Below are 70,474 nucleotides of genomic sequence, written 5' to 3'. Positions count from 1 at the left end.
AAACATTAGTTAGACATGTTGATGGTTTAATGTGTTGAGAGAGCCGTTCTCCAGCACCACGGCAATTGAGTTTCCATTAGCACTGGTGTGTGATTAATACCCTCCCATCCACTTGATTTAGGATCCATCACCGTTTTCTGTCAGAAATCCTGTGTGGAGAATGTCAGTCAGTTCCTCCCTTCAGCAGAGAATCAAGACGCACGGAGCGGATCCGGATGACAGCGGGGATGACTGGGAGATCGGTGTCGGGAATCTGATCATAGACCTGGACGCGGATTTGGAGAAGGATCGACAGAGATTGGAGATGAATCGCGTTTTGAGCGTTAAAAGCGCGGTGGAGGGTCGCGGAGAGCTCGAATATAATTGCTCGAGCGCAGGCGCCGCGTTCGACGGCCTGACGAAGCCGTTCCTCTGCAAAGAGCCCAAGAAATTCAAGCTGAAACGCAGGAATTCCACTACGGATACGGATCGATTCCCGCCGCTGGAGATTGTGAGCGGCATTCCTAAAGTATGCGTCGGTAAGCGGCGCGAGGCTCAAGGACGCGGCGGGGAGATGAATTCAGCACCAGCGCCGGTGGACAGCGACGAACCGGCGCCGCTCGGCAGAACCAAAGACGGCAAAAAGGGCAAACCCCCGAGCAAAGGAGTGAAAAGAGAGAAAGACTCGGTTAAAACACGGAAAGAGAAGCCGAGCGATGAATTCGGTCCGCTGTCAGAGAACGGAAGCGCCTTGGGAGGAACGGAGAATCTCATCTGCAGGGGCGGAATGGACGCAGCTATTGTTGACCACATTGTCGACACGAGCACCGAGGAGCACAGCCTGAGGACGGTAAGCTCACATCTTTCCTTTAGAAACCTTCATGTCGAATCACCAAGTTGATAATGCGCGTGTAATGCGTCCGATTGAACCGTGCGATCATGATACCAATCCCGTCATGCAGTCAGACTACTAATGTGTGCAACTATCACGATCCGTTATGGAGGTGAAGAAACGAGCTCGAGGCTGTAGGATGAGCTGATGGCGGATTTACTGTTTGTGTGCTTGAGAATGGTGTATTGTAATCAAAGGTGCTTCGGTGTCCGTGTCTGATTTCTTCTTTGTGAGCTTGGCTATTTGAATCTCTTTACAGCCGCGAGATTAAAAAAACAAAAACAAAAGCGCTCCAAACACCTTCCGTGCAATGAAGTCGTTTCGCATGGCTTGGATTGCAATAGCAATAAAAACAGGTTTTCTTTTGTTTGTCAGCCATTTCCTTTGTTAACGCAGCCCCTGTGAATTTCTTCACGTCTGTTGCCAATGGAAACCTAAGCATCATAATTCCCTCTGTTTGTTTTGGACAAAGACATACCGCCTTGCTTGAAGCCAAGATGCTTTTCGGGTGTTATTTACAGTTTTAAACATAAAAACAAGCTCCACCTCCTCCAGTCTTAGCCATTCTGCACTATTGTCCCTGTACCTTTATCTAGTCTTCATCGTCTGTTTGATTACATCTTTAATTGATTTTTCCGTACATTTCTACCATATGACAGTCACCACTGATTAGCTACTACTAAATATTGTAGAAAGGTAATTTTCTGTAAAGTTGCTTTGCAACGATTGGTAAAGTCAAGTCAAGTCACCTTTATATATATAGCGCTTTAAACAAAACAGATTGTGTAAAAGCAACTGAACATCATAAATTAGTAAAACAGTGTCTCAATAATGCAAAATGATAGTTAAAAGCAGTTCATCACTGAATTCAGTGATGTCATCTCTGTTCAGTTTAAATAGTGTCTGTGCAATCATTTGCAATCAAGTCAACGATTTCGCTGTAAACTAAGTGCCATAAAAAGCGTCATACAAATAAACTTGAATTGAATTAAATCTAGATGTATTTTTAATTTTGCCTTATTTCCAGTGACATCGCTCAGAAAGACACCATTCACAGGTGTATACTGACATACAGACTTAATGCTGTAAGAGTTTGTGTGTGCTCTCCTTCTATAAGGAGGATTAAGTGATTACTTGATTGTTGAATTTGAAAATACAGAAGAGAAATGTTTTGATGAAATCGATCAAAAAGAAACTGGCATGCTGCTGTATTATACTTCAGCTGGCACTGTGTTTGTGCTCTTTTTCTCTCTCCAGTTGAGTGTTAAGACGCGGTCGGTTGGAACTAACACACAGGAAGCAGAGAAAGCCCTTGAGTCCAGCAACATGGAGCCATGTCAACCAGGAACGAGTGTCAATCTAGAGGGAATTGTGTGGCATGAAACGGAGGAAGGTGAGAGCATGTTATTCTGTGCATTGTTCCACACATATAAAACAATATGCTGTTGTAAAATTATCTCCATGCATGTGTTTCCAGTTAGTATCTCACATCACTATTCCTTCTTCACCACATTATGAATGAATCTATTCAAATTGGTTTCGCTGGATATGTGATGAGTGAAGGGCAAGTTTTGTCATTAGCTCCACAGGACTGCGTTTTCAAAGCAGCTGTGAGACGGAAGCTTTTGAAGGAAGAGGAGACACTGGTTGCATATTGATTAAGCAAATTAAAATTGCAGACCACCATCTTAACTTCCATCACTGAGATCAAGCACAGAATGAATCCATTCGAAAATGTTTTAATCCTTTGGGTAATTTTGGTTGCTTTTTATATATTTTAGTGGGACTCATTACTGTGAATGTTTCTCTTTGAATTCAGGGGTTCTAGTTGTTAATGTCACATGGAGGAAAAGAACCTATGTGGGCACTCTCTTGGACTGTACCAAACACGACTGGGCTCCACCACGGTAAAACACCTTCCTTTCTTCTTGATTACTTGACTTGTAGTGTATATATACTTTTAAATTAAGATTCAAGATGCATTTGGGGGTCTAGATTCGAACCCGTTTTGATTTTAGATCTGTTCATTTTAAGAAAGTTGATTTATTTACATGCACTTATGACTACTTGTTGTTCTTAACCAGGTTTTGTGAATCACCAATGAGTGATTTTGAAATGCCATATGCACGTGGACGAGGTAAACGGATGCGGCTGGCCATACCAGATCAACCAACTGCAGACCCGAGTCTTTCCAAGATACGAGGGCTAACTCACAAGAGGCGCGGTGTGGGAATCGGCAACAAAGGTAGACGAGGGAGTCTGAATCTCAGTGGCTGTAGGACACCTGGATACTACACCGTAGAGGACATCAAATCCAATTCACTTATATGTGGAAAACGAAAAGGCAAAGCCCCAGCTGATCTAGATTTAAGCTTGGTCTCTGAGGACATAAGGAATGGGAATGGGAAAAGGATACGAGCTAAATCCAGGAGCGCTCCTTCCACACCTCAGGGTAAATCTGACCCTGTGTTTCTTGATCAAGTTTGTGCTTCCCCAATGCTAATAGACTGTCCGCATCCGAACTGCAACAAGAAGTACAAACATATTAACGGACTCCGTTACCACCAATCACATGCTCACCTGAACAGTGACAGCAAGCAAGAACTTGAAGTAGAGAGCGAGGACAGGCTTTCAGATTTTGATGAAGCGCTCAGCTCAGTACCTTTTGATTCTTCTGAGAACATAATCACCAAGAAGCCCCGAAGCATGTATAAACTCAATGCAGTCAGTTCTCCAAAGAGCAGGAAAGCATTGCTTAACAATGATAGCAGTCACATGACTAATGCAAAACTACGCCCGAATGTGGCAAATAAAGAAAGATCCATAGATGATCTGAGTAACCTCCCACTCATTTCCAACATGTCTGTTGTCCTTGAGAACTGCCTCATGACGGATCGTAGTACATCTGTTGAGATGCCTAAGCTTGAAGCGGAGGATGTTATTGATAAGAGGGACATATGTAGCAAAGTTAAGAAAGAAGGGTACACTGAGAGATGCTTAGCCAAGTCTCGAACCAACAGACTCATCAACACTGCCCCTGCCCCTCCGAAGCTGACCGCTATTCCACCTGCCGCATTTTCCACTAAAATCACAGAAGTTTCTTCTCATCAGGCCTCTCCAACTGTTGCCCTCACAAAAGCCAAGAACCTCTCGCTGAAACCCATCAAGCCAAAGATGGAGATTATTGCACAAGTTAACATGGACCACACCACTGCAGTCCTGAGCAAAGACAGTAAGAGAAAGGAAAAGCATCGCATAAAGGAAAGGAATTATAAAGATCCCCGGAGTCCCAAAAGTGACCCAATTTACACCAAAGTGGATGACACAAAGACTATCGGGAAAGACTTTCCTGTGAGCCTCTTGAAAGAGCACTTGAGCAAGCAAGATGTTGTAAATGGTCCAAGTGAAACGCAAGAAAGCCGCATGGCGAGTATCAGAGCCGAGGCTGACAAGGTGTACACCTTCTCGGACAATGCACCGAGTCCTTCCATCGGGAGCTCTGCAAGAATGGACTGCGTCCCTCTTACAAACGGAGATGGAGCGAGTACTAAAACAAACAGCCCTGCATACTCCGACATATCTGATGCAGCTGAGGACGGTGGGTCAAACTCACGGTCCAGACGGAACTCAACACAAGATCCAAACTCAAACAGCAACATCAATCCCAAAATTCCCTCAATGAGTACCGCTCCCACAGTGACCCCAGGAAAAGAGGTCCAGTCCACATCTCACGGCCATGGTTATGAATCCCATTGTATCCCAGTTTACATGCATTCTGGGCAAGCCAATTCCACTTCGTTCCATAAGGTGGCCTCGCCCTATGGTCGGATGAAGGATGATTTGAGAGATTTAAATGAGGATATAAAAAGCTCAGAATCCTCTAGCCACTCAAGTTCCCAATCACAGCTTCAGTTTGCTGAAACGCACACAGCACTGGCTCAGTCTTTGTACTATGGACAGTACAGTCGGGGTGTTCCAATGGACCAGAAGGTTCTAATGATACCCAGCACCCACAGACCTCTAAGTGAGACATGCTGTGAGGAAATACAGTATAGCAAGAGTAGAGGTCACGTTAGACGAGGAGCCGAGCAAAAGGAACGAACAAAGGATGAGCAAAAACAGTTTATAAGCTCTCCTCAGTCGATTCATAAAGGGGTGAACTCTGTTAAGATTAACTGTGCAAAACCTGGCTTCATCTATGTGGATTTGGACAAGCAGCTGTCGTTTCAACAACAACAGGGGAAAGTGTCCCATATCTCCATGTCAAAAGAACAAGGGGTCCTCAAGGAATCTGAAGACCTCGGTTTGGAGAATTCAAACTCAAAATCAAATGTGGACACAAATGTAACATTTCTAAATGTAAGTTACTGATGTTACTTATCATTTACTGAGGAAATGTTCTTTTAAAAGACAATAACAGACCTTGGTTTTGGTGGAATAACAATTCAAATCATGTTGTTTTGAGTGCTAGATCCTTAATCATCAAATGATCGAATTGACAGGATTCTTTGATGATTGAGATCCTATTGATTTCTAAGACATTTCCATCCCTTTTGAAATTGTCCATGACAAAGAACGCATTAAACACTAGTTTCACAGGGCTTCTGTTTCATAACAAAGGGCTTCCCTGTAAGGTGTGTGATTTCATTGGTTGTCAGACCAGAAACTGTTTGACAGTAGATGTTCCTCTGGGTTTAGGCTTCAGAATCTCAGTCCTGGAGCCACTCATATCAGTCCAAATATGTGAAGCAGCAAAATCAAGAGGTCAACAAGATCTCTGAGGAAATGAGTCTGAGTCCAGACAAGGGGAAAGACTGGCACATGCCTCTAGAGCCCGAGTCCCGGCTGGAGGCTGAACTCCAGAATGTCAAGTGTGAGACGGCTGCTGAGGTCATCGAGGAAAGTACCAGACTGGAGGGGGATGAGATTGCGGGTGAGACGTCTGAAGACTCGCAGAACGCAAGAGGGGCTGCGTCATCACCCCAGCAATCCTTCATCCAGTTTCAGCACTCCTACCCCTATTTGCATTTGTGTGAGACAAGCAGCAATGCTTACAGAGTGATGTCTCCAGCTTTGGTGCATAATTACCCAGGTAATCATCTTCTGTACATTGTAAATATGAACCCAAAACTTTCATGTGGTGGAGTTTGTACCACAAACTACTTGTAAGTGTAAGTCGTGTGTTTTCCATTCTAGGTTTCCATTACCCTCTGTATGGAAAAACGGCAGGTAGAGAGGATTCAGAAGGGGTTCAAAGCAGCAAACCAGCGACAGATTCGACAGCATTAGAGCTTCTGTCACATCCTCTTCTGCCATATCACGGCAAATCTCCCGTTGTATGTATCTCACTTCAAAATTCAAGTAAAAAATAATGGAAAACCATTTTTAGAAAGGCGTACTTTCTACAACATATGGCCCTAATTGTGATCCCAAAACAACATCTGTTAAATATCTACAATACAGATTCTTTCGGGAACATCCAGAAACACAGCGAAAACATGTAAAGAACATAAAATGAATGCTGGCAAATAGACTGAAACATGTTAATAGAATTGCACTTGAAGTACTTAAGATTAATTACTGTTGATAAATTTGATGGATTCATGTAGGCGCTTTGCATTTTAAATATGTGCCTTGTTGTCCAAAGACAAATTGACAGCACAAAGCTTTTCTTTAAAATGTTTATGTAAAGGTCAGTGGCTTTGGAATTCTAACCAAATAAAACATGATGACCATAGACAGAAGCAAAGTCTTTCACAGATGTTTACACATTGTATTTGTACTCCTTCAGCCTGGAGAAAGAGGATCTCCAGAGCAAGAACGCGAGACTGAACGGGAAAGAGAATCCGTTCCCTTCGGACGCCACCTTCAGGCGCATCATCTCACTCACCTGGGCATGAGCTACACTCTGGTGTCCGGCCAATATGACCCCTTTCAAGGTGAAAAGGTCAAAAACAACTGAACTATACTACACTACTGAACTCTGCATTAAAGAGCTCATATCATGAGGAATCAAACTGATCTTGTAAAAAAAAAAGTTTGTAATATTCAGACCTCAGAGGTTCTTTTCCAGTCTCATTCTAAACTTCTGTAACATTCTGACACATGAATGTAAAAAGGTAAATAAGCAAGTGCTATTGCCATGTCACATATTTAGAGGACATATCAGTCTTATGCCAAATACACACTTCACAACTCAAGGTTTTTGACTAATCAACCACACACCCTCTGTTCATACTGTCAAGAATAAACTCACCCATTGCTGTTCCTGAGAAAATATATTATAATTTCAGAAAATATTTCAGCCCTGTAGCGTGAGCTCGGCTTTAAAGAGACTGCAACAAAAATTACCCATTTAATTCTAAGTGCAATAGAGAGTGGGATTATCAATAAAAATCTAGGGAAAATAAATAAATCATAATTAATGAAAATAAAATGTGGCTATGGTAAGAATTGATTGTAATGTTCTGTGATCTATGATCCTTAAGGTTTGAGTTCTGCAGCACTGGTTGCAAACCAGCAAGTGACAACAACACAGACCTGCTCTAGCGGTGAGAAAACAAATGTATTTACCAATGCAGCAAGATTAAATCAATTCCTGTAGCTGAAAGAGTAGATCATGGCAGTAGGTCATGGGTTTGAATCCCAGGGAATGCATCAGGGTTGCCAAGTCCGGGGTTTAGCCACATATATGGTTTACTTTTACACTGTTGATATGTGTTGGTTTTAAAGAGCGTGGGTTTAAGTGCTCTTGATGGAAGGAAAAACTGCAGAAAAAAGGTGGTTAGGCTGGTTTGGTTTTGTTTCACAGATCTGGCAACCCTGGAATGCATGTACACCTTGAACACATTGCAAGTCGCTTTGGATAAAGGCATCTAACAAATGCTTTACTGAATTGATTGATTGAATTAAAGCAGTTGAACATTTTTACAGTCACAGTTTAGAGCTATGAGGTCTTTATACATCATTCATGGAATGTTTATCTGAAACAATTTAGTTGGATTATCGTCTAACATTTTTTTAATATTACTTCTTGTTTCAGAGAACATTCAAAATTCATGTTTGCAGAATGATTACTTGAAATGTTCCTCTAACGTTGAATTGTACAATTGGGCTTTTTGACCAAATGTTGTTTGATAAATGATGTTTTCATCTACAGAACATATTTTTATTAGCCGGGTTTCTTACTGTCTGTTTAATCTGCAGAAAACGACGGGAAGATGTGAGATGTTCCTGACTCACGTAAGGACTCACAGACATCAATTCCATGGTGTTCCTCATCGCCTCCATAGGAGGCAGCGACTAATTTAATTTCTAACCAATGAATGTACTAACGGAGGGCTGCAGTGGAACTAGACAAGGCTACACTGAAAAACATTTCCTCTGCTCGTGGATTGGCTACATCTAGCTGTTTGTATGCACTTATATTGTCTTGTAATCATACTATTGAATGTATTTGCTATTTCATCACCTTTGTGTGGTAAAGGACGGGTTGCAATAGATTCTAAGTGACTGTAAGGTGGCTCGCTCCGCATTGACTTATTATTAACATGAATATACTGTTATTAACAGCTTTTAATCTATTGTATCGTATAAAGTGGATGTTAATCAACAGTTCATCTCAGTGCCATACAGTATTATCGTGATGTACATAGTTGTACATAGTTGAACGAAGCTCAACACCGACTATAACAAGCTTATGTACCTTTGTATTGATTCAGTGCAATGTATGGTTGTCTACCCACCTCACCTAACCGGCAGACGTAGTCCTTTGTTACTTCAATAGTAATGCATAACTAAATATGTTTACAAGTGGTTCTCTGGACAGAAAGTCAATGGTGTAGGTTGGTTGAGTCGCGTCATTAGGTTTTTCTTGATGTCTGCTATATCATCAAACTGCAGTTGCTTTTTATACTGTCTCTGCCTTAACATGTTTGGCAATCCAAATAAAAGTCAAGGTTGTTTCTACATGCTGATGGTTGTTTTTGTATTGAAAACCATTTGAATGTGAGGTTAAAATAACTTTCATTAGGAACCATTATATGATTCTTATTGCATCATTAGGGGTTCAAGCACGCAAAATCGAGCTATATCCGAAACCTACTTTTGCGAACTAGTCCTAGGATTTTCAACCAATCAGAACCAAACCACTTCAGAAATATTCCCTGGACACTCAATATCAATAATTATCAAAAAAAAGTTGAAATTTCAATTCTTACGCGAAACAGTATGCCAAAAAGCGTCTATGCTGACGTTAGCCAAATGCTATTTTAACTATAACTCTTGAACGGAATGAGATATCTTCACCAAACTCGGTACACATATGTATGAGCTCAATCTTTGGTCAAATCAAAAAAATTGCTCATCTCTGCCACTTGGGGGCGCAATAAGATAGAAAAAACACATAAATGGCTATAACTAGGCAACCGTTGGCTCGATCGACTTGAAAATTGGTATGCAGTGTCTTGGTCTGAAGGGGCACAAGTACCTATGAGGACATTTGCATATCTCAAAAAACATGGCCGCCATTGGCCAAACAATTTTAAGCACCTATTTGAAAGGGTTAACGGATGTTGATCGGAACGAAACTCGCTGGGTACGTTCGACTCATGAACCTTAAGGTCTGTAAAAATTTTGAAAGAAATCGGCCACTAGTTGGCGCTAACGAGTTTTATGGCTCTGTAATCACGTGGTGTTTCACATATCAACACAATATGCATATCATTTGATAGATCTCCTCGTAATGCACAACTTTGCCTCAAGAACCATTGCTGTCAATCAAATCGTTCAATTGTTATTTACAAATATGTTAAAAACCTACTTTTGCGAACTAGTCCTAGGTTTTTTGTCCGATCGGAACCAAACTACTGCAGTAATATTCTGTGGACTCTCTAGATCAATAATTATCAAAAAAATGTTGAATTTTGTCGTTTGGCTAGCTTTAAATCAGTCATTTAGAAAAGGGGTGTGGCCAAACACACCCCAAAGCCTATAAAACCTAAACGAAAACTCAAAACTTTATGAAACTCGGTGAGAACATGTAACAGGTGACTCTTAACAAGCATGCAAAGTGTCATGGAGATCGGATCATAGGTGGCGCTATAAAATTTGAAAAAGCCTCAAAAACACACATTTTCAATAGAAAATGATCACAATTTGTTGGACATGTTCATACATTCACACAAACACTAGATCTTCATATCATATGATAGATCTCCTCTTTGTGAACAACTTTGCCTCAAAGAGCGAAGATGTCAATCAAATCGTTCAATTGCAATTCACAAATATGTCAACAAGCTACTTTTGCGAACTAGTCCCAGGTTTTTTACCCGATCGAAACCAAACCACTGCAGTAATTTTCTCTGGACTCTCTAGATCAATAATTATCAAAATTTTTTCAGAATTTTGTCCTTTGGTTAGCTATAACTGGCTAAATTAGAAAAGGGGCGTGACCAAAATACCCAAAAGCATATAAAACCTAAACGAAAACTCAAAACTTTATGAAACTTGATGAAAACATGTAACAGCTGACCCTTAACAACCATGCAAATTTTCATGGAGATCGGACCATAGGTGGCGCTATAACAGTAGAAAAGGTCTCAAAACATAAGATTTACATGGTAAATGGCCTCAAATTGTCTGAAAATGCTCATATATTCACATAAACACTAGATCTTCATATCATATGATAGATCTCCTCATTCTGAACAACTTCTGGGACCAATGTTGTCAATAAAGCTGTTAATTAAATATTGAAGATTATTTAAAAAAGTTACTTTGGCAAAGTAGTCCAAGGCTTTAAGCTGAAAATTAAATCAATAAAACCACTGAAGTACAATTCTCTAGACTCTGAAGGTCAATAATTATCAAAAACATGTTGAACAATTTTATTTGGACAACTATAAACCAGTAATTTTATAATATGTTCTTTTCATAGTGTACACAAAGGCCTATTAATACAAACAGAAAGCCCACAAATTATCAAAACTGTGTAAAATAATGCCTAATTTCATCCTAAACAAGTATGTAAAATTTAAGAGAGATTGGGCAAAAAACATAACACTATACTATAACAGTTATGTTTAAAAACAGTGTTGTTTGAGTAAATGCAACCACTAGATGGCAGCGGAAGACCACTAATGGGCTCATTCTGCAAATTGAAACAGTACTTTTGAAAAGATTTATGAATTCATGCCCAAACAATAAAAAAAAACCACTGTTGCAACGTTTTAAATCTCACTGTTAAAGTTTTCAATTTTCTTCATACAGACTTATCAGTTTTTAAAATTTTGCCACATTATGATTACAGTGAAACCTGAAAATGACATCCAAACTCTTAAAAACTAGTTTAATCATTTAATTTCAGTGCGTGTGTCTGTCTGTCAGCCTATTCTCCATATTGGATGTGTTTAACGGTCATCCATACGTCCAGGTTGGCTCAGACCACCTCAGAGGCCTTAATGTGCTTGAACCCCGGTAAAATGCTGCTTGCAGCTTTAATTAGTTAATATATATTCACAAAGCTAAACACATGAGATAATGCGCTTGTGAATGTTTGCTAGTAAGCTTATTAAGCATCACCTAATGATTAATATATTTTTTTCCCATGTAAATTAAATCTGCTATTGAAATTAATGTTCATGAAGGTAGTGTAAACTTTTATAAACATTTGATGAATGATGAATAGTTTTAGATTGGGTACTGCAAAAACATTTTCGCAGATAATATTTATGAGTAATATTAACAATGTTCACAAAACATTACGTTCGTCTAACTTTTTTTTACTTGTTGTAAAGTTCAGAGAACATTCGAAAGTAACGTTTCATGACATCTGGAAATGGTCAAATGAAATGTTCCTTTAACGTTCGCATAACCAAGCTAATTTTTTTAAATGAAAAAAAAAAAGGATGTTTTTTTCGTTCAGGAAACATAAAAAAATTACGTTTTCACAAGGTAATGTCAGCAAAACGTTCTTAGAACTTTTTTTTTTTTTTATCACAATAAATTAATATTGATCGTGTTGTTTTACCGGAGTAGCAGTCGATTCGGTTCCCCTCTGGAATTCCCGTTTCCCCCCGGTTGCCTGGTCCGTGTAATAAACCCAACCAAATAGTTAATCAAACATTTCCCCAAAGTAGCCTAATTTCCGCGGATTTGGCAACACTGCTGCATGCAAATACACCAAACACACCTGGATGTAAGGAAAGCAAAAAAGGGACAAATCTCTTGCTACACTCCAGCATAGTAAACTGATTCTCAGACTCCCGTTTATGTTCTATTGATTTTTATTCATTTTGCAATTGTTCCTTTATTTTTGCCTTATGTCCGAGTTTTTGCAGTTTATTTTTTCTATTGCAAATTAGTGTAATCTATCCGTGCTGACGTCCAAACTAAGGGGATTATATTACTGTTTCCTTATAGAGCAACAATACATTTGAACTAATACTATTTGATTAATCTGTTTACCTTCTTACTGATAACAGTGGAATGTAGTTCCTCATATAGGTCAAAACTATATGAGGAAATTCTAAATTACAAAACTCAAGGTTTTTATCCATTTGATAAAAAAAAGAGCAGAAATATTTCATTTGCAGATGTTCCTCCAGTTTCCAAGTTGATGGTAAGTAAAGTACTTTAAGTGATAACTTCTCTACACTGACACGTTTTCTCATAGTAAAGTGAGGTAGTGATACACCAAAACAAAAAGTCAGTTCTTGTCAACACATACTTCCACAGCAAGGCATATAATAAAAAGTAAAAATAAATGAGCATAAATGAATAACTATACGACAGAATAAAACAGAATAGCCAAAGCCTCAATCACCACATTGTAATCGGTAATAAATCTGATTGAAAAACAAAAAAAGGAAATCAATTTCAAGTTGAAAAACATCTCATCTTAAAATTAAAGCTGCAAGCAGCGATGAACGGGCCCTCGCACCCGGGCTCACCGGCAGCGAGTGGCTTTAGTTAATAGGTGAACGGTGAGAAATATGCGTTTAAACTCATAAATATAAGTAGAATATATCAATGTTTATTCCATATATGTGCCAATCTTCCTGTTGCCAGCAGGTGGCGCTATCATTATAATGGAATATTGGCCTTCAGATGTGTTCAGGGCAGGACTTTTATCGAACATGTGAGGTTTGGGGAGGATTGGACACTTTATGCCTGAGTTACAACAACATCCTATTTCATGGCGAAACAATGAAATTTGTCAGGCCGCCATGGACACGCCCTTTAACGAAACCTCAAGATCTTCGCAATTTAAGATCGCAAAAGGCTTTAGATTACACTGACCAAGTTTGGTGTTGATCTGAATAAATATCTAGGAGGAGTTCGTTAAAGTACAACCCCTGAAAATGGCCAAAACAACACTAATTTTGCAGAGAAAATTCCAAATAACTGACTTCCTGTTGGGATTCGGACTTCGTACCAAGAGACTTTTTCGTAGATATTGGTGTGTTACATGTGTGTACCGATTCTTGTACATGTACGTGAAACATAGCTCAAGGCGCACTCCGTTTAAAGTGTATACGCACTCCGTTGAAAGTGTATAGGTGGCGCTATTGAGCCATTTTGCCACACTCGATGGAATATTGGCCTTCAGATCTGTTCAGGCCAGGACCCTTATCACACAAGTGAAGTTTGGGCAAGATCGGACATTTTATGCCTGAGTTATAACATCTTTTATTCCCATGGCGAGACATCGAACTTCATCACGGCGCCATGGACACACCTTTTAACAAAAACTCAAGATATTCACAACTAAACATCACACAGGTCTTTAGATTAGACTGACCACAAAAAAGACATTGATGTCATAAAATTTCTAGGAGTAGTTTGTCGCAGTGTAAAATATGTAACTTCCTGTTGCCAATAGGTGGCGCTATGACTATAACTGAATATTGGCATGTAGATCTGTTCAGGTCAAGAGTCTTATCCAACATGTGAAGTTTGGGGCAGATTGGACATTGTATGTCTGAATTACAGCAACTTCCTTTTTCATGGCGAAACATCGAAATTTTTCAGGCCGCCATGGACCCGCCCTTTAACGAAACCTCAAGTCCTTCGCAATTTATTATCGCAAAGGGCTTTAGATTACACTGACCAAGTTTGATGTTGATCTGAATAAATCTCTAGGAGGAGTTCGTTAAAGTACAACCCCTGAAAATGGCAAAAACAACAGCAATTTTGAAGGGAAAATTCAAAATAACCGACTTCCTGTTGGGATCCGGATTTCGTACCAAGAGACTTTTTTGTAGGTATTGGAGTGTTACATGTGTGTACCAATTTTTGTACATGTACGTGAAACATAGCTCGAGGCGCACTCCGTTGAAAGTGTATAGGTGGCGCTATAGAGCCATTCTGCCACACCCGGTGGAATATTGGCCTTCAGATGTGTTCAGGCCAGGACTCTTATCACACATGTGAAGTTTGGGGAAGATCGGACATTTTATGCCTGAGTTATAACATCTTTTATTCGCATGGCGAGACATCGAACTTCGTCGCGGCGCCATGAACAAGCCTTTTAACGAAAACTCAAGATCTTCACAACTGAACATCGCACAGGCCTTTAGATTAGACTGACCACAAAAAAGACATTGATGTCATAAAATTTCTAGGAGTAGTTCGTCGCAGCATAAAATATGTCACTTCCTGTTGCCAATAGGTGGCGCTATGACTATAACTGAATATGGGCATGTCAATCTGTTCAGGTTCGGAGTCTCATCAAACATGTGAAGTTTGGGGCAGATTGGTCATTGTATGTGTGAGTTATAGCAACTTCATTTTTCATGGCGAATCATCGAAATTCGCCAGGCCGCCACGGACACGCCCTTCAACGAAAAGTCAGGATCTTCGCAATTTAACATCGCAAAGGCCTTTAGATTAGGCATACCAAATTTGGTGTTGATTTGAAGAACTCTCTAGGAGGAGTTCGTTAAAATACAACACATGGAAATGACCAAAATTACACAAAATATGCTCATAATATTAAAAATAACCGACTTCCTGTTGGGTTTAGAATTTCGCTCCAAGAGTCTTTTTTGTAGGTATTGGTGTGTTACATATGTGTGCCAATTTTCGTGCATGTACGTGAAACATAGCTGGAAGGCTGTTGATTTTCTTGGTATAGGTGGCGCTGTCGAGCCATTTTGCCACACCCTCTTCTGAATCCTATATCAGACGAAAATTTTCACCAGGTTTGACGAGTGTGCAAAGTTTCATGACTTTTTGAGCATGTTAAAGCCCTCAAAAATGCGATTCATTCGGGAGAAGAAGAAGAAGAAGAATAATAATTAAAGCTGCAAGCAGCGATGAACGGGCCCTCGCACCCGGGCTCACCGCCATCGTGTGGCTTTAGTAAAAAGGTGAACGTTGAGAAATATGCATTTAATGTCCTAAATATAAGTGGAATATATCAAAGTATATCCCATATATGTGCCAATCTTACCGTTGCCAGCAGGTGGCGCTATCATTATAATGGAATATTGGCCTTCAGATGTGTTCAGGCCAGGACTCTTATCAAACATGTGAAGTTTGGGGAAGATTGAACATTTTATGCTTGAGTTACAACAACTTCTCTTGCTGTGGCAAGACATCAAATTTTGTCATGGCGCCATGGAAACGCCCTTTAACAAAAACTCAAGATCTCCAAAAGTTAACATTGCACAGGCCTTTAGATTAGACTGACCACAAAATATATGTTAATCTCAAAAAAATTATATGAGTAGTTTGTCGCAGCGTAAAACATGTCACTTCCTGTTGCCAATAGGTGGCGCTATGACTATAACTGAATGTGGGCATGGAGATCTGTTAAGGGCAGAAGTTTTATCTAACATGTGAAGTTTGGGGCAGATTGGACATTGTATGTCTGAGTTACAGCAACTTCCTTTTTCATGGCGAAACATCGAAATTTGTCAGGCCGCCATGGACACACCCTTTAACGAAATCTAAAGATCTTCGCAATTTAACATCGCAAAGGGTTTAAGATTACACTGACCAGGTTTGGTGTTGATCTGAATAAATCTCTAGGAGGAGTTCGTTAAAGTACAACCCCTGAAAATGGCAAAAAAAACGCCAATTTTGCAGAGAAAATTCTAAATAACCGACTTCCTGTTGGGATTCGGATTTCGTACCAAGATACTTTTTTGTAGGTATTGCTGTGTTACATGTGTATACCGATTTTTGTACATGTACGTGAAACATAGCTCGAGGCGCACTCTGTTGAAAGTGTATAGGTGGCGCTATCGAGCCATTTTGCCACACCTGATGGAATTTTGGCCTTCAGATGTGTTCAGGCCAGGACTCTTATCACACATGTGCAGTTTGGGGAAGATCGGACATTTTATGCCTGAGTTATAACATATTTTATTCCCATGGCGAGACATCGAACTTCGTGACGGCGCCATGGACACGCCTTTTAACGAAAACTCAAGATCTTCACAACTTAGCATCGCACAGGCCTTTAGATTAGACTGACCACAAAAATACATTGATGTCATAAAATTTCTAGGAGTAGTTCATCGCAGTGTAAAATATGTCACTTCCTGTTGCCAATAGGTGGCGCTATGACTATAACTGAATATGGGCATGTCAATCTGTTCAGGTCAGGAGTCTCATCAAACATGTGAAGTTTGGGGCAGATTGGTCATTGTATGTCTGAGTTATAGCAACTTCCTGTTTCATGGCGAATCATCGAAATTCGCCAGGCCGCCACGGACACGCCCATTAACGAAAACTCAAAAGCTTCGCAATTTAACATCGCAAAGGCCTTCAGATTAGGCATACCAAATTTGGTGTTGATCTGAATGAATCTCTAGGAGGAGTTCGTTAAAATACAACGCATGGAAATGACAAAAATGACACAAAATTTGCTCATAATATTAGTAATAACCGACTTCCTGTTGGGTTTCGGATTTTGCTCCAAGAGACTTTTTTGTAGGTATTGGAGAGTTACATGTGTATACCAATTTTCATACATGTACATGAAATGTAGCTCGAGGCGCACACCGTTGAACGTGTATAGGTGGCGCTGTTGAGCCATTTTGCCACACCCACTTCTGAAACCCATATCAGACGTAAATTTTCGCCAGTTCTGAGGTGTGTGCAAAGTTTCATGACTTTTCGAGCATGTTTAGGCCCTCAAAAATGTGATTCATTTTGGAGAAGAAGAATAATAATAATAATAATAATAATAATAATAATAATAATAAACGGAGCAATTCCAAGAGGGTCCTCACACCATCGGTGCTCGGGCCCTAATAATAAATTAAAGCTGCAAGCAGCGATGAACGGGCCCTCGCACCCGGGCTCACCGCCATCGTGTTGCTTTAGTAAAAAGGTGAACGTTGAGAAATATGCATTTAATGTCCTAAATATAAGTGGAATATATCAAAGTATATCCCATATATGTGCCAATCTTACCGTTGCCAGCAGGTGGCGCTATCATTATAATGGAATATTGGCCTTCAGATGTGTTCAGGCCAGGACTCTTATCGAACATGTGAAGTTTGGGGAAGATTGAACATTTTATGCTTGAGTTACAACAACTTCTCTTGCTGTGGCAAGACATCAAATTTTGTCATGGCACCATGGAAACGCCCTTTAACAAAAACTCAAGATCTCCAAAAGTTAACATTGCACAGGCCTTTAGATTAGACTGACCACAAAATATATGTTAATCTCAAAAAAATTATAGGAGTAGTTTGTCGCAGCGTAAAACATGTCACTTCCTGTTGCCAATAGGTGGCGCTATGACTATAACTGAATGTGGGCATGTAGATCTGTTAAGGGCAGAAGTTTTATCTAACATGTGAAGTTTGGGGCAGATTGGACATTGTATGTCTGAGTTACAGCAACTTCCTTTTTCATGGCGAAACATCGAAATTTGTCAGGCCACCATGGACACGCCCTTTAACGAAATCTAAAGATCTTCGCAATTTAACATCGCAAAGGGCTTAAGATTACACTGACCAGGTTTGGTGTTGATCTGAATAAATCTCTAGGAGGAGTTCGTTAAAGTACAACCCCTGAAAATGGCAAAAACAACGCCAATATTGCAGAGAAAATTCTAAATAACCGACTTCCTGTTGGGATTCGGATTTCGTACCAAGAGACTTTTTTGTAGGTATTGGTGTGTTACATGTGTATACCGATTTTTGTACATGTACGTGAAACATAGCTCGAGGCGCACTCTGTTGAAAGTGTATAGGTGGCGCTATCGAGCCATTTTGCCACACCTGATGGAATTTTGGCCTTCAGATGTGTTCAGGCCAGGACTCTTATCACACATGTGAAGTTTGGGGAAGATCGGACATTTTATGCCTGAGTTATAACATCTTTTATTCCCATGGCGAGACATCGAACTTCGTGACGGCGCCATGGACACGCCTTTTAACGAAAACTCAAGATCTTCACAACTTAACATCGCACAGGGCTTTAGATTAGACTGACCACAAAAAATACATTGATGTCATAAAATTTCTAGGATTAGTTCATCGTAGTGTAAAATATGTCACTTCCTGTTGCCAATAGGTGGCGCTATGACTATAACTGAATATGGGCATGTCAATCTGTTCAGGTCAGGAGTCTCATCAAACATGTGAAGTTTGGGGCAGATTGGTCATTGTATGTCTGAGTTATAGCAACTTCCTGTTTCATGGCGAATCATCGAAATTCGCCAGGCCGCCAAGGACACGCCCATTAACGAAAACTCAAAAGCTTCGCAATTTAACATCGCAAAGGCCTTCAGATTAGGCATACCAAATTTGGTGTTGATCTGAATGAATCTCTAGGAGGAGTTCGTTAAAATACAACGCATGGAAATGACAAAAATGACACAAAATTTGCTCATAATATTAGTAATAACCGACTTCCTGTTGGGTTTCGGATTTTGCTCCAAGAGACTTTTTTGTAGGTATTGGAGAGTTACATGTGTATACCGATTTTCATACATGTACATGAAACGTAGCTCGAGGCGCACACCGTTGAACGTGTATAGGTGGCGCTGTTGAGCCATTTTGCCACACCCACTTCTGAAACCCATATCAGACGTAAATTTTCGCCAGTTCTGAGGTGTGTGCAAAGTTTCATGACTTTTCGAGCATGTTTAGGCCCTCAAAAATGCGATTCATTTTGGAGAAGAAGAATAATAATAATAATTAAAGCTGCAAGCAGCGATGAACGGGCCCTCGCACCCGGGCTCACCGCCATCGTGTGGCTTTAGTAAAAAGGTGAACGTTGAGAAATATGCATTTAATGTCCTAAATATAAGTGGAATATATCAAAGTATATCCCATATATGTGCCAATCTTACCGTTGCCAGCAGGTGGCGCTATCATTATAATGGAATATTGGCCTTCAGAGGTGTTCAGGCCAGGACTCTTATCAAACATGTGAAGTTTGGGGAAGATTGAACATTTTATGCTTGAGTTACAACAACTTCTCTTGCTGTGGCAAGACATCAAATTTTGTCATGGCGCCATGGAAACGCCCTTTAACAAAAACTCAAGATCTCCAAAAGTTAACATTGCACATGCCTTTAGATTAGACTGACCACAAAATATATGTTAATCTCAAAAAAATTATAGGAGTAGTTTGTTGCAGCGTAAAACATGTCACTTCCTGTTGCCAATAGGTGGCGCTATGACTATAACTGAATGTGGGCATGTAGATCTGTTAAGGGCAGAAGTTTTATCTAACATGTGAAGTTTGGGGCAGATTGGACATTGTATGTCTGAGTTACAGCAACTTCCTTTTTCATGGCGAAACATCGAAATTTGTCAGGCTGCCATGGACACGCCCTTTAACGAAATCTAAAGATCTTCGCAATTTAACATTGCAAAGGGCTTTAGATTACACTGAACAGGTTTGGTGTTGATCTGAATAAATCTCTAGGAGGAGTTCGTTAAAGTACAACCCCTGAAAATGGCAGAAACAACGCCAATTTTGCAGAGAAAATTCTAAATAACCGACTTCCTGTTGGGATTCGGATTTCGTACCAGGAGACTTTTTTGTAGGTATTGGTGTGTTACATGTGTATACCGATTTTTGTACATGTACGTGAAACATAGCTCGAGGCACACTCTGTTGAAAGTGTATAGGTGGCGCTATCGAGCCATTTTGCCACACCTGATGGAATTTTGGCCTTCAGATGTGTTCAGGCCAGGACTCTTATCACACATGTGCAGTTTGGGGAAGATCGGACATTTTATGCCTGAGTTATAACATCTTTTATTCCCATGGCGAGACATCGAACTTCGTCGCGGCGCCATGAACAAGCCTTTAAACGAAAACTCAAGATCTTCACAACTTAACATCGCACAGGCCTTTAGATTAGACTGACCACAAAAAATACATTGATGTCATAAAATTTCTAGGAGTAGTTCATTGCAGTGTAAAATATGTCACTTCCTGTTGCCAGTAGGTGGCGCTATGACTATAACTGAATATGGGCATGTCAATCTGTTCAGGTCAGGAGTCTCATCAAACATGTGAAGTTTGGGGCAGATTGGTCATTGTATGTCTGAGTTATAGCAACTTCCCGTTTCATGGCGAATCATCGAAATTCGCCAGGCCGCCACGGACACGCCCATTAACGAAAACTCAAAAGCTTCGCAATTTAACATCGCAAAGGCCTTCAGATTAGGCATACCAAATTTGGTGTTGATCTGAATGAATCTCTAGGAGGAGTTCGTTAAAATACAACGCATGGAAATGACAAAAATGACACAAAATTTGCTCATAATATTAGTAATAACCCACTTCCTGTTGGGTTTCGGATTTTGCTCCAAGAGACTTTTTTGTAGGTATTGGAGAGTTACATGTGTATACCGATTTTCATACATGTACATGAAACGTAGCTCGAGGCGCACACCGTTGAACGTGTATAGGTGGCGCTGTTGAGCCATTTTGCCACACCCACTTCTGAAACCCATATCAGATGTAAATTTTCGCCAGTTCTGAGGTGTGTGCAAAGTTTCATGACTTTTCGAGCATGTTTAGGCCCTCAAAAATGCGATTCATCTTAGAGAAGAAGAATAATAATAATAATAATAATAATAATAAACGGAGCAATTCCAAGAGGGTCCTCACACCATCGGTGCTCGGGCCCTAATAATAATAATAATAATAATAATAATAATAATAAACGGAGCAATTCCAAGAGGGTCCTCACACCATCGGTGCTCGGGCCCTAAAAACAAAGCAGATACAAGAGGGTCCTCGCACCTCGGTGCTCGGGCCCTAACTAGTTTCAAGTTTAGGATTTAGGACGGTATTTTGAACCATTTGAATCGCCGTACATTCAGTCGTGCTTCTTGCGCACGCTAGTTCTGATCGTACGTTTAGTAACTCGCCAACTACGCAAGAATTGTAGAATGTTTGCGTAAAGGGGAACAGACATTCCGAGGGGAACAGAATCGACTGCTATACTAGCAGGAACGGCTATTTAGGGTAACTTTCCAATGCAAACTAACGTTAAAACATCGGTGGTGAAAATAACATAAACCTAAAAACAAATATGAATTGTACTATCATTAATATACATTTATAGATAAATGAAACATTTGTGGTATTAACTTTTTACTTGCGATCTTCACTGGTATCACGGGGCTTGCAGCTGCGTTTTTTTTTTTTTTTTTTTTATTGTAAGGGGCGTTACTGTTATTTTGGCGGACTCTGAAGGGCGCGCATAGTGATGACGTCATAAGCTTTGTTTGGCTGAGGCAGTTGTTGTCCCAGGGTCATCATAAAAAAAATATTGGTCTCAGGACAAGGAGGACTTGGAAAAATCAGGATGTGCTATGACTTCATCATGTAACCGATTCAAATGATTTGCGAACCCGATTTAAACTCCCGAACTGACTCAAATGATTCGCGAAACCCGCTTTGAACTCCCGAACTGATTCAAATGATTCGCGATTCCGCTCCGAACTCCCGAACTGATTCAAATGATTCGCGATCCCCAAACTGACTCAAATGATTCGCGATCCCGTACGAACTCCCGAACTGACTCAAATGATTCACGCTCCATACTCCGAACTCCCAAAATGGTTTGGGCACTACCCCAGCAGCTCTGGTATTAAATATGTTTAATGGGACCATGGTTTGGGCACCACAATTCCCAGCATAGTATAAAAAAGTAGTGAAGATCGTTTGCTCTAGAACTTCCTCTTTTAATTTCGGGAATGTCGTGGCGGATTTAGAACGAGTGCTTAAAAGAATGGCAGCAGAAAAGCAGTTATGTTAAATACTACTGGAGCTTCGTTGAGAACTGAACTGTTGTGGTGGCTGGATTATTGCCTGACTGATGGTTGCCTGACTGTCCCAGTTGAAAATAGTGGATTTTAGAGGGATGCACGGTTACCGTTTACTTTAGATTTAAAACTTTTGTTTATTGTTTTCTTTTGTTTTGTGAATTTGAGACCCAGAGGGTCAGAGGAGAGAGTAGGCCCCTAAGAATCTGGCTTAATAGTGATTGTTAAAATGCTGATTTGTGTCTGTATCACCTGCCTTGCCCACTGTTAATTAAGTTGTTTATTCTTTTCTTTTGTAGGTTCAGTTTGGGTTTCTTAAGCCAGTGGTGGCCACTGAGTTGCCCTCACTGTGTGGATGGTGGTGGTAAGGTGGCCGGGATTGTGTGGTGGTATGATCACTTTATCTTTGTTTGTTTTTTTCCTGTAGGTTTGCAGTGTGATTGCCGTGAGCTTGACTGCTGTGAGAACACTTTTGCTCGTGCCACTTCTGTCTTCACTTTCTGGGTAACCTGTGGCCATCTATAGTTTGTTTTCTTTTGTTTATTCATTTATTTTGATTTTGCTTTCATGTGGGTATTTGCATCAAAGATTGGTGATGTTTTAATACTTTTGACCTGTCTGAATAAAATTGTGCCTGTTTGTTAAAGTCACCTCATGACCCCTTTTGCATGGTTACTGTTGGCACGTCCTGATTTTTCCAAGTCCGAAGTGTTCCTAGGTCAACATATTTTGTTGACCCTGGAACAATATTTTACTCCAAAAATATATTCTTAACCATATCCCTACACCTAAACCTAACCTTAACCATGATTAATCCCTAAAATCAGAGGAAATGATAGATGAATGACACTGATGTACAAGCACCAAACACTGATTTTAAGCATAAACTTCACAAAATCTATAAACTGGTTCTTCAAATCTGATTGGTTAATCACAATGTTGTTCCAGGGTCAACAACGATGTTGTCCCAGGAACATGTCTCACTTGGTAAAATCAGGTTAGGCGTTACTGTTGACCCATTAAGGTCATCCCACCACAAATATAAAGGCTATCATGATCATTTTGCCAACAATGAACTATGGATTTGTTTAGTTTATAATGCGTTTTAATTTTAACTTAAACAAATACAACATATAACATTCAAAACTCATTGGCTTACACTGCATTTGAAGAAAAATAAACATATCAGTTTTCTGTATTCTTGTGCAAATTTATTCAGTAGAATTAGACTTCTAGAATGTTCTTTCCAGTGCAAAAAATAATATTTGTAATTTAATAAGACAACATTTTTAAAGAAGTTTAGTGAAAATATCTTAATATACTTAATATCTTAATATACAATAATGCATAAAAAAACAATTATTAATTAAATAATAATTATTTCCCTCCTCCGGAAGCCCATCAAGAATGATTGACAAATTATAAATACAGACGGTTGGTCTGGGAACGCCCCCGGGAACGCCCCGTCACGTGATTTGAATTTAGCCCATAGGGGAAAACATTGCCTTGGCGCCAATTGAAATACATGGGACAATCCTGCCGAAGAGTTGCTGTGTCGTTTTCTGTACCTCCAATAAACGAACAAATTATGAATTGAAGTTCTACGTCCTTTCTAATAAACATACAGAACCAGAAAGGATGAAAAAATGGCTACAAGCAATAAGTTGTGAGGATTATCAAGGGAAGTGATAGAATCCCAAGACTAAGCATGTGTATGTGTGCAGTCGGCATTACATCATAGGCATGCTACGTTAACATTGTGTACATTAAAACGTTATCAAAACTGTGTAAGGTTGTTTCAGAAAGTGGCATACATATATAATTAGCCTTATCATTCGACCTTAAGCAAAACTATGTAGCCTAGTGTCGAACCTAAACTCGCATGAAAACGCATCTGCTACGTGATACGCCGTACTAGAAAAGGCCAAGGGTTTCCGTATACCCACTTAAAAAAGCGTGTCTGAATTTTTACACTTTCATTCATAAATTCACACCGTCTGTGTTTGCGAAGCGACACGAATAGAATCGCGGAATCCAGTCACAAATGGAACTTGCTGTATGAAGCAGAACGTCACGGAATTTGGCTATTTTTGAATGAATACATCTACAGTAGAGTTATACAATGAATCAAATATCGATATGGACTAGTGTATGTGAATATTAAAGTTAAAAGAGACTACAATTGTTCTGCGTGTCTCTGGGAATGAGCGCTCAATATGTGCATTTTTGTCATTCAAATACACACGATGTTCGCCCTGTTTTCCCCCACGCCGACTCTGTCCCCAACTATGACTAGATGCCGACTGTATGTCAAGGCGCGGGAGACAGGAACACAACAAGGGGGAGCACTAGGGAGATGTATATGGAATGTTAGGCTAGACCTTTACTATCTCTTTTAATGTAATCACTTTCTTATCAACTATATTTGAGATTTAAAAATCCACATGATTATATAGCCTACAATATCAGCCTCTGGAGTCGTCTGATTATCACCTGATGCGTACTGCCTGCTTAATATGACACACTCTGCCGTGCCAAACAGAAGAAACGCAACGTCATATGGTACAATTGGCCTTGTTTTCATTTTCCCTCACGCATTCCAGCCACTGGTAGTTAATTTTCCCATTCAATTAAATTATTTTTCTTGTTCACTGGCTGCTCGGAGGTATTCATTTTTAAATTTCACGCTGTTGTCACTTGTCGTAATCGTTGCTAAGATACTTGACTTACAATGACTGAAACGACCAATGGGGAGACATGGGGAGAAATTATTAGGCCTATCTACTGCACCGTCTGTTTTTTTTTTTTTTTTTTTGTCTTATATCGTTCATAGTCTGACATGTTTTTTAGAGGCTATGTGTGTGTGTGTCATGGATTTGCACTGAATTGATTCTCAAACATACTGAACAAAGTGCGTTCCGTATTAGTTCAATATGGAACAAGACTTTTATGTTTCAAATACGGGACGATTCCGTATTATAGAGCATCACATTCCCAGCCACAGCCGGTGCCGGAAGTAAAAATTCAATACAATTTATAATTGTTAAGTATAATTCATAAAAACGTAACCATACATGGTAGACTTAAAACCAGCTACGGCTGTACTAAGCGATAGTATATGCTCATATAAACGCCAAAAGTTCATGGGGCACTAACCCTGTTTTAAGATAAATGCCTTTTATTTGCAATGTCTTGGATAAGTACCTCATTACCCACAATCCCACAGTGATGCTGATTGGTGGAACTTGTGTAACCGTCTGGTTAAACCCCGCGAAGGTCCATGAAGACCGAAGATCATTAATAAAAAAATAAAATAAAATAAAAACCTGTAATGCTTTTTTGCACTGTAGACTTATCAGTGCAATCATGATCTCCTTGGCTGCCATGATGGCTTTTTTCAAGGAGGAAAACAAAAGTGTTCAAAGGGGTGAAAACCACTTCAGTTCTTGTCGTGTAACATTAGTTGAGCGTAGCGTGTCCAAGGGTCAGCTTGTGGGTTTTGTAAGGGCCAGCAGGAGGGACAAGACCTACAAAGTTTTGGTGAGTTTTGCAGGGAGGTTGGTAACGTTAGTTAGCATTATCATCCACCTTAGCTAGGCTACTGTAGCCTTCATATGGTATGAGTCATATCAAGCATTTTATAATGCCACTAACGATATTTAGCCTAGGCATTACTTTTTGTGCATCTACTGAACATTTGTGTAATGGCAAGGCCTTTTATTGACGACTGAGCGGTGATTGCAGTCGGGTACAAAGCACTGCACCATGTTGCTGACGTTATTGTCAACCGCTTTCACACACGCACACAATATATAAAATACACGATGATAAATATAAAAATACACAACACCTATATAAAACACTATTTATTTACACGATAAATACTAAAAGAACTGCTATTACTGCACATTCACTATATAAATTAAAATTCACCGGATGAAAAATTTTGCATGGTCGTCGTCAGATTTGGAAGTCGCTCAAAAGGCTCATTCGTGGTTGTGGCTTCAGTTGACTTCAGTGAGGCGCGGTGGTTTATGGGATGAGTAGTTCCTTCGCTCGAAATTAAAATATGTACAGTCTTGTACCTTTGACTTTTTTGGATTTTCTCTTAATTTTTTTCACTCAAAATGATATGTTATTTGCTTATGAGTTCAGCCGTAGCTGGTTATCCTCACACATGCTCTAAAACTCTTTAGATACAGATTTTTCCGAAAGTCAATGGGAGAAATGAATGGGAAATTTACTTCCGGCTCCAAAGCTCTCTCGGGCTGTGGGCGGGACTGTGATGCTCTATACGGAACGGTTGTCATCCCAGTAGGCTGCTCTGTACTCTCTCTTGTATGTCGCCGTGTAATCACTCAGCTTAACGTAGTCTTTGCCCCACAATGTATTTTTCACTGCGTGAGAACATGATGTGCGTGACTCGTGAGAGTGGCCTGGCTTGTCACAAAGTAACTAAACGAGGCGGGTAATTGGCGAACGGTTTTGCGAACACTTTAATATTAATAATAATGATTCCATGATAATGCATGGAATATACGGCATAGCGCCAGTAAATAACAGGGCTAATTTGTGGGGGGCGTCGTAAGGCTTTGGCAATCAGATGGCTAGTGGTCAATCTGCTCCACAGCCAGTCACGGGCCCCCTCCTTGCTTGGGCCCGGGCTTAAGCCCCGCCTAACCCTATTGTTAATGCGGCTGTGACTATTGGCTTAGTTCTCTAATTTCATAACATCTACTGATTTTAAGGTACGAAAAGTATGTTGTTAACAAATAAAATATCAATATTTCCATTCCGAACTGCTTTCCACATCAAAACATCCACGAACATAACCAGGTGAGCAGATCACTCTCTCGCTATTTGATTGCTCTGGTCTTTATCCACTCATCATCATCATCCACCAATCAGAACACACGAGAACTCTTTGACCACAGCTGCTGTGCTTCAAAAGCTCTTGCAGCAGCTCAACACTGGTTTTCTCTGAGGTGGTCGGATCACAACAGATTGTAGATAATCTTGCAGATCATGACTTATATCTACTCTTCCTCTCCCTGCAGTTTGGTAATATGAAGATTCCTCCTTTGAACTCCCACCTCTTCTGTGGGTTTTATTGTTCTGGGTCTGAATTGGGGCTCCTGGGTTCTCAAAAAAGAAACATTTTCAATCTCCAAGGTGAACGTTATGACAACATGTTGATAGTATACTATTGAAAAAACAAAAGATCCAGAATCAGGGTTCATTACAGTGATTCCTTGATGATTTACAGTTTTTGTGTACGTATATATATATATATATATATATATATATATATATATATATATATATATATATATATATATATATATATACACAAACACACACACAATGCATGAACATCATTTAATTCAGATTTTAAATGCAATTTTATTGACATTTTTATTAAAACTTTGCCTCTTTTTTCAGAACTTTTCATACAAATCCAAGAATTGCACAAACAAAATGCAAAATGCCTCACATCGCTTGCAAAATGAAGCACCACATTCAAAATATAACAAACACGTCTCAAAAGACAACATTTGAAAATACCTTTGCCATAATGTTAATTATTGTTACATTTGTGTGCATTGCATAGACAATTGTGTTGTGTTTTGCAAAAAAAAGTGTTTTATGAAATTATGAAAACTGAGTCGAAGGCTGATAAATAAGTGCATGGTTTTGCAGATTTGGTGTGTAATTCTGTTTGAGTGACAGCTTTCAGAATCTGTAATCTGTAAGTAAAGATTTAATGTGTAAGCATTTGATAAAAACGGTAACATCCCTGAATCACTTCACATGTATTATTACAAATTGTAGCTGTATTTTAAATCTTAAATGTAAATCTATATAATCCTACAGGAACAAATCTACAGTCATATTATCTCTGCTGGTTTTATTAGAAATTGAGTCCACAAGCGAAGGCCAGCGTTTATGAATGAAAAATAACCAAATCTTTTAAAAGTAGGAAGTCAAAATGAAGCAATAGCAGACTGGTTAAAGATTTCTTAAAAGAGAATCAGACATAATTTAAACCTGGAAATAAACTGAAGTTGGATGAAACTAAACGCTGTTTTTTAAAACGAGTGAGAAAAGTAATTAAAACATATACTTTGATATTACAGCAGAGTTCTGTTTCTCTACAGACATTTAAACACTGGCACATATGCGGGTTCGCGAATCATTTGAGTCAGTTCGGGAGTTCAAAGCGGGTTCGCGAATCATTTGAGTCAGTTCAGGAGTTCAAAGCGGGTTCGCGAATCATTTGAGTGAATTTGGGGATCGCAAATCATTTGAGTCATTTCGGGAGTTCGTAGCGGGTTCGCGAATCATTTGAGTGAGTTTGGGGATAGCGAATCATTTGAATCAGTTCGGGAGGTCGTAGCAGGTTCGCGAATCATTTGAGTCATTTCGGGAGTTCAAAGCGGGATCGCGAATCATTTGAGTCAGTTTTGGGGTTCGCGAATCATAGCTGTATATGGATAGGCATTTTTAACTAATTTAGTAGGTAATTACGTTTTCCAAGCATGTTTAAGTGTGATATGTGAACTCGTATTTTGGTTTTAATGATGTGCCTTTTATCAGTATCAAGTATATTCAAAAACTAAACAAACCGTGCCTAAAAAGTGCACGCATCTACACTCTAAAAACAAAAGGTGCTTAATAGCACTAAAGGTGGTTCTTTGGCTATGCTATGTAGAACCATAATAAGTGCCATAAAGCAACTTGATTGTTTACAAGCTTCATAGCACATTTGTCAAATGGTGCTTTATAGAATATAGTGGATTGAAAGATTCAAAATCCTGTATTAAAAGCTTACTGATAAACAAAATTACACATTTAAAATAGTTTAATTCATTTATTTTAGTATCAAATATAATCAGTGCTTTTTAACATTAACAAAACTGGCTAAAGGAGTTAGAAAAAATAGAAGGAAAAAAATAGAAATTGGAATAAGCCCCAGAAAGAGTAAAAGTAGCTAGTTCTAATTAAGTTTTCCAAGCGTGTTTAGGTGTGATATGTGAACTCGTATTTTTGGTTTTAATGATGTGCCTTTTAACAGTGTCAGTGGCGGTTTCTCCATTAGGGCGATTGGGCGACGCACCACCAAAGGAAAGGGAGGGATATTTTCTTTCTTTCACATTCAACCACAGTGTTACGCTAGCTTTCACTATTCTAGAGTGTTTTTGCTGCCTCTAAATAGTCAAATCAGCGTCGAGTCGCGTTCTGTGTAGTACTGCCCCTTTTTGGGTGATTTTTGGGGTGATTTTATAACTGTGAAACTGTGAACTGTGCCCAAAGTGCTCTCATAGACTTCCATTCAAATTTAAACATCAAACAAGTATCTACAAAGGGCGGGAAGTCGTATAAACAAGGATTTTCGAGGAAGTGGTATGAGCAGAGAAAAAGGCTAATAGGCTGCGAAGCATAGACAGTAAAAGAATCGGACACAGCGACCCCATTGGAACTAAATTTTTAGCGTTTTTTAGCACTTCCGTTTCTGACGCGCAGACTCAAACTAAGCTTGATGATGTCAGCAACCTGTCTGACAGATGTAAATCTTCTAAGTGGCTGTGCGTGTAAACTGCCATCGTTAATCTTGCAGAGACGGCGAGCTTGAGCGGGGAGTTCTTTGGCGTGAGTGAGGAGTAAGTATTCTGATTAATTATTTTGTATAGTATTTTAAAATGTAACGCCAGTACGCCATATTAAGTTAATTGCCTGCGAGCTTCTCCTCCTGTCTGTACGGTAATGCGACAGAGAGCCGAGTGGTTATGACGCAATCGTTAGCCTATTTTTTACAAAAACTGTTTATATGGGGCCATAATTTAACATAGAAGGTAATGGAACCCTTTATACATTGTTGTGTATCTTTAGAAATAAATAATGGACAAATGGAGTCTTTAAACGCCTCAGATGTAAAGTTATTCGCTGTCAAAGTGACGCCAAAATGAATGGGAGGTCAATGGGATGCTAACGCAAGTGAAGTTCTGCTACAAAGATGGCGGCACCCGGCCGACTTCAACTTCCGGTCGACTTCCTTGCCGCCTACTGCGAAGTAGCTAACGCTTTATTCTACTAATTTACAGCTGTATTTTGTTACATCGCGAGAGCATGACGGACATTGCATGGACAACTACAGGTGTCACCCAAATGCATCATCTCTTGGAGAAGGTGAAAAAACACGAAAGAGCAAAGATGCATATGGATAGTAGGGAGCAGTGTAATATAAGTGAGTAATTTAAGTGTAATGTAAGTGAGGACTGTGATATAAATGAGCAGTAATATAAGCAAGTTGTGTAAACAGTGATTTATGTGACTTCAATTATTTCTTATTAAACTGAAATCGAAGTAAAAAGTTTTTTTTGGAAAACCACGTCCTGGCGTCAGTCTTCATTTGCTGTTGCTGTTAACATGCATATAAAAACATAAGGACAGCAAGAGATTGATTCCTAATGTCAGTTTATTTTTAATTAATAGTAGTTCAGTTCCCTTTACATCTTTAACTAGCTGTTAATTTATCAATTGAATGGGTGAACTATCCTCATTAATCGAGCAAACATGTGCCCCCCCTGAGAGAACTGGCAGGAGCCGCCACTGATCAAGTATATTAAAAAACTAAACAAACCGTGCCTAAAAAGTGAACGCATCTATAGATATGTAAAAGACAACCTGACTACACCAACATATAAAAAATCTAATGAGATGCGCTCTTTTTAAAAGAGTTGATTTAATGACTAAATCAACATGAGAGGTCATGGACATGTTCCCATTTCTTCAGGTTCCACAACTTGTGAGTATTTGTTTTTAGTGTTGTTTCCTTTGACTTTAGTATTTCCACTGCATTTTCAATTTTTTGGCATGAATAAAAAGTAAAAATTGTTTTAATGAATTTTTCTGTCTTTTTTTTTTTTTTTTTTTTTTGGTAGCTGCTGCATGAAGTGAAGATGCGGTTTTTGGAAGGACCTTCATCTTAATCTAGAGACTGCTCTTCAAGTTCTGAACAGTTTAAATTAAATTAAATTTATGCATTTAGCAGTCACTTTTATCCAAATCAACTTACAGTGCATTCAGGCTAAACGTTTTTTACCTATCATGTGTTCCCAGGGATTCGAACCCCCCAACCTTGCGCTTGATAGTGCAATGATCTACCAGTTGAGCTACAGAAACACTACTGTTTACTTCAGCAAATTGACATAAACACAAAAACTGTTCTTTTTTTCCTTAACACAACCATTAGTTGCTTGGTTTGTTGAATGGTTACTCTAATAAATCTATTTATGCCATGGTTTGTTTCCCTGAATATTTTATTCTGATTGGCTAAAAGGTGTGCATTAAAGTAATTTGATTCACATAAATTGATTCCAGTCAGTTTAATTACAATTAACGTTTAATGTGCTGTTGCAATGACATACATGCAAACAAAACACATTTAATTTTTTTTTTACATTTTTTACAACCTCAGTTGCATTGCTTCACTGCCATTCATAAATCCTCTCCTGTGTTCTCATGGAGTAGTAAATTCTCCATAGTAAGCATTCTTCTGAATCTCAGCAGAAGTACTTTGATTTTGGATGCTGCTCTGCTCACATACTAATTAATGATTAATGTTTGAAAGTGAAGTGTAAAATAAATTATATAAATATTTTATTTGACTAGGTAATTACAGTAATATTTCAGTCTTTATATATTAATAATTGAATTAAAAAATAAGCAAAGTAATAATGTTATTATTTAGATGTTGTTATTTGTTCAAATTTACAGAGTTTCCAAAAAGACTGTGAATGTAAACCAAGACAACCATCACAGCTAAAACATAATGTGTAGTAATAACCTGTTTTGTTTTGTTGTTTTTGTGTAAACAGATATTGCAGATCTGGATAAAAATGGAGCACTGCTAATCTTACCATCTTTATTCAGAGAAAACATCAAGTTTCTCTTCTGTCTGGACAATGTAAGTTTTGATATGTCATGTCTTTGTGTTGGTGGGGGTGGAGCGTGAGCTTGGGGGTTCAGAAAATGATCTGAACTTGAGTTATCTGAATTATTATCTGAGAAATGATCTGAACTTGAGTTCAAAACTGTATGGCATTCATTGTGATGAGCAGATATTTGAGATGCCATCATTTTAAGCCATAATTTTGTAGCTCTGTGAATGTGATAACAAAATAAAATAAAAAAGTCTTGCTCTTGTAGAATAATGTTGTAATGAAGAATGTTTTACTCTTATTGACAGTTGTTTTGTAATATCAGGAGAACTACAAAGATGTTAAAATTGAGAGAGGGCTGCTCAGTTTCTCACAAAAAAAAAAAAACATTTGCACAATTTAAATGAAGGACATGGAGGCAAAAAATCACTGATGCATTTTTTTTAGCAACTGCCCTTTAGATCTAGCATTCTGCATGCTTTAAATCAGATAAAGACTTTTTTTTATTTTCAGTGTGGAATACCCCAAGCACATCACTCACATCATGAATTTTGTTGAGCAATACCTGTTTTAACTCTCCAGAAGCCAAAAAAAGCACTGTCCCAGTGCTCAAAATGTGTAATCAATTATCATAATACTTTGATATTTTGTGAATAGTGTTAGTGCTAATGTAAATTTGTAAATATGAGGCGATTGATAATATTCTGAAATGTTGATCTGAATTACAGATCTATATCTGTATATTTCCATTGTGAGTTATATTAATATGGATTTGTAGTTTTGAGGTACTTGATGTTGTTCTAACCCTGCATGGGAATTTAGATTCATCTTTATATTTGCATTATTTATTAGTGATAGATTAATGTAATTTTATAATGGACTTATTTTGTAGTATGTAGATGAAGGTGAAACTGTATTTTCTTTGTTTATGAGATTTTTTAAACGGTTGGTGTTTTAATGTTGATTTGTACATTTAAAGCCTTGAATATTTGAAATTACAGTAGCATTCTTTCAGCAATAGTAATTCTTTTTGTTAATATAAATACATTACTAGTTCAATGCACTTTGGGTGTGCTTTTTTTCAGTATTCATGGGTGACTTTTTTATGTGAATTACATTTTTACATTTTAGGGTCTTGATGTTTGTCAATTATATGAAATATTTAATCCAGAAAGGACAAAAGAAATAATCATGAATGAACCCCTAAAAGGTTCCATAAAAAAACTTTTTCCTGGTTACAAAGAACCCTTAAAAAGGGTTCTATATAGATCCTTTTATGGGTTTAAAATACGTAGTGCCTGATAGAACCTTTTAAGGTTCTATATAGAACCTTATCTTCTTAGAGTGTAGGGTCGACAAGTGGGGTTATGATGTCATCATTTCAGAAAATATATGGAAATGCACAATTCTCTCGTAATATAGCTACCTCAATTATTATGACATGGTTTAAATGGCCAACCCCAATCAAACACACCTGAACAAGCTAATCAAGGCCTTCCATTCAGATCACTAGAAAGCTAGAGGCAGGTGTGTTTGATCAGGGTTTGAGTTGATCTGATCATCTTTGGATCTTTAAAACCCTAATTTACAGAGGTTGATGTTACAGCAATACGTTTATTCATTTTAGTTCTGTTCACTACACTGTTTGCTTCTTCTGGCACACCAAGTCAGTGCCTTTTACAGCAGAGATCATTGTGAAATCGTAGGTTGGGAGGATGACCGCTCGAGTGCACTGCTCGATGATTGCTGTTGCATTGTGTCTGTTCAGATACTTGAGCATAACAGACGCTACTCTAGGTGAGAAAATCTGTTAACTTCATTACACAGCCAGAATGAATGCAGAAATAAGTGGTTCGGGGTTTGGGGTTACTTGAGAAGCTGACGGGCTTGTTGTCCGATCAAGAATTTCCTTCTGATCGAGACTGCTCTGGAGGAAGCAAATGTTCTCAATTTCACTGTGAGTCTGTTTCAGTTTTTAATTAATGCCTAGGATCCTCTAAGAAAAAAAAAGTGTGTGAATACATTATTTTTGGTCCATTGTTGGTGAGAAAAGTAATGATACTAGTGATGTGTCGTTCGTGAACGAATCTTTTAGGTGAACGAATCTTTTAGGTGAACGAATCTTTTAGGTGAACTAATCGTTCTCGTTCACGTAATCCACTGACTCATATTTCTCGTTCAGTGAAGTTCCTCCCTCCACAGCAGCGCGGCGCTATAAGCAGCGCATGCGCAGCTCAGTGAACCGGGTAACAACTGTTTCATCCTGTCAAAGAATTACTCAACCTCGAGCCAATAGCCTTCGAGTATGAGATGTGACAGAGTATTTGATTTGTTGAATGTAGTGAACGAATACGCCCTTCAATGAACCCGTTTCATATGAGTCTGAACTAGATCTAGAGATCTTATCGTTCGCGAATGAAATGACTGAACTGGTACCCATGTCGTTCGTGCACGAGTTGAATGATACATCTCGTTCGTGAATGAAATTACTGACCTGATGGTCAGGGTATATTCTGGCAAACAGTTTACCAATCACGTTTCTCAATCGGCAAAGCACATGTCGTTCGTGCACGAGTTGAATGATTTAGTAAATCTCATTCGTGAATGAAATGACTGAACTGGCACACATGTCATTCGTGAACGAGCTGAATGAACGGATACATGTCGTTCGTGAATGAAATGAACTGGTACATAGCTTATCTAGTTCGTGAACGAAATGAATGATAGTAAACCGGGTCAGTCTGCCATTTAGCATGTCAATCTCACAAAAATGCAAAGCGCAGTTATAGGTACTGTACTGTGCACATACGCTTGTTTTGATTTTTAGCAACTCCACGTTTAATCCACGATTGATGAATGTGAATATATAATATACAAACTGTCTGACCAAACAATTAAAATGCTATTTAGGCAAGAAAACCTTGTGCTTTGTTCATCTGAACAACTTAATTAGACTTTATATATTGAATGCGATTATACACACATTTTAATAAAGCCAGATCAGTTTTTGCAACAACTGAATACGTTCGTTGACTTAAGACATAACAACATAATAATACACTTTTTTTTTTTGCCATCTGCTGGCTTATTTTGTGTAATACGAAGAAATGGTCACTGAACGAATCAGTGAACAATTCTGAACGAATCATTTTGGTGAACGAACTGAAAATGAACGAATCACTAGAAAGAATCATAATTTCCACCACTAAATGATACATTTTTGCCCTTTTGTTTATTCTCGTCTAAAGAAAGTTTGAATTCATCCTGTAAGATAAGTATTAAACTCCGGATGGGTTTACAGAATAAACCGGAGTAATACTTGGACTAATTCACTGTAGGTATAACTTCCGATTCACAAACTAAATGTTAATCTGTATGTTGACGTGGCAAATCGTCTAGATGCACAAACTAAAGCTGACTATCTGTATCCGTGCAGTGAGGCCAGGTCAATGTCCCGACCCGAAGAATATTCCAAAGTTTGCCGCAAGCTGTGTCCATGATGGCCAGTGCCCTGCCACACAGAAGTGTTGCCCAACCACCCGTGGCCACGGATGCAGTGAACCAATCGGCCAGGGCCAAGGAATGGGCCAAGGAAAGGGCCAGGGCCAAGGAATGGGCCAAGGAAAGGGCCAGGGCCACGGAATGGGTCAGGGTCAAGGCCAGGGCCAAGGAATGGGTCAGGGTCAAGGCCAGGGCCAAGGAATGGGTCAGGGTCAAGGCCAGGGCCAAGGAATGGGCCAGGGTCAAGGCCAGGGCCAAGGAATGGGCCAGGGTCAAGGCCAGGGCCAAGGAATGGGCCAGGGTCAAGGCCAGGGCCAAGGAATGGGCCAGGGCCAAGGCCAGGGCCAAGGAATGGGCCAGGGCCAAGGCCAGGGCCAAGGAATGGGCCAGGGCCAAGGAATGGGCCAGGGCCAAGGAATGGGCCAGGGCCAAGGAATGGGCCAGGGCCAAGGAATGGGCCAGGGCCAAGGAATGGGCCAGGGCCAGGGCCAAGGAATGGGCCAGGGCCAGGGCCAAGGAATGGGTCAGGGCCAAGGAATGGGCCAGGGCCAGGGCCAAGGAATGGGCCAGGGCCAGGGCCAGGGCCAAGGAATGGGTCAGGGCCAGGGTCAGGGCCAAGGAATGGGTCAGGGCCAGGGTCAGGGCCAAGGAATGGGTCAGGGCCAGGGTCAGGGCCAGGGCCAAGGAATGGGTCAGGGCCAGGGTCAGGGCCAAGGAATGGGTCCGGGCCAGGGTCAGGGCCAGGGCCAAGGAATGGGTCAGGGCCAAGGAATGGGTCAGGGCCAGGGCCAAGGAATGGGTCAGGGCCAGGGCCAGGGCCAAGGAATGGGTCAGGGCCAGGGCCAAGGAATGGGAATGGGTCAGGGTCAGGGCCAGGGCCAGGGAATGGGTCAGGGCCAGGGCCAGGGAATGGGTCAGGGCCAGGGCCAGGGAATGGGTCAGGGCCAGGGCCAGGGAATGGGTCAGGGCCAGGGCCAGGGAATGGGTCAGGGCCAGGGCCAGGGAATGGGTCAGGGTCAGGGCCAGGGAATGGGTCAGGGCCAGGGAATGGGCCAGGGCCAGGGCCAAGGAATGGGTCAGGGTCAGGGCCAGGGCCAGGGCCAAGGAATGGGTCAGGGTCAGGGCCAGGGCCAGGGCCAGGGGTTGGGCCAAGGAAAGGGCCAGGGCCAGGGGATGGGCCAAGGAAAGGGCCAGGGCCAGGGGATGGGCCAAGGAAAGGGCCAGGGCCAGGGGATGGGCCAAGGGAAGGGCCAGGGGATGGGCCAAGGAAAGGGCCAGGGCCAGGGCCAGGGGATGGGCCAAGGAAAGGGAAAGGGCCAGGGGATGGGCCAGGGAAAGGGAAAGGGCCAGGGCCAGGGCCAGGGCCAGGGGATGGGCCAAGGAAAGGGAAAGGGCCAGGGGATGGGCCAAGGAAAGGGCCAGGGTCAGGGGATGGGCCAAGGAAAGGGCCAGGGTCAGGGGATGGGCCAAGGAAAGGGAAAGGGCCAGGGGATGGGCCAAGGAAAGGGCCAGGGTCAGGGGATGGGCCAAGGAAAGGGAAAGGGCCAGGGCCAGGGCCAGGGCCAGGGCCAAGGAAAGGGAAAGGGAAAGGGCCAGGGGTTGGGCCAAGGAAAGGGCCAGGGAATGGGCCAGTGCCCAGGATTGGGCAAGGCCAGCGGTCAGGTTCACAGCCTTTGATGTGGTCAGGAAATTGTGGAATTTGGAGGTCTTTTCAATTCAGTGCTTTATTCATATGGTCTCCCTTCTTGCTACGATCGTTTCGAAAGATTCTTTCCTTCCCTCAAACAAAAATAAAATTGCTTGATTGACGAGTTGTCATTTGGCTGTTTTCTCACAACTGCTTTATGGCATCAGTGTTTTGTGCAAGTTCTCCTCCCTGAGACCTGGGGTCTCATTTATAAAAGACTCCGTAGATTTCATCCTAAAATTTTACGTAGGCACAAAAACTAGATTTTGCATACAGCCAAAAGTTTTAAGATTTATGAAACCATGCATACGCCAGAACCTGCACAAAATCCTTAATCCCCTAAATTTAAGTCAAATGATCCTTTATGTGCTTTACAGATGACAATGTGAAGTCTTTATCCATTCATAATGTTCAATAATCGATCATCTTTGACTCTGTAATGAACCGCTGATTCTTGAGTCACTCTATTAAAATTTCTTTTGCTTCAATAACTCAGTGTGGAAACCAATGGTTAACGAACTGAATAGATCTGAGGTGCAGGGCTCAGACGTCCCGGGGTGGTTTCCAATCGGGCTCCAAAATCTATAACAGCTCTGCCCAACAAGCTGTCTAGAATAGTAATGTAAGATTCCTAACTTGATTTGTGGTGTTCACTCTCTCTTGCAGGGGTGAAACCGATCGTAGTTGATCGTTTGCATTTGTTTCTAAGTCTTGTCGATTCAAGCGTTTTAAACCATTCGCAGCTTGCGCGCACTCATTCAAAGCATGTGCCAAGAGCAGCATTTCAGACAATTCTCTTAAACCGAACTGATTCCTCTTTGGCATATCCTAGCTTCTGAATGAATACATACACAAAATAGTCTCTGCAAGTATTGTTGTGAACACAGTCTGTTATGACTTTAGTGAATATAGTGGAGAAAGAAATCTCCTCTGCATTATTATATTGGATCCGCGCAGTCGTTCTTAAAGGGGCAGCATCCAATAAATACCAGGTTTTCCATTAGTGTCACCTGTTGTCAGAGTGACATTTGCGTCTCATCCACAAAGGTAAAATCGGACCATTCTGTTTTTGCTTCAGTTTTGTTTTAATTATTGCATCCAAATAACATGTATTTAGCAACTTTTTTTGGATACTAATTCAAATGGTTTCCTCTGATTTTAAATGGAGTGCAGACAATTTATTTTGGTTAAATGTAGATATTTCTTCTAGTTATAAGAATTTATTCAATATGTTTCAAAATGTAAAAATTGTTGAATTTCAATTTAGTTTTATTATTTGACATTTCAATTTCACAAATAAATATGCAGAATTGTGTATTTTTTCTAATAATAAAAGGACACATTTTTATTTATAATTTGTCTTAAATATCATTCTGTAAAAAAATATGTATATAAATTGTAAGAAAATTGTACGGTGTAATCTGTATTGTGAATTTTATCGCATCATAATTTTACTGAATCGTTAAATCCAGATATGCTTCTAGTTTTTTCCTATCATGCTGATTTGTCCACCGTAAAGTTCAGCCGATGTCTTTTTTTTTTTTTTTTTTTTTTTCTCGCTCGGGGGAAATTCATTTTGGGCTACCAAAACTTGATGAATGCCTGACTGAAGAGCTACCAGGGATTTTGAGATTTTGCAAGCCCTGAGGTGTTTCCCAAAAGCATCGTTAATAACGGCATTGCTTGTGACCGTGGGAAACGAGCCCTGTCAATTTTGACTCAGCGATTCTTTTGCAACTCTTCATTAAACAAATCAATTGAATAACTTGGACAACTGTGCCAGTTGTTTTGGCTACTTTTATTTTGTATTTTGTGTGTCTGGATTCCTTTTGAAGCTTGGAATGCAGCATGGAACAGCCTGGAACCCCATTCATTCAAATTTAATTTATATTGATTGGAAGATTTAAATTCAAACAAATTCTGTGGAAAATGTATGTTCTTAAAAATAAAATGCAAAGAAAACACAAATCATATGGCTGGTAAATGTCGGAAAGCATAAAAACAAGATATCAAGTTATATTCCTTTGTGTTACAAAGCTTAAGTATTTCAAAGTATTCAAAAGTATTTAGATTAAATTACTATGGCTTGTTTTACTATGCATAACCTCATCTGCATATCATTTACATGCGAATCCCCATGCACGTTTAACACAGAGACAGTAGGGAAATAGTATCCCTGCTATGTTTTAAAATAAATACATGAAAATATCCATAAAAACACAATGGTTTCAAATAGTTGTCAGATATTTTAGATGATCTCATTCTTTTACACTGGCCAAGTAAAATTTTGATTATTTCAAATTAAAAGTATGCAGATTTGCTGATAAGATAAACATTTTAGTGGAAAGTGATAAACGCATATTTTTTACAGTGTATTGTCTATTTCGGCGCATCACTGACAAAGTATTGTAAAAAGAGACCATGCAAATCCTACCGTTTTCTCCTAATCATGTCCTTCAAATATAGTGGAATTTTTCATAATGTTGTAGAGATGACTTTACACGACATTAACACCTCTGTGCAGCTGTGGTTGTACAGTAATCCAGCAGTGTCCGCCATAATATCGCAGTAAGTACTCGATCATCGATCATTGTTCACGCTAAAATATTTCTCATAACATGTGGTCTGTAGTTTAGTTTAAAGATTATTGTGCACCTATAGCACTCCTCGCTTTAATAAAAAATAACGTCACATGAAAATTGTTTATTGTTAATGAAATTATGCAATTATGTTTTTTTAAATATTATATAATTTCAGTGTTAACTCTTTTAATGCTACTGGAATATTTAATGTAAACGTGTATATCAACATGAAAACAAAGTTGTTGTTTACTTCAATATTTTTTTCTCTCCATGAAAAATAATTTGTATGCATGGTTTATAAGGTCTGCACGGTGCGTACATATTTACGCCAAGTTTATTTTTTATAACCCCGATATATGTGCATCAAAAAATGTGTACGCAATTTCTATGCCTATTTTGTGCGTATGCAACATTTATAAATGAGACCCCTGGACATTTTAAAGTGACATTTGCCAAGTATGGTACAGTAACGCATACTCTGAACTGGTGCTCTGCATTTAACCCATCCAAGTGTCCACACACACCTGGAGCAGTGGGCAGCAATATCTAGCACCGTGGCCTAATTTCATTTTGAATGTAAATTTGTAAATATGAGGTGATTGATAATATTCTGAAATGCTGATCTGAATTTGTATCTGTAATTACAATTCTTTATGAGTGATATTAATGTAAATTTGTAGATTTGAAGTACTTGGTGTTCTGAAATGTTGATCTGTATATTTCCATTGTGAGTTATATTAATATGGATTTGTAGTTTTGAGGTACTTGATGTTATTCTAACCCTGCATGGGAATTTAGATTAATCTGTATATTTGCATTATTTATTAGTGATAGATTAATGTAATTTTTAATGGACTTATTTTGTATTATGTAGGTGAAACTCTATTTTCATTATTTATGAGATTTTTTAAATGGTTGGTGTTTTAATGTTGATTTGTACATTTAAAGCCTTGAATATTTGAAATTACAGTAGCATTCTTTCAGCAATAGTAATTATTTTTGTTAATATAAATAAATGACTAGTTCAATGCACTTTGGGTGTGCTTTTTTTTCAGTATTCATGGATGACTTTTTTATGTGAATTACATTTTAGGGTCTTGATCAAGTATATGAAATATTTAATCCAGAAAGGACAAAAGAAATAATAATGAATGAACCCCTAAAAGGTAACCCTAACCCTAACCCTAAAGGGTTCTTTTAAATGAATTTGAATCTATATAGAACCTTTTAGGGGTTCCAAATACGTAGCGCCTGATAGAACCTTTTACGGTTCTATATAGAACCTTATCTTCTTAGAGTGTAGGGTCGACAAGTGGGGTTATGACGTCATCATTTCAGAAAATATATGGAAATGCACAATTCTCTCATAATATGGCTACCTCAATTATTATGACATGGTTTAAATGTCCAACCCCAATCAAACACACCTGAACAAGCTAATCAAGGCCTTCCATTCAGATCACTAGAAAGCTACAGGCAGGTGTGTTTGATCAGGGTTTGAGTTGATCTGATCATCTTTGGATCTTTAAAACCCTAATTTACAGAGGTTGATGCTACAGCAATACGTTTATTCATTTTAGTTTTGTTCACTCCTGTCTGCTTCTTGTGGCACACCAATTCAGTGCCTTTTCAAGCAGATATCATTGTGAAATCATAGGTTGGGAGGATGACCGCTCGAGTGCACTGCTCGATGATTGCTGTTGCATTGTGTCTGTTCAGATACTTGAGCATAACCGACGCTACTCTAGGTGAGAATATCTGTTGACTTCATTACACAGCCAGAAGAAATGCAGAAATAAGTGATTCTCAGTCTTTGAATATAGTTTTTTTTCTTTTAAGGTTTGGGATTACTTGAGAAGCGCAAGAATATCCTTCTGATCGAGACCGCTCTGGAGGAAGCAAATGTTCTAAATTTCACTGAGTCTGTTTCAGTTTTTAATTAATGCTAGGGGTCCTCTATGAAAAAAGGTGTGTGTGTGTATATATTATTTTTGGTCCGTTGTTGGTGAGAAAATCTATTACATTTTTGCCCTTTTGTTTATTCTCGTCTAAAGTAAGTTTTAATTCATCCTGTAAGATAAGTATTAAACTCAGGATGGGTTTACAGAATAAACCGGAGTAATACTTGGACTAATTTACTGTAGGTATAACTTCCGATTCACAAACTAAATGTTTTGTGGTGTATGTTGATGTGGCATATTGTCTAGATGCACAAACTAAAGCTGACTATCTGTATCTGTGCAGTGAGGCCAGGTCAATGTCCCGACCCGAAGAATATTCCAATGTTTGCTGAAAGCTGTGTCCATGATGGCCAGTGCCCTGCCACACAGAAGTGTTGCCCAACCACCCGTGGCCACGGATGCAGTGAACCAAGCGTCCAGGGCCAAGGAATGGGTCCTTCTATCATTTTAAACTGTCTTCTCACATTACTAATCTTCCCTCCTCTTATATTTTCATGCATTTCGTCAGTGGATATATATATGATGGAATTCCATATTACATCTTTTTTCCCCTTTTGTACTCTAATCTCTTTGGTTGTGACATTTTCTCCGTTCACTTTCTTTTATTTTGAGTAGTTTGTTTTTCTGCCCAATATCTTTCACTATGATCAGAACTCTCCCTTGACCAAAACACTTTGTTTTTTTTGTTTGTTTTTTTTTTATTTTATCGATTGCCTTGGATAGTCCTACGGGATGCAAATGCGATACTGTACTCTTTTCAAGTGTTAGCATAATTTTGTGTCCATTCTCCATTATTTATTGGTTTTCTTTTTTTTTTATCCTCCATTGATTCCATCATATCTTCGCTATCCCCCTGATCCTTAGATTTCTTTCTTTTATTCTCTTTTTCGTTATTTTTCCCCAAATATACCTCTGTAAATCCTTCCATCTCCATTATCATTTCCTCAATCTTCATCCATAACTGCACAACAGCAACACCAGCCTCTCCTTCTCCCCACACATTAATTTCTCATACAATCACAACCCAATCAAGCACACCTGAACAAGCTAATCAAGGCCTTCAAACTTACTTTAAATCAGGTGAGTTTGATCAGGGTTTGTGTTGACCTGATCGTCTATGGATCTTTAAAACCCCAATTTACAGAGGTTGATGTTGCAGCAAGACATATATTTGATTTAGCTTTGTTTGCTTGTTTTACTGTCTGCTCCGTCTGGCACACTGATTCAGTGTATTTTACAGCAGAGATCATTGTGAAATCGTAGGTTGGGAGGATGACCTCTCGAGTGCACTGCTCAATGATTGCTTGTTGTATTGTGTCTGTTCGGATACTTGAGCATAACAGACGTTATTCCAGGTGAGAATATCTGTTGACTTCATTACACAACCAGAAGAAATGCAGAAAAAGTGGTTCTCAGTCTTTGAATGTAGAATGTGTGTGTTGTGTGTGTGTGGTTTTTTTTTTTTTTTTTAGGTTTGGGATTACTCGAAGCTGATGGGCTTGCTGTCCGATCAAGAATCTCCTTTTGATCGAGACTGCTCTGGAGGAAGCAAATGTTCTCAATTTCACTGAGTCTGTTTAAATTTTTTATTAATGCTAGGGGTCCTCTATGAAAAAAAAAAAAAGTGTGTGTATACATTATTTTTGGTCCGTTGTTGGTGAGAAAAGTAATGATACATTTTGCACTTTTTGTTTATTCTTGTCTAAAGTAAGTTTGAATTCATCCCGTAAGATAAGTATTAAACTCAGGATGGGTTTACTGAATAAACCATTACACAACCTTAAGAAATGACTGGTTCTCAGTCTTCGAATGTAAGATTGGGAATCGGTAGTATATATTAGTAGGTAGTGAATATGTCTCATTCTTATTATTTTAAGAGGTTCAAGGTTTGGGATTCCTTTTAAGCTGACAGGCTTGCTGTCCTGTCGAGGATGTTCTTCTAACTGCTCTGGAGTAAGCAAATGTTTTCTATTTCACAGTGAGTCTGTTTCCAGTGAGTTTCAGTTTAAATGATGCTAGGGGTCCTCTTAAAAAAAGAGGATGACATGACAGCTACATCTCTGTTAGTTGTGGGCTGGCACAAACTAAAGCTGACTATCTGTGTCCATGCAGTGAAGCCAGGTCAATATCCCGACCCGAAGAACATTCCACTGTTTGCTGAAAGATGCATCCATGATGGCCAGTGCCTTGCCACACAGAAATGTTGCCCAACCACCCGTGGCCATGCACGCAGTGAACCAAGCAGTCAGGGCCAGGGAAGTGGCCAGGGCCAGGGAAGAGGTCAGGGCCACGGTCGGTGATATGGTCAGGGGAAATTATGGACTTTGAAACTTTCATAGGAATTTTGCATGACACATACTTGAGGGCTTTTCAATTCAGTACTTTATCCATATGCTGCCTCCCCTTTTTTGCTGCGACCATTAAAGATTTTCTCCCTCCTTCCCTGAAATAAAAAGAAAATTGCTTGATTGACTAGTTGTTATCATTTGGCTGTCTTCCCCACAACTGCTTTCTGGCATCAGTGTTTTGTGCAAGATCTCCTCCCTGAGACCTGGCTATTTAAAAGGGATATTTGCCAAGTATGATAACCCATTTTTTTAAGACATGAATCCCTGGTCACAGTTTCGCTAGGCCATCGATTTCAGAATGACACAGGCAGGCACTGCTTTGGTCTGCACAGTGCTACACGACGTCGAACACACCTATTGGTAACACGACATGATGGCTGTACCACCTGACCATTGCAGATTCATTTCACAGTTCATAATAGGTTGTTAACTTTATTTATTTTCATATAAAAGCAACAGAACTTGAATTACATTCAGTTTATTAGCAACACTGTGCACAAGTGTGAATGCCGATAGCCATCTTTGATGTCACAGGTGTCAGATCCATTACGAGAAGAGAGATCTGTCTGCTTTGTTCACTCCTCCTCTCACTGTAGCCTCCTACTCTCCCCTACATTTCAGGTGAGGCAAGGGGCATCTCAAACAAGCCTATTGTTTAAAGGCAGCATTCAGTTCATCCAAACCCAATTAAACACACCTGAACGAGCTAATCAAGGCCTTCCATTCAGATTACTAGAAAGCAACCAGCATGTTAGTTTGATCAGGGTTGGAGTTGACCTCATTGTCATTGGATCTTTAAAAACCCATTTTACCAGGATTGATGTTGCAGAAACACATTTATTCGTTTTAGTCTTTTTTCCACTTTACAGTCTGCTCCTTCTGGCATACAAATTCAGCGCATTTTACAGTACATATCATTGTGACATCATAACCTGGGAGGATGACAGCTCGAGTGCATTGCTCGTTGATTGCTGTTGTATTGTGTCTGTTCGGATACTTGAGCACATCAGATGCTACTATAGGTAAGAAAATGTTTACTTCATTACACAGCCTGGAGAAATGCACGAATAAGTTATTCTCAGTCTTTGAATGTAGGATTTGGAATGGTTTTAAAATGCTTTTGATTTGAAGATAATACATATGTAATAAATAAGGTTTGGGATGGCATGGGAAGCTGATGGGCTTGCTTTCCCATCGAGGATGTTCTTCTGATAAAGACTGCTCTAGAGGAAGCAAATGTTCTGTTCTCGATTTCACTGTGAGTTTCAGTTTATAATTGATGCTAGGGGTCCTCCAAAAGAAGTGTGTATACATAATCTGTTTTTGGTTTGTTGATGATTAGAAGAGTAATGATACAGTTTTGTCCTTTTTGTTTATTCTCATCTAAAGTTAGTTTTAATTCATCCCTTAAGATAAGTTTTAAACTCAGGATGGCTTTACAGAATAAACAGGAATAATACTTGGACTGTAATTCATGTTGTAGGTATAACTTTATTTTCATGAACTATAAATGTTTCTTGCTGTATATTGATGCGGCATACCATCTTAATGCATAAACTAAAGCTTGACTATCTGTGTCCATGCAGTGAAGCCAGGTCGATGTCCAAACCTGAAGAACATTCCACTGTCTGCTAAAAGCTGTATCAATGATGGCGAGTGTCCTGCCATACAGAAATGTTGCCCAAACACCCGTGGCCATGCATGCAGTGTACCAAGCAGCCAGGGCAGCGGCCAGCGAGGCGGCCAGCGCATGGGCCAGGCTCAGGAAAGCGGCCAGGGCCACGGTCGTGGTCTGGTTCACAACCAGGGTCAGGGAAGCATTCAGGGAAGTGGCCAGGGTCGCAGCCTAGGTCATGAAAGCGGCCAGGGTCAGGGAAGCATTCAGGGAAGTGGCCAGGGTCAGGGAAGCATTCAGGGAAGCGGCCAGGGTCAGGGAAGCATTCAGGGAAGCGGCCAGGGTGAGGGAAGCGGCCAGGGTCATGGCCAGGGAATGGGCCAGGGCCAGGGCCAGGGAATGGGAATGGGCCAGCGCCAGGGAATGGGCCATGGTGAGGGAAGTGGCCAGGGAATGGACCAGGATCAGGGAAGTGGCCAGGATCAGGGAAGTGGCCAGGGTCAGGGAAGTGGCCAGGGTCACGGCCTGGGCAAGGCAATGGAACTGGGCATGGGCCAGGGAATGGGCATGGGCCAGGGCCAGGGCATGGGCCAGGGCATGGGCCAGGGCCAGGGCATGGGCCAGGGCATGGGCCAAGGAATGGGCCAGGGCATGGGCCAAGGAATGGGCCAGGGCATGGGCCAAGGAATGGGCCAGGGCATGGGCCAAGGAATGGGCCAGGGCATGGGCCAAGGAATGGGCCAGGGCATGGGCCAAGGAATGGGCCAGGGCATGGGCCAGGGCATGGGCCAGGGCATGGGCCAGGGCATGGGCCAGGGCATGGGCCAGGGCATGGGCCAGGGCATGGGCCAAGGAATGGGCCAGGGCATGGGCCAGGGCATGGGCCAAGGAATGGGCCAGGGCATGGGCCAGGGCATGGGCCAAGGAATGGGCCAGGGCATGGGCCAGGGCATGGGCCAAGGAATGGGCCAGGGCATGGGCATGGGCCAGGGCATGGGCCAGGGCATGGGCCAAGGAATGGGCCAGGGCATGGGCCAAGGAATGGGCCAGGGCATGGGCCAAGGAATGGGCCAGGGCATGGGCCAAGGAATGGGCCAGGGCATGGGCCAAGGCATGGGCCAGGGCATGGGCCAAGGCATGGGCCAGGGCATGGGCCAAGGCATGGGCCAAGGAATGGGCCAGGGCATGGGCCAGGGCATGGGCCAAGGAATGGGCCAGGGCATGGGCCAAGGAATGGGCCAGGGCATGGGCCAGGGCATGGGCCAGGGCATGGGCCAGGGCATGGGCCAAGGCATGGGCCAGGGCATGGGCCAGGGCATGGGCCAGGGCATGGGCCAAGGCATGGGCCAGGGCATGGGCCAGGGCATGGGCCAGGGCATGGGCCAGGGCATGGGCCAGGGCATGGGCCAGGGCATGGGCCAAGGCATGGGCCAAGGAATGGGCCAGGGCATGGGCCAAGGAATGGGCCAGGGAATGGGCCAGGGAATGGGCATGGGCATGGGCATGGGCATGGGCATGGGCCAGGGCCAGGGCCAGGGCTAGGACATGAGTCAAGGTAGAGGCCAGGGCATGGGCCAGGGCAGTGGTCAGGGTCAGGAAAGTGGCCGGGGCCATGGTCTGTGATGTGATCAGGGTAACTGTGGACTTTGAATCTTTGATAGGAATTTTGCATAACAAAATTCTACAAAATTTAGCTTTGACTGTTAAGAAAGATTCTTCCCCTCCTTCCCTCAAATAAAAAAAAATTGCTTGACTGAAGAGTTGCTTGTTATCATTTGGCTGTTTTCTCACAACTGCTTTCTGGCATCAATGTTTTGTGCAAGTTCTCCTCCCTGAAACGTGGACATTTAAAAGTGACATTTGCCAAGTACGGTAACCCATACTGAATTGGTGCTCTGCACTTAACCCATCCATGTGTGCACACACACAGCAATGAGAAGTGTACTCCCACCCGGAGCAGTGGGCAGCTATATCCAGCACCCGGGGAGCAACCAGAGGTTCAGTGCCTTGCTCAAGGGGACTTCAGCCATGGGTATTGAGGATGGAAGAGAGTGCTATTCATTCACTCCTCAACAACCCATAACTCCAGCCAGCACTGACATTCGAAACCTCTGACCCTCTGGTCAGGGCTTGAAAACGAAAAGAAAATTCAATCGGTTCACTCCGAGCAGAATCGATATTTTAACGTTTCTGTTCCTGCGTTCCTCTGAATTATTACCGTTCTGAAACTGGTTCAGATGGAAAAAATACCAGTTAATAACGTTATTTTTTTAAAACAATATTATGTGTCTATAATTTGCCTAATTATAATGTAACGCTTCGTTTCTATATGCAGGCTTTACAGTTCTTACCGTGAGCTAGGTCGTTGGCTTTGTTGGAAGGAGGACACCGACAGGGAGCTCGGCAGGTCATGACACTTGATTTATTAAACATGAAGAGGTGAACATTAGAAATTAGCCACATCTGATTACACAGTGTGCGTAATTTTTCTCTCCCTATCTACCTCTCATAATTGCAAGTAGTGCGCGCAGACTATTCTCTCCTGCGATTCTAATAGTGGGTCTCTGTTCTCGCGATATTACCTTCATATCTTATTTAAATTTATAGAACATTAATTTTAACCTTAAATTTCACTCCCTACAATAATAGTGATGTAATAATATTAAAGTACAGCGTTTTATTTGCTTGAAAAGAAAAAATTGAGATCTAAGGTTAGTCGATAACCCTCTGTGGTTAGTCATATTTTCTAGATTTTGGCCAAATGTAGGCTACAAAAAATAAATAAATCTATCAACACTTTAAAGACATTGAAGTTTTTAAGATACTTAAAAATATTTGCTGCATTGTAAAAAAAAAAAAAAAAAAAAAAAACGGGATGAAAGATTGCGCTTTGAAAGTGAAAAAAAAAAAACTAAAGTTGGGGCATTGCATTTTATTAGCCCCTATTACTTAACGAAATAATGAAGGCTTAAATGCCTGTAGTCTAAAGCAAAATGTAGCAGACCCCGCCCGAATGATGGCCCAAGCTTTACTGATGTTAATGAAGTTTATTGAGTCCGTTTTCACTCAAAAATCACCGTAAGACTCCAAGAATCACCGTAAGAGCTAAACCAACAAAGTACAAGAAGCGCGAATTACAGACTAGTTCAAACCTCTATCATTAACATACAGTGAATTACACAAAACAGTCATTACAACAAACAGTTATCAAATATATACAGACCTTATGCATTTTCGGGGGGTGCTTAAAGTTGCAAACGTTATCTGCGACACAACTCTGATGAACTTGAACTGCGTGCTCTCCCTTCCCTTCCCTGTAGACTACAACACCCGTCAAAATAAAAGTCCCTCTTTAGTAAGACAGATAATGCATTTCTTAAACCCATTTAAACTCACAGAAAGTCTGTTACACTCCCACCAAATTATAAATGTTATTTTGACATGCATAATTTTCAAACATAAGTAATTTTAACTTATAATAACCATTTTGTGTGCATGTGTGTAAAGCAAAGTCCTTTTGAAGATTTGTTCACTCCGCTTCCAATAATAAGACCAACTTCTGAGCTGGTCTCTCTACGACTGAGACCTTGTTTACCCGTTCTCCTTTTTTGTTTAGTTTTTTGTCACCGAGTGCTATTGTGACTTTCCTTACTAGTCCATCTTGGCTAGTTACAGTATCTATGACCCGTCCTAGTCTCCACTCATTTCTTGGAAGGTTCTCATCTGTATCCATGACCACATCACCAATCTGCAAATTCCTTTTTGGAGCATGCCAGCATTGTCTAGCCGTAATGTTGTGGAGATACTCTTTTTTCCATCTACTCCAAAACTGTTCAGTAAGGTACTGCACCTGTCTCCATCTCTTTCTCCCGTAGATGTCTTCTCTTATGAACTTTCCTGGTGGTGGTAGGACCGTGGTGGCTTTCATGGTAATCAGATGGTTAGGTGTGAGTGGTTCTAAGCTCTTGGGGTCGTTCAGGTTATCCACTGTAAGGGGGCGACTGTTGACTATCGCCATGGCTTCATAAAATAAAGTGCGCAGTGAAGCATCGTTAAGCCTGCCTGATGAGAGGGAAACTGTAGCATTAAGAACACTCCGTACAGTTTTGATTTGACGCTCCCATACACCACCTGCATGACTGGAATGAGGGGGATTCATTACAAAATCACACTGTTTATCTGCAAGGAAAGCGGTGAGCCTTTCTGGGTCAAGCTGCTGTAATGCTGAGTTCAGTTCGTTTTTTGCGCCAACGAAATTGGTACCTTGGTCACATCTGATCTGCCGTACTGTGCCTCGAATTGCAATAAAGCATCGCAAACTGTTGATGAAAGCATCTGTGGACATATCTTCTAACATTTCTATATGAATGGCTCTTGAACAAAAGCAAGTTAGAAGCAGACCATACCTTTTGTGCTGTTTTCTTCCTTCTTTAGTCATGAATGGACCAAAGCAATCCATACCACAATACACAAACGGAGGGGAAGGCTCTACACGTTCTGTGGGAAGATCACTCATCCGCTGGCCTTCCACAGGTTTTCTCAACCTTCTACAAGGTACACAGTTGCGAATGTAAGATGTGACAGCTCTGTTTATTCCAGGTATCCAATAGCCGGAAGATCTGATTGCATTAATTGTGAAACCCTTTCCTTGATGCTTTACACTTTCATGATAGTGTGCAATAATCAACTTTGTTACATGATGATCTTTAGGAAGGATCAGTGGGTGCTTGAACGAGTGAGTGCATGATGAGTGGATAAGTCTTCCTCCCACCTTGATCATACCATGAAGGTCTATGAAGGCGTCCAGGTGATGAAGTTTATTATAACCTGGAAGTTGTTTTCCTTGACTCAGGACATCCATTTCTTTCTGATATGCTTGTTTTTGAACTCCTTTTAGAATCAAGCCTTTTGCATGTTCCTGTTCACCTACAGAAGCTGGCGCATTAGTTTTATCCTTCTTAATCCGTCTCACAAGGCGTGCAATAGCTTTGACAGCATTAGACCAAGATGAGAACTTTGACAAATGGTCTACAAGATCTTTACTTTCTGTGGTTTCTGTTTGAAACGTCTGGATCTTTTTAACTTCTGGATCTCCTATTGGAAGCTCCGGTACAACATTTGAGGTCTCTATTTCTTTCTTCCACAGGAATGAAGGACCTGAGAACCAGTTGGACGAGAGCAATTCATTTATTGTTCTTCCTCTTGAAGCATTGTCTGCTGGGTTATCATCTGTTGGGACGTATAGCCATTGTTTGGGTGCTGTGCTTTGGCGTATTTTTTGGACTCTGTTGGATACAAACGTATGAAAACGACGGGCGTCGTTATTGATGTAACCCAAGACCACCTTTGAGTCAGTCCAAAAGAATTCATTGACATTGGTGAGGTCAAGCTCTTCCCTGAGCATATTGCTCATTTGGACTGATACCACTGCTGCCGTCAACTCTAACCTTGGAATTGTAGTAATCTTTACAGGAGTAACCCGGGCTTTGCCAATGAGGAAAGTGCAATGAATCTCATCCTTCTCATTGATTACTCTCAGATAAGAACACTGACCATAACCACAGGTACTTGCATCAGAGAAATGATGTATTTCCGTTTTTACAATTTTACCGAAATCAGCAGGCACATAGCATCGTGATATGTCCACCTTTTCCAGATTGACAAAGTCATTCTGCCATTTCTCCCACCATGGGCTAAGAGCAAGGGAAAGTGGATCATCCCAGCCTGTACCCTGGCGACACATTTCTTGTAGGATCCTCTTACCATTGAGAACATAGGGAGCTACAAAGCCCAAAGGATCATATATGGAGGCAACCGTTGACAATATGCCACGACGTGTTGTAGGTTGACCTTTTAGTGGGATATGGAATTGGAAGCTATCACTCTGTATGTTCCAATGAATTCCCAGCGCTCTTTCAAGTGGCATGTCATTGAAGGTAAGATCCTTTGTTTCAAAGTTTACAGCACGTTCTGATGCTGGTATGCTCTGCAGAACAGTGTTGTCATTTGACACAAACTTGTGAAGTCGAAGACTTCCCTTTATGCACAACTCCCGTGCTTCCTTTGCCAGCTGAATGGCCTTTTCCACCGTCTCTACACTTGTGACTCCATCATCAACATAGAAGTCTCTTAAGATGAACTGAGCGGCTAATGGGTATGATTGACTATGCTCACTGGCTAGATATCTTAGTCCATAGTTTGCGCAGCCAGGCGAAGAAACCGCGCCGAAAAGATGCACTTTCATCCGATAATCTTGAAGCGCTGAATTTGTGTCTCCGTTTTTCCACCATAAGAAGCGCAGGTAATCTCGGTCATTTTCCTGGACATGAAACTGGTGAAACATTTTTTCGATGTCACATATTACAGCTATAGGATGCCTTCTGAACCTAACAAGGACTCCGGTGAGATTGTTTATCATGTCTGGTCCTGGTAACAAATGTTCGTTGAGACTTGTGCCTTTGAATTTTGCGGAACAATCAAAAACGACACGTAGCTTGTCTGGCTTTTTTGGATGGTAGATGCCATGATGAGGTATGTACCACTTTTCGCCAACAGTTCCATCATCATTCACTGTTTCTACATCACCTCTTTCAATGATGTCATTCATGTAAGCAATGTAGTCTGTCTTATATTTCTCGTTTCTACAGAATTTCTTGTTCAAATGATTGAGTCTGACCTTGGCAAGCTCTCTGTTATCAGGTAAGTATGGCCGTTGTTTGAACGGAAGAGGCATTTCATAATGTCCTTGAGCATTTTTCTTTATACCTTCTTTGAGTTTGTCTAGGAACACAATATCATCCTGAGAAATTGTCTTTTCATCTGCTGTGACATCCTTAAAGTCCGACTCGAGTACACGGATGGCATCCATAGGTGTCAAAGCTGGAATCTCCTTTGTGGCTATTCTGTGACACAGACTGACTGATGTTGATCCGTTGATACCTGGTGTGGAGCAGCCCACAACACTCCATCCTAAGTCAGTTAGAATAGCATAAGGTTCATCATCTTTTCCTAGTATAACTTGCCTGGGAGCTAGCACTCTGTGGCAGTTGTAGCCAATAAGTAAACCTACTTCACAGCTGAGAAGAGGTGACATTTCGTCTGTGATTACCTTCAAGTGACTCCAGTTCTTTGCCGTTTCCTGTGTTGGTATGTGATCACGATTGACAGGAATACACTCCTTGGTGTATACTGGAGGCAGATTGATATGTACTGATGAATTGTACCCTCTCACACGAAGATCAGACACTCTTTTACTTTTAATTATCATACTATCTCCCATCATGGTGGTAAGTTTGAGTTTTATTGGCTGAGAATCCACTTGCAGTGTATTACTCACTTCTTCATCAATGAAAGTGGTGTCACTCTGAGTGTCTAACAAAGCATAGACAAGCTGTTCATTGGATGGATTTTTGATGGACGACACCCACACAGGTACAATCATGGATGTAATGACTGAACGACCTTGTCTTGTGATATTAAGCGATATGGCATCTGTAATCTCACTCTCACGTGCATGTTCCATGCTTACTGTTGTTTGCTTTCTGTTTCCGTTATTCTCATAGTTGTAGTCATGAAGACATGTGGGATGTCGCAGTTTGCATACATCACATGTGTGGCGATGCCGACAATCCTTAGCACAGTGACCTGGTTTCATACACCCAAAACAGAGTTTGTTGTCTTTGACATAGGACCTTCTGTCTTTCAGAGACTTTACCATGAATTCTGGGCACTTACAGAGTGGATGGCTGTCATCTTGACACAACATGCATGGTGTTTTTAACTGTCCTTTAGCCATTGTCTGTTTGTCACTGTTTTCTGTTGTTTGTGTTTTGAAGACAATCGCCTTGTTTCTTTTGGTTTCATTTGAGATTCTAGTCTCATGAGGTGACTCGCGTGAATGAAGAGCATGTAGAGAAGTGATAGGATTACACACTATTTCTGCTTCAGTTGACATGAATTTTACAAAGTCTTGAAAGCTTGGAAATTCCTTGCCATCCATAAGTGATGTTGTGACTTGGCGGTTCCACCTGGAGGCTGCCCAGTCAGGAAGTTTCTGTACCAGCTTTTGATTCTCTTCACAGTCGTTTAATATTTCCAGGCCTTTAACATGAGGTATGGCTTGCAGGCAGGCATTTAAGAAGTCTGAAAATGTTCTCAGGCCTTCTGCATCTTTGGATGGTATTCTTGGCCACTTTGACAGCTTTTCACGGAATGCTCTTTGAATGACAAATGGCTGCCCGTATCTTTGGTTAAGCTTGTTCCAAGCATCTTTGTACGCTTCTTCATCATTACGATAAAAGGTGCCTTCAAGATATTTGTGTGCTGAGCCACTGACATACTTTTTCAAATAATAGAGTTTATCAGCTGCAGAGATGCCTTTTCTATCTATAAGTGACATAAATGAGGCTTTCCAGTCCACAAACTGAATTGGGTCTCCATTGAACACTGAAGGCTCGGGTATGGGTAACCTGTTGATGGCTATGCTGTCCTGAACTGCCTGAGCAAGATGGGACACTTCACTGAGAGGTGTTGACTGAACAACACTGCAATGATGTAACATTTCATTTCTCTGCCCTTGATGATCATTCGGTATTGACTGACTTCTTGTCTCTTGTTTTATTTCTTCATCATAGGATTTTATTCTGGCTCGAGCAACCTCTATATCCTTTTCCACCTGCAGCCGTTCCAGTTCAAACTTTTGAGTTTCTAACTCTCTTCTGAGTTGCTCTTCTAAAGTTCTTATTTTTTCCTTTTGTTGCCTTTCTGTTTGCATCATCTTATATTCAGCCTCTTTTGCAGCCAGTTCTGCTGCAGCATCTGCACGTTTGCTTGTTGCACTAGAGGATCTGGAATGGCTACTGACACTTGTTTTTGAAGCACTGGAACCATATATAGAGCGAGCATAACTATGTGCTAAAAGTTCACGCAGCCTGCCCCTTTCTCTTTCTGCATCAAATTCGCCATCTACAAATGCCATTCTTTCAAGCACTATTTTGATTATGTCATTGGTCACAGCTTCACATGCATCAATTTTACGTCTTAAATCTGCAGTAGGTGTAACATGTTCCCTTATGTCACTGAAGAGTTTCAAAATATTATTTTTTTTGTCCTCAATAGAGTCAGCCATTTCAGCCAGCTGTTTATCAGTTATGTCAGTTTTTAAGCTCTGTCTTGCTTTACGAGCTTCTATCTTCCATTGCTCATACAAAGTGTTTAATCTTTTTTCTTTCTTACAGCATTCATCTTTCTGATAAGCAAGCATTTTCTCCGTGGGCATATGCGGACGTTCTGAACGTCGAGTGAGTTCTTTACTGTCTTGCTTTTGACACTGAGATTCAGGTTTATCTTTATCCTTATTTTTAACTGCTTCATTTTTATCCTTTTCACCTTCAATATCCGTCTGAAGCAGGCTTTCAGAATCCGGTTCGTCCGTATCCATTTCCATAGTGAACTCGTTGACTACAGCGACTCTGCTCCGTAGACCATCACGCTGATTCCGACGTGCAGCAATCCGTCATATTGCCATCGTGAGCATGCACGTGCATCGAGGATCTTAACCAGCGAAGGTAAAGCTCTTACTGTAGCAGACCCCGCCCGAATGATGGCCCAAGCTTTACTGATGTTAATGAAGTTTATTGAGTCCGTTTTCACTCAAAAATCACCGTAAGACTCCAAGAATCACCGTAAGAGCTAAACCAACAAAGTACAAGAAGCGCGAATTACAGACTAGTTCAAACCTCTATCATTAACATACAGTGAATTACACAAAACAGTCATTACAACAAACAGTTATCAAATATATACAGACCTTATGCATTTTCGGGGGGTGCTTAAAGTTGCAAACGTTATCTGCGACACAACTCTGATGAACTTGAACTGCGTGCTCTCCCTTCCCTTCCCTGTAGACTACAACACCCGTCAAAATAAAAGTCCCTCTTTAGTAAGACAGATAATGCATTTCTTAAACCCATTTAAACTCACAGAAAGTCTGTTACACAAAATGTTTACAAACATTATAAAAGCAGCTATTAGTCTCTCTCGGCTTTATCAGCACAGTGAGGCGCGGTCACTCTGAATGCAATATGTACAACGGAGCAGTCTAACCTTTTATTTGTTTCTTTAACTCTATTTTATTTTGTTAATGTACAGGCTTTAATAAAGCAAAATTATGTGGTGTCAGCGCGATGGTCATACCAAAGCTGGTTGATTATATAGAAGCAAGACATTATTCAAAGCTGTCAGCTTTTGCAAAATAATTAAAACCGTAAAGCTTTTGCAAAATAAAGAAAACTTCTCTTTGCAGTTTCGTTTTCCTTTCCGAAAACTTTGGAACGTGTCACAGTGAACCGTAATTTAGCACACTTTTTCTTTCGTTTCGTTAATCTGTCAATATGATTAAAGTGAAATATATTTAGTGTATATGCCTATATTCCTCTTTTATGTAAGCCTGTATGGGTTTGTTTTTCAGTTTTCTCCATTCACCGAAGTGCTGCAAATGTGTGATCTGTTGAATTCATCTCACACTATCCTCAGATAAACTCTTAAGTGTGGTGCATTGCCATTGCACACATTTGCATATGCGTACTACTGGAATTCTTGATTCATTGACAGCAAATTTCAAATATTAAATGGAACAATAAAATAACGTTATTAACCGGTTAATGGCCATTTCAAATTTTCGATTCTGTTCGGAACTATGAAATTTGATTTAGTTTCTGTTTCTGTTCCTTTCAAAATTTCGTTAGTTTCCGGTTTTTGTTTCCGTTCCTTGAACCGGTTCAGAGCCCTGCTTCTGGTGACAAGTCCAATTCTCTAACCATTAGACCACAGCTCCCGTTTTGTGAAAACTTTGGAGTTTGCTTGATTTTGTGATGAATTCAGCTATCGCAGAATCTCAAAATCTTGGAGGGACTGTATAGTTATTAGTAGGGCCGGGACTCGATTAAAAAAAATAATCTAATTAATTAGAGGCTTTGTAATTAATTAATCGAAATTAATCGCATTTTAATCGCACATAAATATTTGACCTGAGAACAGTGACAAGTAATTTTTTTTTCACATGGATTTATAGTATACCATTGACTTATGACTAAATACATAAGCTTAAGCAACAAAATATTGTTTATTTTTGTTCAACCAAGTCTAGCAGACCAGTGCAATTTTTGCCATGAAGTGTAGCAATAGCATATTTAGAAACAATTTAGAAATAGTACATTTCAGAAATTCAGGAAGCTTATAGGTGCTGGAACCTTCTGTAAAGAGTTTTTTAAGTAAAACACAATACTGTCAATTACATTCAGAACATTGGAAACCCTGACTATTAGAAAACATCTCTGTTGCTTCAGAGGCCATAACATACTAAGTCCAACTCTCAATAACCTTGGCCAAAACAATAAAGAGTTCAACATAAACTGTTGCACCAACAAAATAATACATAGTTCAACATAAAGTGTAAAGTCCACGCTAGCTGCTATATGTTTTGCGTTGAGGTGATACTTGAGACTCGATGTGTGCTGCGGTGATATGCGAACGCTAGTTGGTGCTCCAGTATAATCGGTCCCGCCGAAACTCATCCAGTGAGAAACGTTCCACGGTGCAAAAATAAGTTATTAAAAATGCGGGAATTTTTTTTCTATAACTAATTAATCTTAATTAACGCATTAAAGTCCCGGCCCTAGTTATTAGATAATGGATGTAATTACTACAGATATATCTGTTACATATTACTTTTAACCAAGTGTAATCCAGTACAATAAAATATTATTTTAATAGAATGTTATAGGTTAGTTATTGCAAGAAAGCTAATTTAAATTAAGCACTTTTAGTTTCAAGAACTCTTATTTTGGTGCATCACAGTTTGCATGTGTTTGTATTTCCGTACTTGCTGTATGTGAGCATTGTTGGGGCCATGATGAAGTCCTCAAGGTCGCTCAGATGGTTTGTTTTAGCCAGAGCAAAGATGAGCTCGGTCTCTACATACGACTCTCTGGCTTTCTTTCTTGCCATCTGAAGAAACTTCAACAGATCCTCCCAATTCACAAATATTTTCATATTAAAGATAACTTTTATGGAAGATATTTATTAATAAAGATGTTTTTTTTATTATTTTTAAGACTTGAAGCCCTGGTCACAGTTTTCGCTAGGCCATCAATTTCAGAATAACACCGGCCAGCACTGCTTTGGTCTGCGCAGCGCTACATGAAGTCGAACACACCTATTGGTAACAAAACATGATGGCTGTACCACCTGACCAATTCAGATTCATTTCACAGTTGATAATAGGTGCGTTCGACTTCAAGCAGAACTGCGCAAACTGATCGCAGTCTGACTTGAAGCAGTGCATATGGCGCGCACACCGTGCGAAAATAGAACGACTGATCGAACGTCTATCCGAACGTCTTGAGCTTTGAGCGTATTACTCTGTGGGTGACCCACGTGACGACCAGACGTGACATCAGCGTCTTGAAATTAGCTATTTTTTTAAACATTTAAGGAGCCAAGCAACTGTGTAAAGACTATAAATGGACATTAAAAGCATTACAATAAAGGTCTTTTATACCTAAATGAATTCTCAACCATTTCCTGCATCCTGCTGTGCTTACCTGCTGTACTTGCTGCTCTACTTAAGTACTTAAAGAAAATTGTTGTAGGCTATTCTAAGTTGTTCTGAGTGATAAATTGAAAACGCTTCCACCTGTAGGCTATATCATGACTAAACAAAATATCGTAATTTACTTGAGGTTCTGCTATAATAACAACAATAATAATTCGTAACATTTATATAGCACTTTTCTGCTGTTCTAAGCACTATAAATCAGTCAATTAGAAACAGTAATTTAAATGATTTAATTAAACAAAATAATAATAATAATATTCTATATATATATGGTACAGAGACAAAATACTTCTAATAAAAGAAGATGGATAATCATGTTAGTTCGCTTCAGTTAGCAAACCAATATTTCCTTCAGTTATTTCCACACTTAATTATAGTTAAGTCGAGTCACTTTTACTTATATGGTACTTTAAACAAAAAAGATTGTGTCAAAGCAACTGAACAATATTAATTAGGAAAACAGTGTGTCAATTATGCAAAATCTCAGTTAAAGGCAGTTCATCATTGAATTCAATGATCATTTGAAATCAAGTCAGCGATGTCGCTGTAAATGTAGTGACCCCAACTAAGCAAGCCAGAGGCGACAGCGGCAAGGAACCGAAACTCCATCGGTGACAGAATGGAGAAAAAAAACCTTGGGAGAAACCAGGCTCAGTTGGGGGGCCAGTTCTCCTCTGACCAGACGAAATCAGTAGTTCAATTCCAGGCTGCAGCAAAGTCAGATTGTGCAGAAGAATCATCTGTTTCCTGTGGTCTTGTCCTGGTGGTCCTCTGAAACAAGGTCTTTACAGGGGATCTGTATCTGGGCTCTAGTTGTCCTGGTCTCCGCTGTCTTTCAGGGCAGTAGAGGTCCTTTCTAGGTGCTGATCCACCATCTGGTCTGGATACGTACTGGATCCGGGCGACTGCAGTGACCCTCTGATCTGGACACAGACTGGAACTGGTGGCTACAGAATTTTATACCTGTTAAAATGTATTGTGTAAGCTTTTGTTACTTTCACTGTTCAGTTTAATGGCACATTCAAAATGCTCCATTGCAGCAGCTCAATGCTCTAATGCAGGGAACCCTTCCTTAGACATTGTACGAATATGCCCATATATTTTGGTGATGTAATTTCTGTCTCGCGCACTGTACGCAGACACTCACATATGAATAAAAAACTATTTTAGAGCAAGCTAAACAAAAACTAAAGGAAGTAAAAAAAATAGGCCATAACAGAAACAGACATAAAGTTGGCTTGACGTTGGATGTTTGAGAGTCTCAAATTTAGGGACCGTCTCTAAAGTTACATGCAATATTGGTATACACTTTTCTAACCTCAGTAGCATTTGAGGAGAATGACTTACAGTCATAAAAACAACTGTAATTGTTCATCTAGGTGTCAGCTATAATGCACACCTTATACAGTTTTTATATATATACAAATAAATTCTAAATAATTTAGGTAAATACAAGACCCATCACTTTCAGGCACATTCCTGTGAAAGTTTTTTTATTTATTTATTTATTTTTTTTCAGGTTCCCTTACGAAAATTTGCCATGGTTTTAACAATTACACCACAAATGATCATTCTTGTAGCCATGGTAACTGCAAATTAACCATGGTTTTGTTACTTCAAATAATAATTTACAAAGTATTAATATACTGTAATATTTTGTTGTTGTTGTTGTTGTTGTTGCTATAAAATCAGACCTAAGTCATCAATAGCCTTTAAAATGACTTAAAATGCATTATATAAAAAACAATGAGGCAATAATGACTGGTTAATAATAACACTTAAAGCTGCAGTAGGTAACTTTTGTAAAAATATATTTTTTACATATTTGTTAAACCTGTCATTATGTCCTGACAGTAGAATATGAGACAGATAATCTGAGAAAAAAATCAAGCTCCTCTGGCTCCTCCCAGTGTCCTATTGCCATTTGCAGAAAGTCATCCGCTTCAGTTAAGAAACAACCAATCAGAGCTGCGGTGCATAACTTTGTGTTCAAAATGGAGAAAAATGTATATAATAAGCGAGTACACCATGAATCCATTTTCCAAACCGTGTTTTTAGCTTGTCCTGAATCACTAGGGTGCACCTATAATAAGTGTTTATATTCGGACTATTTTAGATTGTTTCAGGGGTACCGCGGCGGAGTAACCCAGTACCTTTGTGATTCTTCATAGACATAAACAGAGAGAAGTAGTTCCGGCTACGATGTTCTTCCGCAAGACGCAAGCAGTTCTGTTTATTAACCACTAGAGCGTCAAAAGTTCCCTACCGCAGCTTTAAAATACATAATGTAGGCAAATACAAAATAAACAATTTATGAACATGTTATTACAAATGCCTGCAAAGGGAGCCAAATGCAATGTAATTGTTTATTTTCATGTCTTCCACATACAAAAAAATGAGCCTGAACTAAATTATTGATAATTTGCATAAAATAATATGTAACACGTTCCTACATGTGCTTACGTGTTGTTAACGCGTTCCTATGGCGACTGGTGGAAGTGAGAGTAACCGATCGTGTTCTTAATGTGTTGTTGACGTGTAGAAACGTTGTAACATGTAAAAGCTCTTTTACTTCATGTCTTCACATAAATTATATAAACTATGCAGGTTTTTAAAGACATCTCGTGTAAAATATATATATATATATATATATATATATATATATATATATATATATATATATATATATATATATATATATTATACGGCAATAGTACGGCAGACTAAAAAAGACAGTAGCAGGAATGAGAACACTGACATTAGCTCTTCACATTAATTGAATGTGATTTATTAACACCTGTAAAATGCGCTCATGATTCCACCTGGATGCATAAAATTAAATGCATAAAACAGTGTAAATAAACAATATCTTAAAAGAAAGCTTTAAGTAGTTGTACAGCTTAAAGTGTGAAGCTTATTCTTGTTCACAGTTATGGACTATTCATGGCAGTACAAATGTAATTCACGCATTTATTTGTCATTTAAACTGATGTAAAAAGAGAAAGAGTTGCCTAGACTAAAAACTTATTATATTTCTTATTATATTTCTTATTATATTCCTCTAGTGGACAGAATTAAGTATTACAGCCTACATTGCTCAGATAAGGTAAGTCAATGGATTTTTTGGGGTGAAAGAATAAGCTCAACCAATAAGAAAAGAAATATCAACGTGAGCCAGATAAATCTGAAGGTCTCTGCTGAGTTTGGCGAGGCTCTAGGTGGAATCAATTACTCTCATGATAAAATTATAATATTAAAAACCTATATTTAAATGTTTAAATATGTTAACTTTCTAAAGCCAACATAATAAAGAAGCCTCAGAGAAACATCAACAAATTCAATATCAACAAATTTAGTATGTAATTTAGTACAGTTTTAAGGCATACTCTCTTCAACCAAAGGGACTTTAATTGTCCCAAACCCTACAAAATTTCTGTCAGTACGTTCACTGATTCTAGTTTCTTTTTATGTGAACTGAGTATGCTACATGCTTACATTCATTCATTTAAAATTAATTTCTATAGACTAATAATCGCAATTTGACATATTTATTCAAGTGTCACTCACCTACTTGCCTTTTGATCTAAATAAAAGATGAAAGTGAGAAATGTTAAGGACATATTATCAGCGTTCTGTTCAGCCTATATTCTTGATTGTTATTTCATCTTCACTTTGATTCATGGAGACATATCTGCACTGTTTTTATCAGTGGGACAATATTCAATATTCATTGATACAATATTCATCATTACACAATATTCATTCATTTTATAATTTAGAAATAATCTGCCAGAATACTCTAAATCTATAATTAGAGGGGTCGTTTCCAAGTCGCAGCAGAACAAATTATGTGCCCAACAACATATTCCTGCTTCAAATATTATGAATTATATGTTATATGTTATTTGTTCTGACTCTGATTCTGCCTCTCATAATTAAAAGGTCATAATGAAGGAGGAGCAATGTGTCAAACTGAGATTTCCACAAAATAAAAAACAGCTTGCGGTTTATCTCTCAATCAGATGTGTGTGAAGGTTGTGTTCAAATCACTCAGAACTACTTAGAATAGCCTACAACAATTTTCTTTAAAGAGTAACTAAACCCTAAACCAACTTTTTTTAGTTAATGATCTGTAAGAATGGTGCTTTATTAGTGCTGTTCATTGATTCGAGTAACTTTTTTGACATTTGAGTATAAAGTGTTTTAATTCTACAATGGTGTAAAAACGTCTGAGTGCTGCCCTCTTCAGGTTGAACGGTGGCTACTGCAGTTGATTTTTCCTATTGGATGTTGCGGTGGCTGGTGACGTAAGCAGTTTCCAGCTCACCACGCCCCTTTGTACGAGCTACCATGCCCCTGGCAGTATAAAACCATCTTGTTCCGTCAAAATTACTGTAGTGAGTCAGGAGTTGGAATTGCAAGTATTGAAAATGACCAGGATAGACTATTATAGCATCTATTTAGCATAGCATTTATACAGTTATTTAGATAATGTCGTGTAGACTATGTAGTTAATTAGCATAGTTGTTAGTGTAAAGTTAGTATTGTTAGAAGCATAGTTAGTAGCATAGTATTGCATCAGTTAGGATAGCTTCAAATTGGCGTAGATTTATCTGTATTTAGTACAGTAGTCAGGATGGTACATATGCGTAGTGTTGCTGGTTGCGACAGCCCTGCTGAACTGTATAGTTTTCCAGCAGACTTTAAAATTAGGCACCAGTGGTTGCATGCACTTGGCCTGGAAGATCGCGACTTCCCGCCTAGAGCTGGAGTGTGCAAACTGCATTTTACGCGTTATTGCTTTTCCTAAGCAATGGAGGTGGAAATGGGCTTCTCCACACAGCTCATGCTGAAAAGTGACGCAGTGTGGGAGTTAAGACCACAGTTTGAGCCAGCGGCTTGAATTGATATGGCTCAGGCCACAGACACCTCAACATCCTGCACTTCAGGTGAAGCTGGGGGAGAAAAGTCCTCTACTTCAAATGAACACTCTGTTGCAAAGCTACTTGTGTCACTACAGTCACTCTCCATTTTAGCGACTCTGATAGCAGCTGTCAATCAATCTATTACTGCGGGCCTCAGGTTCACGCCCCATGCACTCAGCCCCGCCCTCGGTTCATCAAAATGCTCTGCCCACTTTTCAGCATTTTTCAAATATTGCCAGTGGTTGGAGTCAGGCTCCGACCAGGGGTTTATTTTCCCTTTAAGTACTTAAGTACAGCAGCAAGTACAGCAGGTAAGCACAGCGGGATGCAGAAAATGGTTAAGTATTCATTTAGGTATAAAAGCCTCATTTAGGTATAAAAGGTATATAAACCTTTATTGTAATTCTTTTAATGTCCATTTATATTCTTTACACAGTAGCTTGGCTACTTAAATGCTTAAAAAACTGCTAATTTCAAGACGCTGACGTCACGTCTGGTCGTCACGTGGGTCACCCGCAGAGTAAGATGCTCAAAGCTCAAGACGTTTGGATAGACGTTTGGTTTGACGTTCGAACGGTTGTTAGGTCATTAGATTTTGGCACGGTGTGCGCGCCATAGTGCATGCCGGTTAGAAATTTTGACCAACTTGATGCTGACACCACATGACTACATCAGCCGCAGCAGTTTCTTCAGAGCGACTGCAGGAGCACTGATGATGATACAGCTGTTTCACGATTGGCCAGATCCACCACATGACTTTGTTCACGTGTGTTTCAGGTTAGACGAACCTTTTCAGTTCCAATAATGGAAACAAATCAGTGTTTTTAGAATGGTACAAGCTTTTTTGCTGTAGTCGCAATGTTGTATTGAGTCACGTTTATCATACAACACCGATAAAAGCATATATACCCCATTGTAATTGTATTTAAATAGTATATGATTATATTAAACTTTATTCTTGAAAATATGGCACTGTATTAAGCAATATGTAAAAACAGTTTATGTTGCTCATGAAAACCTTTCTAAAACATCTGTGTATTTTACAAATATTGGATTTAATTCACTTCATATGTGATACAGTATGCAAACACCGCATGAGAGTGACTAATGGGAGCATTGAGTAGGCTTGTTTGAGATGAGCAAAATCTGTGCATAACCGATCACCGGTGATCACCGCGAGATGCATGCCGGTAAGAAAAGTGTCCGAGTTACGTCCACCTTGCTCTGATGTCATGCTGACGTGTGCCAAAAAAATCTTGTGATGTCGAGCGCAGTTGCTTTCCACCGACTGCGCTGACCAAAAGCATGATGGGAAACGACTGACTGAAGACACAGCTTCATGCTCATTGGCTGAGAATGTCAACAGATATATTTTCTCTTTATTCTAAAAATTAGATTACCCTTTTATTTATATTTACATGTGAACTAAACAAAAATAAAACACGTCTAGTGAAGTTAAGAATTAGGATGTGTTTATTTCATACAATTTTTCTTTTTATTTGAATTCTTCCTTATTGTAATTTTCACTTTATTCTATTGTATGTTTGTGTGAATAAATAAATCAATCCATTAAAAGAATCCATTAAAAATATATGGATATATATATCTAAATGGACTGTTTAGCCATTATGCCTCATCTTTGTGTGGTTTCATCTGAGAAGTGTCGGGGTCTGGCTTAAAACAAGGAAAACAATTCTGAAGAATATTTGCTACAAAACAGCTTTGACTTGCATAGTTTGGAAAAAAATACCATGGATGTGATCTTCACATGATGACAAAACAGTGGTATTTCGATTACATCAACTTCGTCTACGTTTGCTGGCGACAAAACAGCGAGATTCAGGAAGTGTCCGACTTTAAAGGTCTTTTTTGACCCCTCCACTTACTGCAGCCACCTACTCTCGCCTACATTTCAGGCGAGGCAAGGCGCATCTCAAACAAGCCTAATATAAAGAAATGCTGAATCCTCTAGTAATAAGGTTACCTTAATTATTATGACATGGTTTAAAATCATTAGTTCATCCAACCCCAATCAAACACACCTGAACAAGCTAATCAAGGCCTTCCATTCAGATCTCTAGAAAGCTACGGGCAGGTGAGTTTGATCAGGGTTGGATTTGACCTGATCATCTTTGGATCTTTAAAACCCTAATTTACAGAGGTTGATGTTATAGTAACACTTTTATTCATTTTAGTTTTGTTCGCTTCACTGTCTGCTCCTTCTGGCACACCAATTCAGTACATTTTCCAGCAGAGATCATTGTGGAATCATAGGTTGGGAGGATGACAACTCGAATTTATTGCTCAATGATTGCTGTTGCGTTGTGTCTGTTTGGTTACCTGAGCATAACAGATGCTACTCTAGGTGAGAATATCTGTTGATTTCATTACACAGCCTGAAGAAATGGAGAAATAAGTGGTTCTCAGTCTTCGAATATAGGATTGGGAATGGGTAGTATGTTTTAAAATGCTTCTGATTTGAAAATAAATGTTGTTGTTGTTATATTTTTAATTAAGGTTTGGGATGTCTTGGGAAGCTGACGGGTTTGCTGTCCCATCGAGGATTTCCTTCTGATCGAGACTGCTCTGGAGGAATCAAATGTTCTCAATTTCACTGTGAGCCTGTTTCGGTTTTTAATTGATGCTAGGGGTGCTCCAAAAAAAGCCTTTAGACATTATTTTTGGTCAGATGTTGATGAAGTAATACATTTTGCCCTTTTTGTTTTATTCTCTTCTAAAGTTTGAATACATCCCTTAAGATAAGTATTAAACTCAGGACAGATTTTTGAGAATAAAAAGGAATAATACTTGGACATAATACTTGGACTATAGTTCACGCTGTAGGTATATCTTTCTATTCCTAAACTAAATGTTTTGAGCAGTATGTTCATGTGGCATATCGTCTATATGCACAGACTAAAGCTGACTATCTGTGTCCATGCAGTGAAGCCAGGTCAGTGTCCCGACCCGAAGAACATTCCACTGTTTGCTGAAAGCTGTGTCCGTGATGGCCAGTGCCCTGCCACACAGAAATGTTGCCCAACCACTCGTGGCCATGCATGCAGTGAACCAAGCGGCCAGGGTCAGGGTCAAGGAATGGGCCAGGGTCAGGGCCAGGGCCAGGGTCAGGGCCAGGGCCAGGGTCAGGGCCAGGGCCAGGGCCAAGGAATGGGCCAGGGCCAGGGCCAAGGAATGGGCCAGGGTCAGGGTCAAGGAATGGGCCAGGGTCAGGGTCAGGGTCAAGGAATGGGCCAGGGTCAGGGTCAGGGTCAAGGAATGGGCCAGGGTCAGGGTCAGGGTCAAGGAATGGGCCAGGGTCAGGGTCAGGGTCAAGGAATGGGCCAGGGTCAGGGTCAAGGAATGGGCCAGGGTCAGGGTCAAGGAATGGGCCAGGGTCAGGGTCAAGGAATGGGCCAGGGAATGGGCCAGGGCCAGGGCCAGGGCCAGGGCCAGGGAATGGGCCAGGGAATGGGCCAGGGAATGGGCCAGGGAATGGGCCAGGGAATGGGCCAAGGAATGGGCCAAGGAATGGGCCAAGGAATGGGCCAAGGAATGGGCCAAGGAATGGGCCAAGGAATGGGCCAAGGAATGGGCCAAGGAATGGGCCAAGGAATGGGCCAAGGAATGGGCCAAGGAATGGGCCAAGGAATGGGCCAAGGAATGGGCCAAGGAATGGGCCAAGGGAGCAGTCAGGGCCACGGTCGGTGATGTGGTCAGGGAAACTGTGGACTTTGAAACTTTCATATAAATTTTGCATAACCCCATACTGTAGATCTTTTCAATTCAGTGCATTATTCATATGCCCCCCCCCCCCCCACCTTCCTTTTTTTTGCAAAAACCATTTAGAAAGATTCTTTCCCTCAAATAAAGAAAATTGCTTGATTGAAGAGTTGTCTTATTATTTGGCTGTTTTCTCACAATTGCTTTCTGGCATCAGTGTCTGGCACCAGTCTCCTCCCTGAGACCTGGACATTTAAAAGTGACCTTTGCCAAGTATGGTAACCCATACTCTGAATTGGTGCTCTGCATTTAACCCATCCAAGTGTGCCCACACTGTAGTGAGAAGTGAACACCCACCCGGAGCAGTGGGCAACTATATCTAGCACCCGGGGACCAACTGGGGGTTCAGTGCCTTGCTCAAGGGCACTTCAACCATAAGTATTGAGGGTGGAAGAGAGTGCTGTTCATTCACTCCCCACACACCTACAACTCCTGCCAGCACTGAGACGTGAACCAGTGACCTGGGGCCTGTTCTTCGTATGTCGCTAACTCAGTTAGCTGGATTTGAATGTTGACGATTTGGCGTGATCTTGGATCGTTTGGTCATCCAAGGAGCTTCTGTCATAGCAACAGGTCCGTTAACTTAAACCTGCTCGGGAGCAGGCTTATTTCATGTAAACCGGATTAGATCGCTTCTTTTCAACCAGAACTGATACTCAAAATGTCTGCTACCACCGCTACTTTATTACAAGAGTATCGTACTGATCCAGGGACAATAACTTAAAATAATTTAAGATTATTTTATTAAATTATATTAAAAATTATTAAAAATAATATAAAAAATGCTACTATAGGCAAATATTTATTTGTCATAAAATTATTACTTCATAATTGTATTAGAGTCTTACATGTTATACAGATAATAGAGTCGTGCATTGTTTTGAGTGATGACTGCTATTATAAGAGTGGCTTGATGGAGAGCAGGAGATGCAGATAACATGTTATTGACCCTTAAGAAACTTTCATTAATGCTGTCACGTAACAAATCTGTCCAAATATAAAGTTAAATTTATAGATAATTTACATTTTTATTTCAATGTAGAAAGACTGCACAACTATTATAAATTGCGAAATCCAAATAATTGGGAATCATGAAAACATTTCTAATAAATAAAAAAAAAAAGATCTATTATCCGTTTCGTGTATCTATTATAACATTTATGTAGTTTTGTTTGCTTGGCTGTTTCCTTATAAAAGTCCAGAAATTTGTCAAGTTTTTCGTCGGGTGTCGTTTTAAATTATATGACGTCATTACATTGGCGTCTTGCCACCAGCCAATCGCTGCACTGCTGATCATGATTTCGAGTATCGATACATGTCCCCTTTTAAGCCAACACATGAATGCGCAATTATCTCTGATAACTCAATCCAGCGATACTAATCATACACAACATGTGTGTTCGAAGAACCCAATTAGCCGGATCATGATTAGCACGATGATATCATCTTGGATGTGTCATTTGATCTCGGATGTAATAAGCGACGTATGAAGAACAGGCCCCAGGGCTACATGAAGTCGAACACACCTATAGGGCTTGGGCGCCACATTGCATTCTGGGACATGATGCCCATGTTGATGGCCTTGCGAATGTAAACATACAGCAAGTCGAACGAGAAGCAAAGTTGTGGGATTTACAGTGATACGCTAAATAGGGATGCCAAAGAACCGGTATGTGGAACAAATCGGAACTAACGGGTAGGATCCATATGAAATTCCCAACAAAGAGTGGAGCACTGAGGATGACTTGCAGCCGCACTTTTGCATTACAGATATCTTCGCCTACCTTGTTTGTTTTATGAATGCCTACAGTTCAGAACAGTTTCGAAACTACAAGTCATTGGAGTCTCATGTGCAGTTCACAAATGGATGGGTTCAGGAACTGCAGATCATAAAGCCGGCAAACTGTATACAGTAATACAGTAATCCGGACAAAGGTAAGCTTTGCTCCACCTAGCTGCTAGTTTAGTAACCGTTAGTGCTAAATACCATTCACACATGTACTTTTAATGATGTGTTTCAAAAGTGTAGTTAGAAGCTGTCAACCCTCCCGTTTTTTTCCGGGGTTCTCACATATTTGAGCTCTTTTGCCGCTATCTTCCCGCTTTAATATTTTTCTGTAAAATATCCCGTTAGCCCTTCCATCGGACCTGTCAGTCTCTGTACTGTTGTCCTGTTGCTACCCCCTTGTCCTTCCAGTGAAATAGATGTTTTCAAAGCATCGTTTGCTTACTTGAAAACAACCTTAGCATGATGTTGTCCTTTTTAAGATAGTTTGGTTGTTGTGAGAGCACGATTTCATACCAATCTGTAAGTAAAGTCACATTACACCTAGCTTCACAACTCGCTTAAGGGGCTGTTCACATATCGCACCTTAAAACGCGTGGAAAACACTAGGCGCGCCGCTTTCTCCTTCTCTCAAAAGTGCTCGTGCAGTTGCGCCCCTGAGCCGTCTGCCATTGCTAAGCAACCATGACGTGCTCTCTCCATGAAGACGCAGAAATTTTAGCAAAAGATAAATGGATTTGCAGATCTAAAAATTGCTTGCAGTAGCTCTGCTACTAAATTTATTTCAAAATGGCAATCCATATACAGCTATGATCAGCTGTTCCTTCATCTTGGCTGAGCTTCAACATTGTTACGGGCAGGGCCAGCTCTAGGTTATTTGGTGCCCAAGGCGAGAGAGACCCCCCACCCTCCCCCCACCCGGAAAACAACTCCTCTGTTATTCCATAGTTATTCATTTTTTATTTTAAATGTTCACACTCTGTTATTCCATAGTTATTCATTTTTTATTTTAAATGTTCACACTCTGTTATTCCATAGTTATTCATTTTTTATTTTAAATGTTCACACTCTGTTATTCCATAGTTATTCATTTTTTATTTTAAATGTTCACACTCTGTTATTCCATAGTTATTCATTTTTTTATTTTAAATGTTCACACAACAACTCTTTAAAAGCAATAACCTGAAGGATACAGTAGAAAACAATAGAGAAGCATTAAGATCTCAACCCAAGGACAAGCAGTAATAGTGTTTTCATTTTAGGTTTGGCAAAGTTAGAAAAGATTGTGGGCTATTTACACAAAGAGTGGGTATACGGTGTATACATGCGTATCACGTAGACTACTCCACTGCTGTAACACAGCATGTTGTTGCTGTTAGCTCATAGCCTACCGCAAAAAGTTCCTTTGGTAAATTGATATAATAATAATAATAATAATAATAATAATAATAATAATGATGCATTTTAATTACAGTTAAGGTGTAAAAAGTTGTTGATCATCCTCGTCTTTATCTCCTCCGGGTAGGCTGTGAGCTTGATGATATAGTCTGCATAAGTTACCTCTGCTTTGGGACCGTTTTTCTTCCTCCTCCTTCCTTCGT

General features: G+C 40.0%; 5 protein-coding genes and 1 long non-coding RNA gene across 41 annotated transcripts in view; 5 read left to right on the top strand and 1 right to left on the bottom strand.

Annotated features, from left to right (window-relative positions):
- The window catches only part of LOC128019062 (zinc finger protein 608-like), a 23,467-nt gene extending 687 nt beyond the window's left edge, over positions 1-22,780 (top strand). Inside the window, exons 1-10 of one of the 4 annotated variants that reach the window (XM_052605018.1) lie at positions 1-829; positions 2,129-2,264; positions 2,691-2,778; positions 2,956-5,230; positions 5,570-5,963; positions 6,068-6,207; positions 6,663-6,810; positions 7,360-7,422; positions 8,078-8,113; positions 22,559-22,780. The exon at positions 1-829 is cut by the window's left edge and continues 687 nt beyond it. In XM_052605018.1, the coding sequence (XP_052460978.1) occupies positions 161-829; positions 2,129-2,264; positions 2,691-2,778; positions 2,956-5,230; positions 5,570-5,963; positions 6,068-6,207; positions 6,663-6,810; positions 7,360-7,422; positions 8,078-8,097 (3,933 nt within the window). In that variant the 5' untranslated portion in view covers positions 1-160 and the 3' untranslated portion in view covers positions 8,098-8,113; positions 22,559-22,780. Of the gene's footprint in view, positions 830-2,128; positions 2,265-2,690; positions 2,779-2,955; positions 5,231-5,569; positions 5,964-6,067; positions 6,208-6,662; positions 6,819-7,359; positions 7,423-8,077; positions 8,840-22,558 lie in introns of those variants that run through there. The other 3 variants (XM_052605017.1, XR_008185054.1, XM_052605019.1) reach the window with 3 other exon arrangements.
- A 10,853-nt stretch (positions 22,781-33,633) lies between these two features.
- Positions 33,634-37,381, top strand: LOC128019066 (spidroin-1-like). 9 transcript variants are annotated; one of them, XM_052605029.1, is made up of 5 exons: positions 33,637-33,869; positions 35,509-35,874; positions 35,941-36,970; positions 37,043-37,086; positions 37,183-37,381. In XM_052605029.1, exons 1-5 carry the CDS (start codon positions 33,788-33,790, stop codon positions 37,248-37,250), a joined length of 1,590 nt encoding a protein of 529 aa, XP_052460989.1. In that variant the 5' UTR covers positions 33,637-33,787; the 3' UTR covers positions 37,251-37,381. The 9 variants fall into 9 exon arrangements, with proteins under 9 accessions (XP_052460995.1, XP_052460991.1, XP_052460988.1 ...); XM_052605036.1 differs by lacking the exon at positions 37,043-37,086 and having other exon boundaries at positions 33,638-33,869; positions 35,941-36,228; positions 36,343-37,026; XM_052605033.1 differs by having other exon boundaries at positions 33,638-33,869; positions 35,941-36,892.
- A 4,016-nt stretch (positions 37,382-41,397) lies between these two features.
- Positions 41,398-44,275, top strand: LOC128019081 (uncharacterized). 3 transcript variants are annotated; one of them, XR_008185060.1, is made up of 5 exons: positions 41,404-41,590; positions 41,682-41,810; positions 42,087-43,158; positions 43,276-43,756; positions 43,916-44,275. It is a non-coding gene; the product is annotated as an uncharacterized LOC128019081 (long non-coding RNA). The 3 variants fall into 3 exon arrangements; XR_008185059.1 differs by having other exon boundaries at positions 43,276-43,781; XR_008185058.1 differs by having other exon boundaries at positions 41,398-41,590; positions 43,276-44,275.
- A 586-nt stretch (positions 44,276-44,861) lies between these two features.
- On the top strand, positions 44,862-47,524 carry LOC128019065 (uncharacterized). 2 transcript variants are annotated; one of them, XM_052605027.1, is made up of 3 exons: positions 44,862-45,173; positions 45,738-46,877; positions 46,974-47,524. In XM_052605027.1, exons 1-3 carry the CDS (start codon positions 45,092-45,094, stop codon positions 47,306-47,308), a joined length of 1,557 nt encoding a protein of 518 aa, XP_052460987.1. In that variant the 5' UTR covers positions 44,862-45,091; the 3' UTR covers positions 47,309-47,524. The 2 variants fall into 2 exon arrangements, with proteins under 2 accessions (XP_052460987.1, XP_052460986.1); XM_052605026.1 differs by having other exon boundaries at positions 45,738-47,524.
- Positions 47,525-48,766: 1,242 nt separating this feature from the next.
- On the bottom strand, positions 48,767-55,452 carry LOC128019069 (uncharacterized). The gene is made up of 2 exons (XM_052605040.1): positions 55,346-55,452; positions 48,767-51,162 (listed from the first exon to the last, which is right to left on the bottom strand). The coding sequence occupies exon 2, from the start codon at positions 50,625-50,627 to the stop codon at positions 49,296-49,298; it is 1,332 nt and encodes a 443-aa protein (XP_052461000.1). The 5' UTR covers positions 50,628-51,162; positions 55,346-55,452; the 3' UTR covers positions 48,767-49,295.
- Positions 55,453-65,429: 9,977 nt separating this feature from the next.
- On the top strand, positions 65,430-67,194 carry LOC128019074 (uncharacterized). 22 transcript variants are annotated; one of them, XM_052605058.1, is made up of 6 exons: positions 65,431-65,672; positions 65,825-65,923; positions 66,252-66,431; positions 66,498-66,575; positions 66,612-66,726; positions 66,817-67,194. In XM_052605058.1, the coding sequence occupies exons 1-6, from the start codon at positions 65,591-65,593 to the stop codon at positions 67,013-67,015; spliced, it is 753 nt and encodes a 250-aa protein (XP_052461018.1). In that variant the 5' UTR covers positions 65,431-65,590; the 3' UTR covers positions 67,016-67,194. The 22 variants fall into 22 exon arrangements, with proteins under 22 accessions (XP_052461013.1, XP_052461009.1, XP_052461008.1 ...); XM_052605055.1 differs by having other exon boundaries at positions 66,474-66,545; positions 66,582-66,726; XM_052605059.1 differs by having other exon boundaries at positions 65,432-65,672; positions 66,498-66,539; positions 66,582-66,726.
- The last annotated feature ends 3,280 nt before the right edge of the window (positions 67,195-70,474 follow it).

Source organism: Carassius gibelio, chromosome A8 (assembly GCF_023724105.1).
Source record: "Carassius gibelio isolate Cgi1373 ecotype wild population from Czech Republic chromosome A8, carGib1.2-hapl.c, whole genome shotgun sequence".
NCBI classification, from domain to species: domain Eukaryota; kingdom Metazoa; phylum Chordata; class Actinopteri; order Cypriniformes; family Cyprinidae; genus Carassius; species Carassius gibelio.
This window is presented reverse-complemented; position numbering and strand designations above follow the sequence as displayed.

Coding starts and splice junctions, on each gene's coding strand:
- LOC128019065 (XM_052605026.1), top strand. CDS start 45,092: ATGACAGCTCGAGTGCATTGCTCGTTGATTGCTGTTGTATTGTGTCTG. Junction 45,174..45,737: donor CACATCAGATGCTACTATAG/GTAAGAAAATGT, acceptor GTGTCCATGCAG/TGAAGCCAGGTCGATGTCCA.
- LOC128019069 (XM_052605040.1), bottom strand. CDS start 50,627: ATGGATGTCCTGAGTCAAGGAAAACAACTTCCAGGTTATAATAAACTT.
- LOC128019066 (XM_052605028.1), top strand. CDS start 33,788: ATGACCGCTCGAGTGCACTGCTCGATGATTGCTGTTGCATTGTGTCTG. Junction 33,870..35,508: donor CATAACAGACGCTACTCTAG/GTGAGAAAATCT, acceptor GTATCCGTGCAG/TGAGGCCAGGTCAATGTCCC. Junction 37,027..37,182: donor GGGCCAAGGAAAGGGCCAGG/GTCAGGGGATGG, acceptor GGTTGGGCCAAG/GAAAGGGCCAGGGAATGGGC.
- LOC128019074 (XM_052605046.1), top strand. CDS start 65,591: ATGACAACTCGAATTTATTGCTCAATGATTGCTGTTGCGTTGTGTCTG. Junction 65,924..66,251: donor CAAATGTTCTCAATTTCACT/GTGAGCCTGTTT, acceptor GTGTCCATGCAG/TGAAGCCAGGTCAGTGTCCC. Junction 66,727..66,816: donor GGTCAAGGAATGGGCCAGGG/AATGGGCCAGGG, acceptor CCAGGGAATGGG/CCAAGGAATGGGCCAAGGAA.